The sequence below is a fragment of the Euleptes europaea genome, chromosome 19 (assembly GCF_029931775.1).
Source record: "Euleptes europaea isolate rEulEur1 chromosome 19, rEulEur1.hap1, whole genome shotgun sequence".
NCBI classification, from domain to species: domain Eukaryota; kingdom Metazoa; phylum Chordata; class Lepidosauria; order Squamata; family Sphaerodactylidae; genus Euleptes; species Euleptes europaea.
Window position 1 is genome coordinate 15,749,599 of NC_079330.1, and position 70,011 is coordinate 15,819,609.

At 47.7% G+C, this 70,011-nt stretch overlaps 3 protein-coding genes across 3 annotated transcripts; 2 read left to right on the plus strand and 1 right to left on the minus strand.

Moving 5' to 3' along the window:
* Positions 1-4,429: 4,429 nt before the first annotated feature.
* Positions 4,430-9,099, plus strand: MED31 (mediator complex subunit 31). Its single transcript, XM_056864877.1, has 4 exons — positions 4,430-4,441; positions 6,524-6,601; positions 7,374-7,470; positions 8,776-9,099. The coding sequence occupies exons 1-4, from the start codon at positions 4,432-4,434 to the stop codon at positions 8,969-8,971; spliced, it is 381 nt and encodes a 126-aa protein (XP_056720855.1). The 5' UTR covers positions 4,430-4,431; the 3' UTR covers positions 8,972-9,099.
* Positions 9,100-11,379: 2,280 nt separating this feature from the next.
* On the minus strand, positions 11,380-15,077 carry TXNDC17 (thioredoxin domain containing 17). Its single transcript, XM_056865373.1, has 4 exons — positions 14,927-15,077; positions 13,707-13,788; positions 12,026-12,101; positions 11,380-11,448 (listed from the first exon to the last, which is right to left on the minus strand). The coding sequence occupies exons 1-4, from the start codon at positions 15,075-15,077 to the stop codon at positions 11,380-11,382; spliced, it is 378 nt and encodes a 125-aa protein (XP_056721351.1).
* A 54-nt stretch (positions 15,078-15,131) lies between these two features.
* KIAA0753 (KIAA0753 ortholog) lies at positions 15,132-40,288 on the plus strand. The gene is made up of 17 exons (XM_056865568.1): positions 15,132-15,251; positions 17,995-18,126; positions 18,840-19,434; positions 20,102-20,208; positions 20,963-21,025; positions 22,151-22,369; positions 23,522-23,720; positions 26,165-26,379; positions 26,586-26,753; positions 28,340-28,434; positions 30,276-30,363; positions 31,002-31,085; positions 32,534-32,674; positions 34,290-34,371; positions 35,409-35,529; positions 37,792-38,019; positions 40,171-40,288. Exons 1-17 carry the CDS (start codon positions 15,132-15,134, stop codon positions 40,286-40,288), a joined length of 2,775 nt encoding a protein of 924 aa, XP_056721546.1.
* The last annotated feature ends 29,723 nt before the right edge of the window (positions 40,289-70,011 follow it).

Here is a 70,011-nt window from a genome sequence, read left to right on the forward strand (position 1 = left end):
CAGCTGAAACTTCAGAAATGAAAGCCAATTATCATATAGGGAGGAGATGCTGATAATAAAACATTAACTTTGCTTGGTTAAAAAAAAACAACGGGTGTTTATGTGCCCTTTGAATAGGAGGGTCACTTGGGGGGGGGCATACCCAAAACATAAGGCAGAGGCCTAACTCACACTTAGGATTGCCAGGTCCCCCCTGGTCACCAGCAGGGGATGGGGAGATAGGGTTGTCAGAGCCAGGATGGGAAACACCTTTGAGGATGAAGCCTGGGGAGTACATGGTGGAGTCTCTGCCTGTCACTTGGATGAGAACAACTTGCTTTAGAACAACTTGCTTTAGAACAACTGTAGATACATGCTCATGAATAAACAGTGTGGTTGCTACGCAGTGTGTATCTTGCTGTATAGTTACTGGGGTGTATTTTGAACTGTTGATCACCTCTCAGAAGGCAATAGAGTTTTTCTAGTAGATCTTTAACCGAAAGAACAAATACCTGCTTGGCTCATAAATCAGTGGATAGCAGGCTGTTGCTGAGCAAATGAATGCAGCATAGCGTCTTTAACAATAAGTATTTATTAATTTTAATTAATTAATTAAAAGTACTGAGCCCCGTGGTGCAGAGTGGTAAGCTGCAGTATTGTAGTCCAAGCTCTGCTCATGACCTGAGTTTGATCCTGACGGAAGTTGGGTTCAGGTAGCCGGCTCAAGATTGACTCAGCCTTCCATCCTTCCGAGGTCGGTAAAATGAGTACCCAGCTTGCTGGGGGTAAAGGGAAGATGACTGGGGAAGGCACTGGCAAACCACTCCGCAAACAAAGTCTGCCTAGTAAACGTCAGGATGTGATGTCGCCCCATGGGTCAGGAATGACCCGATGCTTGCACAGGGGACCTTTACCTTTTTATTTATTAATTTTAATTTATTTAACATACTTTTACCCTGCTTTTTTTCTGCACTGCAATGACTATGGAAGATGTGCCTTGTGAGAACAGGAGTGATACAAACCTCTCCCATTTTTCTTTCCAAAATGTTGTAAAGCTATGTAGTTACCCTAATTGCTAGGGACAGTCCCTATTTCCTAGTCCCTGGGTTAATTCCTTGTTCCTATTTTATAAGTGAAATGCCTCATTAAAACTGTATTGCTCAAGTTGTCCTTCTTCAGGTTTCAACCCCCTTTCCTCTATCTTTGACAGTTAGCAGTGCCATCCTAAACAGTGTTACACCCTTCTAAGTCTATTGGAGTCAGTGGCCATTATGATTGCCAACTCTTGGTTGGGAAATTCCTAGAAATTGGGAGGGGGGATGGAGCCTGGAGAGGGTATATGTCATACAGTACACCAAAGCTGCCATTTCCTCCAGGGGAACTGATCTCTATAGTCTAGAGATAGGGTTGTCATCCTTCAAAGGGGCCTGGATTTCTTCCATAATTACAACTAATCTCCAGACTACAGAGATTAATTCCCCCAGAGGACACGGTAGCTTCAAGGGCAGACTCTATGGAATCATATATCCACTGAGCTCCATCTTCTCCTTAAACCCTGTCCTCTCCAGGCTCCACCCCCAAATCTCCAGGAATTTTTCAAGCTAAAGTTGGCAACCCTATCTGGAGATCAGTTGTAATTCCAGGAGAACGGCAGATCTACACCTGGAGTTTGGCAACCCTAGAGACCATAGAAAGGCATACCTGTTTAAGATGGCACTGCAGATCTCTGAGGCAATTGGTGTGCACAAGCACATCTGCATCTTTGTCTGTAGCATTCACACCCAGCAGTTGCTGAAGCATCTTTTCAGCCCTTCATAGGACAATGATGTTTTTCTAGATTTTTGACCCAAAGAACAAAACCCATTAGTTTTGTAAACTGGCAGAAGAGCCTTTGCGCAGACTAAATTAATACAGAGCAGAGGGCAAAGTCTTTCGGGAGTGTAATGGAGTGGTAATAAGATTTTGCTTATGATTGCATTACAAAAGCATCTCGATTTTCACCAGTGAAATATGAAAGTGGGGTCCTGTAGGGACTATGGGCTCACTGTGGCCCCAGTGGAGAAAATGGCTACTTTGGAAGGTGGACTCTATGGCATTATACCCCACTAAAGTCCCCCCTTCCCAAACCCCACACTCCCCAGTCTCCATCCCCCAAATCGCCAGGAATTTCTCAACCCGGAGCTGGCAACTAGGGTTGCCAACCTCCAGGTAGTTGGAAATCAGTACAGAAGCGAAACCAATTTAAACAAAGTGCAAAAAATCTTTATAAGCTACCACATATAATTCAAGACAACACACGACAAAATGTACATCAAAACCCCACAAAAATCCATATATACAATTCATATGTACAACACTTTGAATCCTTACCCAGAGTGGGACGTGATTTGGCTCTGTACCCCTTGTGGGACAATTGAAGTTATCTACATTATGATAATGGAATATATAGAAAGATATGCAGGATATTGAATGAAGGACTGAAGAAGAATTGCTTGATAAGCTAAGAATTTGAAACAGCCGTATCCTCCGTAAACTGATGGCCTCTATTTTGCTACATGATATCTGCCTTCAATAAGAAGATTCTGTACTCATCATTGAGACAACTTTGATAAACAACTTTTGTACATATGAGTTGTATATATGGATTTTTGTGGGGTTTTGATGTACATTTTGTCGTGTGTTGTCTTGAATTATATGTGGTAGCTTATAAAGATTTTTTGCACTTTGTTTAAATTGGTTTCGCTTCTGTACTGATTTCCAAATCCCTTGATACTTGTACAGTGGTGTCTATTTCGTTCTCTCAACCTCCAGGTAGTAGCTGGAGATCTCCCGCTATTACAACTGATCTCCAGCCGATGGAGATCAGTTCACCTGGAGAAAATGGCTGCTTTGGCCATTGGATTCTATGGCATTGAAGTCCCTCCCCTCCCCAAACTCCACCCTCCTCACTCCGCCCCAAAAACCTCCCACCGGTGGTGAAGAGGGACCTGGCAACCCTACTGGCAACCCTAGTGACTAGCCCAAAGTCATGTATGGCTAGGGTTGTCAGGTCCCTCTTCGACACTGGTGGAAGGTCTTTGGGGCAGAGCCTGAGGAGGGCAGGGTTTGGGGAGGGGTGGAACAATGCCATAGAGTCTAACTGCCAAAGTGGCCATTTTCTCCAGGGGAATTGATCTCTGTCAATTGGAGATCAGTTGTAACAGCAGGAGATCTCCAGCTATTACCTGGAGATTACAACCAAAGAAAAACTCAATTTCACTGTTAATTAACAATGGTAGGAACAAGACAGTGCAGGCAATAGTATCAAAAACATATATTCATGAATCTGCAAAACATACATACTAACATTTTAGGCTGATGAAGCCAAATATATGATGAAAGCGCTACAAATATCCGGGATAGTGTTCCCTCTGTCAGCAAGAGGTGTTCCAGTAGACGCTGACTTTTGCAACTACTTGCGTTGGACTTTCCTATTTCGTTGGAGAGAGCCATTGTGCTTTATCTGATATTGCCGTCACATTGTGAATAGCTTTGTATATATTTTGTATTTCCTTGATAGTTACTTTTGTATTAGCACTTGTTGTTTGCGTACGTTTTGCACTGTTTCACGAATATATGTTTTTGATACCGTTGCCTGCGCTGTTTTGTTCCTGCCATTACCTGGAGGTTAGTAATCAAAAAACGGCTTGCAAGTGCTAAGTAGGGAGTGTGGAAATCAAGAAAGTAGCACAAGACAATTATTTCTATAATAAGACTATAGCAATTAGTGCTGTTAAGAATATGTATTGGAAACATACAAAGAACAAAATTCTGGAGCAAAAAAGTATCACATAGGTAATTAAGACCCCAACTTTCAATAAGGGCTTTACAATACAAATATGAGCCCAATTCTCAATCCTTATTCAGTCTACATAAATAATTAATCTACATGAAATAAGGATTGAGAATTTGGGCTCATATTTGTATTGTAAAGCCCTTATTGAAAGTTGGGGTCTTAATTACCTATGTGATACTTTTTTGCTCCAGAATTTTGTTCTTTGTATGTTTCCCAATACATATTCTTAATAGCACTAATTGCTATAGTTGGGTCTTCCTATTATAGAAAGAATTGTCTTGTGCTACTTTCTTGATTTCCACATTACCTGGAGGTTGGCAACCCTATGTACAGCATGGCTAGTGAGGATTTGAACCCCGCTGCGTTACACACCGGCATTCAAGCAAATCGCCCAAACAACCCAGCCACATCATGTGGCCGACCGCCGTCGGACAGGCGACGCGAGGCTGCGGAAAGATGCTCAGCGCCAGTCACAGCATCCTCGTTGCCTTGGCAACGGCAGCGCGGCGGCTGCCCCTCCTCGAGGGCGGAACGGGAGGCTTCCCAGAACGCACCGCGCGGGGCCGGAAGTACGCCGCTGCCGGCTCCATTTTTCCCCACTCTGGAGAAGCGGCGCCATGGAGACGGGTGGGTGCCTGGGAGAGCCGAGGGGGGATGTATCGTGGGTCTGTCCACGCGAGTCCCGAGGGTGTGGGATTGTGAGGAAGGCGGGAAGGAAAAACCGTCCCGGAAGTGCCCCATTCCTGGATGCGAGGCATTCCTGAGTTCGTTTTTGGGGTTTTTTTTTAAAAACAGTGGCTAGGGTCTAACCTGCTTTAGGGCTAGGGTTGCCAACCTCCAGGCGGTTGACTAAATATACAGTTAGCCAAACCCAAAATAGCAGAAAACATTCACTAAGACAATAGTTCAATTAGGCATATGTATTTCCAATAACATGTTCATGAGTAATGCCCAAATTATGTGAATTCTTATCAATTCTAAATCATATCAGTTGGCATATATGCTGTTGAATCACAAACATTTACTGATTAGAAATGTTTGTGATTCAACAGCATATATGTGAACTGATATGATTTAGAATTGATAAGAATTCACATAATTTGGGCATTACTAATGGATATATTATTGGAAATTCATATGCCTAATTGAACTATTGTCTTAGTGAATGTTTTCTGCTATTTTGGGTTTTGCTAACCTCCAGGCGGTGGCTGGAGACCTCCCGCTGTTACAACTGGCCTCCAGCCGGTAGAGATCAGTTCATCTGGAGAAAATGGCCACTTTGGCCATTGGACTCTATGGCTTTGAAGTCCCTCCCCTTCCTAAATTCTGCCCTCAGGCTCCCAAAACCTCGTGTCGGTGGCAAAGAGGGACCTGGCAACCCTAACAGTGGCAGAGGGTTCCGTGGGGCCACATGCCAGTTCATCAGAGGCGTGAAGGGTGAGCTAAGCCAGTCCTTCAATTGGTAAAGGGCTGGCATTGAGGAAGCAGCGCAGGGTTTATACGAAGTTATGGAGTTGCTTGTACTCTGCTTTTCTTCCTAGTAAGGACCCAAAGTGCCTTACAATATCGGTCTACCCTTCTCCATTTTATCTCACTGAAAGGGGTAAGGGTGCTTTATTCTGAGTCAGCCTCCTGGCTGAGGGTCATTTCCTCTGCCTTGACAGTTTCAGGTGGGTAGCCTGTTAGTCTGTAGTAGTAGAACAAAACTGGAGTCTAGTTAAAGAGCAGCAAGAATGTCCAAGGTATAAGCTTTTGTGAGTCAAAGTTCACTTTGTCGGATACTGATGAAGTGAGCTTTGACTCACAAAAGCTAATACCCTGGACAGCTTTGATGGTCTTTAAGGTGCTATTGGATTCCAGTTTTGTTCTGTCTTGACAGTATTTTTCCAAGGGACTGGGGTCAGCATTGGAATATGCGAGACTTTTAAAAGTGGAGCATGGGGTCTTCTGCATGCAAAATATGGGTGCTAAGCCACAACCCCTCCCCAACACAACAGGCATAGATCTAAAAGGTGGAACTTTAGTTTGCCATTTTATATCTGCTGGTCCATACCAAGTGACTACACCTGATGGACATTTCTCTTTAAAAGGCTCTGAATAGCATTTTCAGATGTGCAAAGTATCCAGAAATCATCACCCTTAAGGTGCTTTATTAAATATGAAACACACTTTTCTCCTTGCTTTGGTTGTAACAGTGATATAGGGTCACCAGTTGCAGAGGATGATGCTTGCGCACATAAACATATGAGACTCCCTCTGCCTGCGTCAGAACATTGGTTAGTTTGGCATTGTCCACTCTGACAGGTAGCAGCTCTCCAAAATTTCAGGCAGACCAAAGATTGGACTTGGGACCTAGTTAATGCCTGACATGTATTCTACTATTATGTCATGGACCATCTGTCCATATGAGACTGCCTTGTAGCAAGTTAGAACTTTGGTTCTATATTGCCTTCTTTGATTGGCAGCAGCTTGTTGAAGTTTCGGGCAGAGTAAGGCAAGTCCCAGCATTTGCTCCTTGAGTCTCTTTGATTAGAGATGGTGGTGATTGAACCTGGGACAGTCTGGCTGCAAAACATGCTGTAAGTGCTTAGCTTTAGCCCTTCCACATCTTTGTTTCAAGTGGATTATAAACTGAGCAATACTGGATTGTGTCTGAGCCTAGAATTGTCCTTGTATAATTTTAACATTCCTTTCTCCTTCTGACACTAGATGATGCAGGAAACCGGGTTCGGTTCCAGCTGGAGCTGGAATTTGTGCAGTGCCTGGCAAACCCCAATTACCTAAACTGTAAGTGAATGAAATGAATCCAGCTGCGTTTGGATAATTTGCTTTTGTTGATGCACTGAGCACTTGGTTGCCATTAGTGGCCAAGGGTCATAACAACCAAATGTGAAAAACACATTACAAAAGAAAGAAGGTGTAGCCAGTTACCAAGAGGATGCTAATATGGCTTTCTATACAGACTCAAGTATGGGTGAAGGATAGGAGTGAAGGTGGAGTCGTATAGCTTGATCTTGTTAGCTAAGCAGGGTTGGTATTTGGATGGGAAACCGACAAGGAAGATAGCAGAAGAAGGCAATGGCAAGCCACCTCTGCTTCTCACTTGCCTTGAAAGCCCCTTGCTGGACTGACAATAAGTTGGCTGCAACTAGACAGTGCTTACATACATATATATATATGTGAAACACACACCACTTTCTCTACCACTTAAGGGAGAATCAAACCGGCTAAAAATCACCTTCCCTTCCCCTTCCCACAACAGACACCCTGTGAGGTAGGTGGGGCTGAGAGAGCTGTGACTAACATAAGGTCACCCAGCTGGCTTCATGTGTAGGAGTGGGGAAAACAACCTAGTTCACCAGATTAGCGTCTGCCGCTCATGTGGAGGAGTGGGGAATCAAACCTGGTTCTCCAGATTAGTGTCCACCGCTCCAAACCACCACTCTTAACCACTAAACCATGCTGGCTCTTGTGCCCCTTAGTTCTTGCAAACAGGGAAAGCTTGCTACCCAACTAAAGGGTAAATCCATTCCAAAATAATTTGATTTTTGTATTTCAGTTCTTGCCCAGAGAGGATACTTCAAAGACAAAGCATTTGTAAACTATATAAAGTACCTGCTGTACTGGAAGGAACCGGAGTACGCCAAATACCTAAAGTAAGAGTGATATGTGTATCTGACACAATATTACATGGCCCAGAATTTATTTCTGTACTCAGTGAAAGCATAGGGGACAGTGCTTCTAAAACTGTGTTGATACTGAATTTTGCTGGGAGTACTGTGGTTAAATGGGTTACTGTGTTAGAGGTTTTAGCTATGCTTGCCCACATGCAATAATTTTCTAAGTGAAGGATTGTGTGTGTTTGCTTTTTACCTGGGGGAGTGCCTGAACATGTGAACACATGAAGCTGCCTTGTGCAAAATCAGGCCCTCGGTCTTTGTAGCTCAGTATGGTCTCCTTTGGCTGGCAGTGGCTCTCCAGGGTCTATCAGCTTTTGGACGTAAGGTTTTAGCCTGCAGTTCTCCCTTCTGCCTGTCTGCCAAGTAGCATGGCAATGTGCATGTGTCTGACCCTCCCCTCCCCCTTTAACACATGCAACAATTTGAACAGCAGCAGCAGGGTTCGTAGGTGCTCAGTGGTTTGGATTATGCAGTATTTGCATCTGAGTGTTGGGGAATCCTGAAGCCACTTTTGGCAATCTACCAATGGAAGATATATTTACACGACTAGTGTATTTAAACACAAGACTAATGCCATCTGTGGATTCTGGCCTAAATGCAGGGTGGGGAAAATAGTTCTAAAAAATGGAAAATCAGTAAGTTTTTTTTAATGTTCAGTGGCTTTGAAAAGAAATGTTTAAGATGGTGTATGAATGTAATGCAAATAAAAATACGTAGGTCCCATACTCAGTCTCCTAAATCTAAATCCTGTACCCTCTATCAAGACACATTCGGTTAAAGCTTGCCTTTGTATATAAAAGGCTGAATCAGAGCAACATAGGTGATGAGGTTAGGCGTTGTATGACATGATTGATCTTGTCCTATATAACTGCAAACTATGAATATTTACTCAGTTAACCCAAGTAGTGTAGTTTATGTCCCATGTTGGGAGAATCACTATCTGCCCAATGGGTAAATTTCTCGGTACTTTAGATAAGTAATCTGCCTTTGAATCCTTGCAGACAGAGCCAAACGCAATCCTTTCATTTCACAATTGCTATCCTAAGCAGATATGAATTGTGTCAAATTCAAAAGGATTGATGGCTCCATGACCACCAGTAGGTTCCCTAGTTGTGTAAAAAGCCCTTATTTAGCTGCATACTAATTGATCGCTGTAACAGGATCTCTTTGCAGGTTCAGTCAACATGTGAATGAAAGCTGAGTAATAGTCTTGCAATGTGGCAAGGGGCGTGCTACAACGTTCCCCGCAATACTCATTTGATAACTGCTTTTGTCACCAAGGTACCCTCAGTGTTTGCACATGCTGGAGCTGCTCCAGTACGAGCACTTCCGGAAAGAACTGGTGAACGCCCAGTGTGCCAAGTTCATCGACGAGCAGCAGATTCTCCACTGGCAGCACTATTCCCGCAAGCGGATGCGTCTTCAGCAGGCGCTGGCGGATCAGCAGCAGCAACAGAATAGTGCCTCCATCAAATGAGCCTTTTGGCTGGTTACGAAAGCAGGCTGGATGCGTTTCCACGGACAAGTGGTTTCCCTTCCACTTTCCGCTACATCAGGGAAAGGCAGACGACAGGAGCTCATCGGCTTAATAGAGTCTGGAACACTGGCTTCTACCTGTGTGTATAAGGTGCAGTTGCAAAAGGTGCTCAGCCCTTTGTTATTTAAAATGGTGTAGAAGGGGGTGGGGAGGGAATGTGTTTTATCTGGAGCAGAGAGCTTTTACGGATTTTTTTTTCCATATGCTTATTTTGTTAGTGGTAGATCAAAGCTGGGAAAACTTGCTGGCTTTGCATTATTAAATCCGTAGGAAAATGAGGAGGTCCAAGTTGGGGGTCTGTCTTCCGGAAACACGCACTGGTATTGTACCCAAAACAGTTTTGAGATCCAGCCTGATTGATTGTCCTGGCCTCGGAAATGCCTGCTTACTGGTCTGTCAGATTCACAGGTGGAAAAGTGACCATGTGATAGGCAAGAAGAAACCATGTGCAGTCTCTTTCCCATTCCTCCTCCCTGCAAAACTTCAGTGTGTGAACTTGCTTAGTCAGAAATGCTGTTTCCTCCTACAGTTCTGGCAGCTTGAATAACCTTCTGCCAAAAGCAGTTTCTTTTAGGGCAGGGGCCCCTGCTTGAGGCAATATAAAATTTGAAAGGGAAGCAAATGTGCTGATGTTGAGTGAACACCCAAACAGCAAGAGGTAAGCAACTTACCCATGGTTGGTTTTGTCATGATGTGGCGGATGATTTAAATAAATTAAATCCTTCCTCAAGTTTCTGTCTTTAAAAAAAAAAAGTATCAAGGATCAAAGTGACAGGTACACCTTGTTTGATCTAATGAAGCCACCTTCTTAAGCCACCTGTTTTTTTAAAATCCTTTGGCCTCAGCCTTGCTGTTTAATGGTCACCAGAATGTTATGTGTACCTGTTTCCTGCCTGCATTTACATCTCTTCCGTTGTAAGCTCAAGAACAGCAGCTTGGATGTTATAAAGGTCTATCAAGTACCATATACATGGATGATGTTGTATATAGCGCATTCAGTTTGATACAGTTCTAGGAAGAAGCACTTTCTCACTTCTATTCAGAGCTTCCGTATTAGAGTGGCGACCAAAACACTCTCTACATGATTTAAATTTCCTTTGCTTTTGTGCGTACTGCAAAGTGATTTTGACCTGATTCAATATTTGAAGGTGGGTTTGAAGTATCAAATAGCAGAGTATTAGTATCCATTTTTCCCCCAATACTGCCTTTTGCCCTGTCCTTGAACACTTCAACATCCTGCAGTTTCATTATTTAACATGCTTATGCAAGGGCTGGTGAAAAGGTACAGTCCTGTAGAATATGGAACACATTCAGCCCCTCCTCTCCTTAAAGCATATTTACCAAAGGGCAGTTCTAGGGGTAAGACAGAAATTGTCATATTGAAAGAATCCTACAGAGCCATAGCCTGGGGAACTAGAGATAGCATGCTAAGAGCCCAAAGGTATTCAAGGCACCATGGTTTCTAATGAGTGAAAATGGGAGGTGACCCACAGGCTTAGGAGATAGCAGCAAGGTGCCACATTCCACCCCAAACTGATACAGGTAATATTCTGTTCCCTGATCTGGATAGCCCAGACTAGCCCAATCTCAGAAGCTAAACAGGGTTGGCCCTGGTCAGTATTTGGATGGGAGACCACCAAGGAATACCAGTCGCTATACAGAGGTAGACAGTGGCAAACCACCTCTGAACAACTCTTTCCCTGAAAACCCTACAGGGTTGCCATAAGTTGTCTGTGACTTGACGGCAAAAAATAAAAATTGTTCCTACTTGGAAGAGTTTGGAGTTACCTTTGCGCTAGATACTTGTGTGCTTGTGCCATCAAGTCACAGCTGACATATGGCGACCCCATAGGGTTTTCAAGGCAAAAGACATTCAGAGGTAGTTTGCTTGGAGTTCTGAGAGAACTGTGACTGGCCCAAGGTCACCCAGCAGGCTTCATGTGGAGGAGTAGGGAATCGAACCTGGTTCTCCAAATTAGAGCCTGCTGCTCTTAACCACTACACCATGCTGGCGCTACTAGATACTTCACTAGAATAAGATGGGTCATATCAACCTTTACACACTAACTGGAGAAAGCTGTTTTCTCTGGAGCGTAATACGTATATAATATTCAGATGTTTTAATGAATCCAATCTGTTGCTAAGCATTTATTTAAATCAACCAATTTCCACATCACAAAAGGCCCCACACGACACTTGTTCCCCCGCATTTGAGCACTGCTTTACTTAATACAGGTGTGCGTGCCAGACACCGCAGAAATGCAAAGATGTGAGCATGGTCCCCTAGTATGAGGTGCTCTGAGCAGCTTAACAGATGGTAGCAGCATGGTGATGAACACGAAACGAACTCAGTCTTCTGTGAATAGCATACGCACAAGCTCTGATTTAAAGCATTCTTCTTCCACCAACTTTTGAGGCTGAAACAAGAATGAAGATTGATACAGCAGTTAATATCCCCTACATAACACACTTCTCATTGTTTTGTCACTCTGCGATTGCTAGGTATTTTAATAATGCAGCTTGAATTCCATGCTTGACAAGTTTGCTCTGCATGATTCCTAGGAGAAAGTAGCTCAGCATCCAGAGGTTACAAGCTACAAACCATTTCCCCATTGGTTCAAGTTCACCGGGTACAGAAGAGCAAAGGCCAAAATCTAAGGTACACCACTGGTTTCCTTTTGTTTAATAGAAATTTTCCAAGAGTACCACAATAAATCAGTAAATGTCCACCAGTGACAAGTACGAGAAAGCAAGACAGTTTGCAGCATGAACCTATACATTTTACTCAGAAATAAGCAGCAATGCTTCAGTGAGGCTGAAGCGAAGGACTGTAATCTAACTTGGTCCAACAGGCTTTCAAGTAAAATGTCAGCAGAAAGCTGCAGATTCACAGCAGAGTTTTGCAGAAAAGGCAACACATCAAAAGAGAAGGCACCATGGCCAGATAATGGCTATCTCAAGCCAGCATTCCACCGTACATTGACAAATACTTACAGTTCCATATTTAAGTAATGTAGGCACTCCAGTGAGCTTAAGCTTCTTTCTGAACTCATTGTTGGGATCTTTCCAGCTGTGAAGAAATTTAATCGGATCAGTCTCGGTGGGTTTAGAAGAAGAAGAGTTGGTTTTTATATGCCGACTTCCTCTACCACTTAAGGGAGACTCAAACCGGCTTAGAATTACCTTCCCCCCCCCCACACACACACACCCTGTGAGGTAGGTGAGGCTGAGAGAGTTCTAACAGAGCTGTAACTTGCCCACGGTCACCCAGCTGGCTTTGTGTGGAGGAGTAGAGAAACAAATCTAGTTCACCAGATTAGCCTCTGCCGCTCATGTGGAGGAGCGGGGAATCAAACCCAGTTCTCCAGATCAGAGTCCACCGCTCCAAGGATAATAGAAAGGTTAATAAATGTACGGTGGGCATGTCAACAGTTAAGTGGGATAGCTAGGAAATGAAAACCTATTGCTGTTATATGGAGGGTACACTGCCCCATGCACCCAGCACAGGGTGGCATTCACCATTGTGCCCTACTTGGTAGCTCCCCCAAGAGTATTTGGCCACTGGGAGAACAAAGTGTTTGGCTTAAACAGTCCACATCTGATCTCATGCAACAGGGCGATCATATTTTTAGTTTTAAGATGGGAGCATTTTTTTTCTTGCCATTCATTTCATATGGTATAGATAGTGGTTAGAAATGTTAGACTAGAATCTGGAAGACCCAGGTTCAAATCCCTACTTTGCCATGAAACTCCACTGGGTGCCGTTGGGCAAGTCCCATACACTCGGCCTAGCCTCCCTCACAGGGTTGTTGTGAGGCTACAGTGGGGGAAGGGAGACTGCAATGTGCTACCCTGAGTTCTCCAGAGAAAGGGTAGGATAGATTGTAGGAGATAGCAAAAGTGCACGGATGAGCATTCCAATCCAGGGAGGGGAATTTCACATATGCAAAAGGAAGTACACTGAGTAGACACCCAAGAAGAAGCTGCAGCCAATCACGGCGCCCAACATAATTAACTTGTGGAATCTCAGACAGAGATGTTTCTAGTCTCTTGTAGTCACACTTCAGGTGTACACCTAAGATACTGAAGTGTACTGAAGTCTGGCGCCTGTAAAGTAGCCCAAAGCTGTCTAAATAGGAGCCTGTATGCTTTTTGTTTATGTTGTGGGGATTCATGCTAAGATCAGCAAGACTTCAAGCTAATACTTCAAAGGGGTGGACCTTCAAGGAGGAAGACAAAAGGAAGATAAAAGTCCAGCTGATAAGAACTGCCATCCAGCAGAGGGAGATCACAACTGAGACCAAAGTCTTGAGAAACACTTGCTGTCTGAGCAGCAGTAAGATGGTTTTACAGCACAGTCATTTGTTGGCTGCAGAAAGAAGCTGCACTTGCGCAAATTTTTGGTCTCTGGGCTGCAATCAGAGGCCAGCTTCTCTAGAGGAATTATTTGCAAGGGTGTGTTTCCTGCACTGTTCACAAACGCTGAATAGGGGTTAATGTATAGTGAGGCCATATAATAATTGTTTTGCTTCCCATAGCTTTTTTTTTCTGGAAGGAAAGGAACAGACCTTAGCCGCATTTCCATAAATCAAGCACAACTTAAGCCAACACAATGTCCTCAGGTTTATTAAAACAGAAACAGTGTGTGCTGACTCTCACGCACTGTATTACTTACTAAGTTCTGTCTCCAACCTGGCAGTAAATGAATACAGATGCTTCTGGCATATTAGGGAGCTCAGCTCGCACTACTGGCTCCGCTAAAAAAAAGAAAGAAGAATCTTATTGTGAGTTCACACAGTAAGCATTTAGTATTCATGTAGACTCCAAACCCCTTCGACTCCTATCCCACCTTTGTGTGTGTGTAAAGTGCTGTCAAGTCGTTTCCGACTCATGGCGACCCTATGAATCAAAGTCCTCCAAAATGTCCTATCTTTGACAGCCTTGCTCAGGTCTTGCAAATTGAGGGCTGTGGCTTCCTTTATTAGGACAATCCATCTCTTGTTGGGTCTTCCTCTTTTCATGCTGCCCTCAACATTTCCTAGCATGATTGTCTTTTCCAGTGACTCCCACCTTTACTCACGATTAAAGAGCATTATGCCTAGTGTAATACAAAGCAATATGGAATATCTGTGCTTGATCTGTGAGGGCCCACTGACCCGTGCAAGCAGCCATTACTCAATCTGGTCATTTGTTTTAATTGACTTAAAGGTAGCTTGGAGATGTTTTATGCAAATAAGGGACAACAAAGTTATCCCCTCATTGTTCCCAATGGGAACCAGTTAAAAGGCAATGGCTTGTTGGACAGACAGAGTCGGCATGCGAGGAAGGAGAATCAGAGTTGGAAGGGACCACCAGGGTCATCTAGTCCAACCCCCTGCACAATGCAGGAAATTCACTACTACCTCCCCCCACACACACCCAGTGACCCCCACTCCATGCCCAGAAAATGGCCAGGGTGCCCTCCCTCTTATGATCTGCCTAAGGTCATAGAATCAGCATTGCTGACAGATGACCATCTAAAAGCCTCCAGGGAAGGAGAGCTCACCACCTCCTGAGGAAGCCTATTCCACTGAGCAACCGCTCTGTTAGAAAATTCTTCCTAATGCCTAGATGGGAACTCTTTTGATTTAATTTCAACCCGTTGGTTCTGGTCCGACCTTCTGGAGCAACAGAAAACAACTGGGCACCCTCCTCCATATGACAGCCCTTCAGGTACTTGAAGATGGTTATCATCTCCCCCCTCAGCCTTCTCCTCTTCAGCTCCTTCAACCTTTCCTCATAGGAGAGGCCTCAGAGGATGCCGCCGTATTGGATCTGCCCGACCAGCCAGCGACAAGAAGACCCGAGTCACCCAAGCAACGCGAAAACACATGCACACGTGCAAATTCCACCCACCCTTTATGCAATCCGGGCACCAGCTGGTGCCACTAGCGGGGTCCTTGTCGCCGCTGAAGTAGGCGAAGACGCGCCGGCCCCGCCGCTGCTGCTCGCGGCACGTCTGCTCGAATTCCTCATAGCCCCGCACCGACACCTCGACCCAACTCATGACGAAGCCCGACTGGGGAGGCGGAAGCGGCGCCAGGGCAGGCGAAGGCTAGCCATGCCTCCCGAGCGACGGCGGCCGCGCGGGGACAGCGCCGAGGAACGGATTGGCCGGCGTCTCCCCCGGCCTGTGATTGGCTCTCGCCCGCGGAGGCCGTTTCCCGGCGTTCTCCGCGCGGTGCGCGGTTGCTAAGGGACGCGCCCGGAGGCCGAAAAGTGGCGGCAGCCGCCTCGCGAGCTCTGTGAGGCGGGCCCGGCTGAGACGCTCCGCGTTCGTCTTCGCCGTCCTGCCCCTGTCTGAGGCGGCAAGCCCGAAGAGGCCAGGCCCGGCTGTTCTCCCCAATGGCTGAATGGAGCCTCTGCGTGCAGGGGTAGTGTACCTGCTGAGGTAAACTGCTTTCCCGCCCTGCTGAAGTTTTCTGGGAAGCTTTTGAGTGGCGGCTGCTGGAGACGGGATGCTGGGTTAGCCCCCCCCCCCCGCCTGCCCATCTAGCAAGGCTCTTGTAAAGGGTCAAGGATCCATTCCGAATGTGTCAGGTTATGGCTATGGGCTACGGCAAGTGGATGGAACTTCCATGTCCAGTGGCAGGGTACCTCTGAAGTCACTTGGGAGGGAGCAACAGGGAGGGAACGCAAGAAAAGCCAAGCAGGATCAGACCAAGGCCCATCAAGTCCAGCAGTCTGTTCACACAGGGGCCAACCAGGTGCCTCTAGGAAGCCCACAAACAGGACGACTGCAGCAGCACCATCCTGCCTGTGTTCCATAGCACCTAATATAATAGGCATACTCCTCTGATCCTGGAAAGAATAGGTATGCATCATGATTAGTATCCATTTCGACTAATAGCCATGGATAGCCATCTCTTCCATGAACATGTCCACTCCCCTCTTAAAGCCATCCAAGTTGGCAGTCATCACCACATCCTGGGGCAGGGAGTTCCACCATTTAACTATACGTTGTGTGAAGAAATACATCCTTTTATCTGTTTTGAATCTCTCACCCTCCAGCTTCAGCAGATGACCCTGGATTCTGGTATTATGAGAGAGGGAGAAAAGCTTCTCCCTGTCCACTCTCACTATGCTATGCATTATTTTATAGACCTCTATCATATCTCCCCTTAATTGCCTTCTTTATAAGCTAAACAACACTAACAGCGCATTCCTAAGGAGAGTTACTCCAGTCTAAGCCCTTTGAAATGAATGGGCTTAGATTGGAGCAACTCTCCTTAGGAATGCACTGTAAGTGTTTAAACCTCTCCTCATAGGACTTTGTGTATTTGTGCATATTAGTCCTTTTGATTGGCCATTGTGGGACACAAAGAGATCTAGCTTGTAATGCAATCCTGTGACTCTGTTTTACAGCAATTGATGTCAATGGGCTTAGATTGGAATAACACTGCATAGGATTCTGCTTCTGGCCGGATTCACCTAAACTCTCTGAAAATGATGTATTATTATACATCTGGAAGACTCCCCAGGTGGGAGCATGAAGGCAACAGCCCTATCTTTCTGCTTTTCCCTGTTTTAATATATACATTTTGGAAGCTTGTTGGCAGGATGGGATGGTGGGACTTTCCCAGTTGTCTGTTCCTGGCATGTGCTGCTCAGAGTTAGGCTACACCTAGATATGGAAGTTCTACTTAGTTATTGCAGGTAAAAGCCGTGGGAGAGATCAATTCCTGAATGAAAATTTTCCAGTCTGCCTTTAAACAATCCAAGCAAAATGGGAAAGGCAGGCAGATGAGCAGCCCATAGCTGCTTCACACTTATTCATTTATTTTATTTTATTAGATTTATACCCCACCCTTTCCTAACTACAGTCGGGCTCAGGGTGGCTACCAGAAGAAAAGAACAATCAATATATATGCATATTATAAAATTTAAGTAGCCTTGAAGTTGTCTGCAGAAACCAATTCCAGTGTATGAAGTGGGGGAATGCCTCTTCTAAGATGACCCCCTACCACCTACATTTTTGAAAGTGTTAAAAATAGTTAATTAAAGAAATTAACTTCTGCCCAGTTCATTAGTGGCAAATTTATAAAAATTGATTTATCGACTAAACGGTGCAGCCCTAATGGGAAATACGCAATAGTAAACTTCTTTCTGACCTGTGGTTTCTTATCTGTGTTGACCAGCAGGCAGCTCTTCCCTGGTAAAGTTTTGCAGGTCTAGCTGGAGAGATATTTCTGACCCTCTTGCCCAGCAGCCTGTGGCATCTTGCTTGCCTGCTTTTGTCAGCTGGGGGAGGCATCAGCAGCTAAGCCCCCCCCCCCAGTTGTCAAGTGCTAGCCTTAGAGGTGCCAGAAACATGAAAGATTGTCGGCTGTGGGGCTTTGGCATGCCACCTTCTTCTGACTCTTCCTTAGAGTGGCTCTTCAGTACAATTAGATGCAGGTCAGGGATCAAGGACAAATGTAAAGAGGTTCCTGGACCTTTGGATGGTTGTGCAGAAGAGGGAATTCTGATTGGTGCAGCTAGGGGCACCTGCTGAAATGCCCTCTTCTGTATGGCTGTTAAAAGTACAGGAGAGAGCCTGCACCTGCATTCCAGGTGCATGAAGAAAAAACAGCTGGGGAGGACTGCTGCCTTCATGGCCTAGTTGTGGGTTTCCCCAAAGCATCTGTTTATCTTTCATTAGAGGTGGGATGCTGGTGGGTTCACCTTATTTCAGTCCAGCAGATCTCCTTATGCTGTCCCCCTTTGTGCTTTGTCACCTTATTGTAAAAATGTATTTTGCTGGTGAAGCGTCTCATAGGACTGTGCTTCTAGACATGTTGAGGAAATTGAGGGCCCAATGTAGGTCTTTTTGCCTGTTTCTTAAACTGCAACAAATTCTTTAGGCATAAACAGAAAAGTGTATGCATCAGGGGGAATGCTAACGTTAGCTTACTGTTGGTATTTCAGCAACATCCTTTTCATAGACGACAATAAATCACCATTATCTTAGCCTCTTGCTGAATGTGATGGGACCAGGGAAACCAGCTGCAGCTTGTGTGCCTCTGACATCCCTTCCCCTGCTGGGCAAAAGTGAAGCGAGGGCTCTACAGACCCAGGTTTTTTTCTGCTTACTTTTCTGCTTCAGAGTTTGTTTTATGGGCTTCTTGAAAGGTTTTTAGTCATAAGCATCTATTGCAGTCACCCGCAGCCTTCTGACTGAGGTGGCCCAAAGTAATGAATTTTGGGGGATTGGGTCAGGCACTGATGTATAGAAATGTCTTGCCTGGTCTGCGTGCCTTCAGCACTGTTTGCCAGTAAGCCGACTCACAAAGGGCCTCATTGTTTTGTGTATGTGATAAATATTATGGTTGTATTTTGCTGTGCGGTGTTTCAAGTTCTGTAGAGTTTTGCTGGAGTTTACTCCCAAATGTGGAGTGGTTGTAGAAGTTTATGCTAAAGAGATGTAAAACACCAGCTGAACGTTACGGGACCAACATGGTACATTTATCATGATGTTGTTTTGCTTCAGTGTGAACAACTGACACGATTAAATGCACCATTGTTATCTCAGTTCCTGCTATATTTGTTTTTTATGAAAATCTCCAAAAGGCAGCGGCTGCATAAGCCGTGTGGGCTCTGAGTATGAGTGTGTATATCTGCAGTCAGCTCCCTTGGGGAATTTCAAGACAAAGCTAGCCTGGCATCTGTCAGGGTTGCTGATTCACCTTGGGGACCTTTTCCTACCCCTGCCCCCCCGCCGCATGAGTGCTCTGCTTGGAAACATGAGCTAGAGAAAGATTTAGACAATGTTGTTTGATGTTTGGAACAGCTCCAGTTCAGTCGGAATGTTTCTGCACAGCCAGGGAGCTTGGCTTTCCAATACACCAGCCCTCGTCCAATCATAATAGAAAAGCTGAAGCAGCCTGGGAGTAGGAAGGACCAAGGCGCTGGTGATGGACCGGATTTCAGAAACCCTGTTGAGTTTTCCGTCGTATCTGAAGAGAAGCTCAACTTGGCTGTTCAGCTGGCCAAAAGGGACGTGAAGCGAAGACATCTGGAGGAGCATGTGAGACAGCATTTCCTCAATGAGAACAAGATGGCCCCCGCGCACCCTGCGGGGCCCGGGCAGACCAGAAGGAAGGACTCTGAAAACGTTGCAGGGCTGAGAGCATCAAACTTCCTCCAGAAGGATGAACGACAGATTGGCAGCTGTTCCAAACCGGAGACGACCAGCTCAGGAGCCAAAGTCTACATCTACGCCCCAAACCGGATCAAGTCGAAAGCAGCTGTATCTGATTCACCCCCCACCCATGACCCAGGGCCTGGGCCCAGAAAGGAGGAAGATAAGACCACCCTGGAGGTGCGGCGGCTGCAAAAGGAGCTGCAGAACTACATCCAGAAAATAGAAGAGCTGGCAAAAAGAGGTGAGGGGGGGGGGGTAATGGCTGCTGCTGTGGCAAAATCGCAGCCCTTCATCCCAGCTCCAGGGCAAATGGCGCCTCCAGGGCTCCTCTCCCTGGGTGTGGGAAGTGTCTGGGTCCAAGACATGTGGCAGAGTCCATTGCAGCTGCTGCCGTTGTCGGTGTTCTTTTAAGGCTGCGATGGAAGGAGCCCGTGGTGCTGTGTTGGACGTGCAACCTGTTTGCTCCTTGGAGGTTTGACAGACCAGATGAATGGCAGATTACAAAGTCATAGTAGTGGCAAGCTTGGCTGATGTGTTTTTAGCTCTGGATATCCTGGAAATGTCTTTCTCAGATGTCATGTAAAATTATTTACTGTTTTCCATGTTAGAATGAGCAAGTGCTTAAAAATGTGCACTGACTTTTCCTGCCTAGTCCTTGGAAGCTTTAGGCTTGCTGTGGTCTGGAACAGAGGCTCTCACTCCACTGGCACTGGGGAGTATTTAACGCTTCTTTCAGGGGATGGTGTGCAAGCCTTGTGAGCAGACTGCACGATCTTTCTCCATCCTTCCCTCCCAAGCAGGGCTTTTCTCGCAGGCCTTTCATGTTCTCTGCAGTAAGACTTCCTAAGGTTAATGACTGGTTCCAGATCCATCACTTTGTGTTTTGCTGAACCGTTTCTTTGTTCCAGAGAGAAGCGAAGAAACTTTGGATCCGGATGAAGAGCGCCGTGTCCGGGTTCGAAGGCAGGAGCAGGCTGTGCGGTCTGCACGAATGCTGTATGTGCTGCAGCAACAGGCAAGAGTGTTGCTCATTTTCCTTTGTACTCGGCTCCCCCCTGTGACTTGTAGCACCTTGTACCAGTTGTGGCCTTTCTTTGAAAAGCAAGCTCCAGGGGCCCCACTCTGTGTGCCTCCACTTTCAGAGGCAAGATATGTGGCAGCTAGAGACAGGGCCTTTTCTATGGTGGCTCCTCAACTGTGGAATTCCATTTCCCCAGCAGTTCACCTGGGACCATACTTGCTAAACGTTAGTCACTGGGGGAAAGGGAGGAGAATGCTATTGTTTTTCCAGGTGTTCAGTTGAATGCTTCATCTTCCCTGGCTTGCTGATTGCTGCAACTGTTTTTATACATCTTTCCGTTTTGGCTGTGGTTTTCTTGTTAGTGTGTGTTGGAACTGGTATGTTGCTTTCTTTATTGTTATGAGTGTTAATGATTTGTTGTGAACTGCCTTGGAATGTTTTAATGGAGAGAATGGAATAAATATTTTAAAGAGTGGGCCCTGAATGCGTAGTGAGAACATAGCCAGTTCTCTGTGGCGCTGCATTAAGATGCGTGGATTTCTGCTCAGGCCCTGACTGAAGCTTCTGTAGGCTTCAGAGAAGTTCTTATCTGGATCTGAACTTTGTTATTCCAGTCCTACAGTTTGGTGACCACAAACCATGCAGTCACAAATTTCAGAACTGGGATGCTTGGATCTGAACTCTGCCACACAGACTGCTTAGAAATGTTTCTATATAGCTAATTTGTTTGTGATATGTTATTGAATAGGTAAAAGAAATTCAAGAAGATCTGGAGAAGCTGAGTCCCCAGAAAATCAAACACACAAAAAAGGTGAGGGAGAAAATCTGTGAGGATTTTGAGAATCATCATGGAGCAGGGAATTACCTTGGGCAGGAGGTTGGGACCTTACTAAACAGGTTCCCTAGGAAAGGAGCTCTCAATATAGCGATGAGGGGTTTTCTGCAGTCGTATATAATCAGTTTTCAGTTTACAAGAGACTAAAAACATCCTCCGTCTGAGATTCAACAAGTTAATTGTGCATTGTGTGGAGAAGTACTTCCTTTTGTCTGGTAGACAGAAGATTCAGAACAATTTCATTAGTTGACGCCATGTTAAAGTATTGAGAGTGGAGAAAAAATTCTCCACACCATGTATGCTTTTAAATCTGTATGTATCTTTTCTTCCTGTAGTTTACTTTTTTTTGGTAACCTGAAAAACTTCAGACTCTTTAGCCTTTCACGTAGCAATCCGTTAATCATTTTGGTTGCCCTGTTCTGCAGCATTCCCAGTCCTATGATATCTAGGCGGGTGACTGGCATGATTTCTCAGAGGGAAAGAATGACAGAGCCTTGAAACAAAAGCAAGGGCCTTGGGAGTGTCTTAATGGCAAAGAAGCAGAGTGCCTAGCTGACACATAAGTACAGGCAAAGTTTAATGCTTATTTCCGGAGATGGGTCTGTCCGAAACAGGGAGGGGAACGTTCTTGGCTGCCATTTACAATTATGATTGCCATCTTCAAATGGCAAATTGTGAGCAGCACTTTCTGTAGTTTGTGGGGCCAATAAAACATGCATCGGAAAAGAAGTTCTTCGGTGTACCATTTTTTTTGGCACACCGTTTCTGTTCTGGTCCCTGAACTCATTATTTTGAGATGGGGTGACTAGAGCTATACATGGCATTTCTAAGTGCAGCGACACCACAGGCTGTTACAACTGTGGCCATTTTATTGCCAGACATTCCGTGTTTCCATAGAGTTGTTGCATCAACATGGAACTCAGCCTCGTCGCCTCTCTTGGAAAGCCTTCTTCAAGCACAGTCTTTAGCAGAGGAGTGCTTTAAAGACTGGGGCCTTTGAAGTGGTGACTTTTCCCTCGTCGCTAGCCTGGCTGACACTAGCCTCCGGACAGTGTCCAGCTTACTCATGGGCCCTCTCCCTCTCCTTCCTTTGTGATGCAGTCGCGAGCCATGGCCCGGCTGGCAGCAGCTCACAGAGGCGCTGTCCGGGCCTTGCAGATGTTCGCCGCTCGCTTCGCCAGCCAGTCGGAGCACCATCTGGCTCCCGGCCACTGCAAGGAACTGGGCAACCTCATCCGGCAGTTGTCCCTCTGCTCCGCCCGTCTTGAGATGGACTCCTCCATTCCCGACGTCGTCATCGATCTCCTGCTGCAAATAGAGGTGAGGGGAGGGAGAGAGAGGGTAGTGGTTAAGAGCTGTGGTTTGGAGCGGTGGACTCTGAGTGATTCCCCACTCCTCCACATGAGAGGCAGAGGCTAACCTGGTGAACTGGATTTGTTTCCCCACTCCTACACACGAAGCCAGCTGGGTGACCTTGGGTTAGTCACAGCTCTTAGACCTCTCTCAGCCCCATCTACCTCACAGGATGTTTGTTGTGGGGAGGGGAAGGGAAGGTGATTGTAAGCCGGTTTGATTCTGCCTTAAGTGGTAGAGAAAGTCAGCATATAAAAACCAACTCTTCTTCTTCTTTGTCACTTGGTGGACAGTGCTAAACAGGCTGGGGAGCAGATCTGTATATCCCACAGTGGTGACACAGCCCACACAGATAAGCCTTGGAGATAAGTGTATGTTGTAGCCATCGCAGCAGGGGAGCCAGCATGGTGTAGTGTAAAGAGCAATGGTTTGGAGCGGTGGAGTCTGATCTGGAGAACCGGGTTTCATTCCCCACTCCACGTGAGCAGCAGAGGCTAATCTGGTGAACTGTATTTGCTTCCCCACTCCTACACACAAAGCCAGCTGGGTGACCTTGGGCTAGTCAAGCTCTCAGCCCCACCTACTTCACAGGGTGTCTGTTGTGGGGAAGGGAAGGCAAGGTGATTGTAAGCCGGTTGATTCTTCCTTAAGTGGTAGAGAAAGTCGGCATATAAAAACCAACTCTTCTATTAGGGAGCAAAACCGGAGCAGCAGTTGCTGCCACCAAACTCACTTTAATGAATTATTTTGTGGCTCTGTAAGGAAACAAAAATATTTTCTGAAAACATGCTTAAGGTTGTGTGATTAAGCTCAAGACCTTTGGTCAAAGGAGCTAGTAAATAAATGAAAAAAAATGGCTTAAGGTTGTGCTTTTGCTGCATTTTTTTTTGTTAAATGCCCCGTTGTGCAGATTAAATGTCATCAAATACTTAGGACTTGTCTGAGATTATTCCCAAATCCCGCAGCAAACTGAATATATAATAAAGGCAGGGTTTTTTTGCTGCAGGAAGTTAAGAGGCTTTTTGACAATTGTGAAGTATATGACCTTTGCGCTTTGCAAGGTGGGAAATGGCACTTACGCTTTGCATGTTTAATGAGAGACAAAAATTATGGTGGCAGGATTTGGACTCTTTGCTGTCCAAGAAGCAGTCGCCCAAGATAGGGAAGAAATGGCCTTCCACGTCTCAGGCTGAACTGCCATCGGGCAGGGGCAGGGTGCCAAGCAGAGAGAAGAAATTTTGTGCGATGGAGCCCAAAAAGCCACTTGTAGCCAGAAGACTTCTCCCTTCCAACTATGAAGATGTACAAGATATTATGGGTTTGTATGCGAGCAGCTGAAATCTGTATTCTTTAGAGGTCTTGCTTTGTAGAAACAAAAACATCTGCTTTAAGCATGGTGGCCAGAAATGCTCAGAAAAGTGGTATCTTTTGTTGATATGTCTGATCATTGTGTGTGTCTCTATGTGTGTTTTAAAAAGTATTAATGTTTAACCTGCCCATTCTTGAAGGAGCTCAGGGTGGCTTTCGTGGTCCCTCTCCCATGTTCACATTATGATAACCCTTTGAGGAAGAAAATGGTTGGATATAGCCCCATTGGTCCAAAGCAAAAACCAAAAGCCCTGTAACACCTTTTATATTGACTAGCCAAAATAACAAAACAGTGCACAAGCTTTCACACTCTCCAATTAATTAGTCTGAATATTAGTCTTTAATTAGTCTGAATATTAAAAAGATGGTGGGTGGGAAGAAAAGAAGTCCTAGGCCATTGTCCTAAGGTTTTGCCTTGTAAGCATCTTGTGTAAAATTCTGAGTAGGTACAAGATTTAAGATGGGGCTGATGTCCCCCTGAGCATACTGGGAGGAAGAAGCACAAAACGGAAGCATTCAGTTGAAAAAACAGCCACTGATCAAATCTCTGTCTAGCAGCAAACAAAACATGCCATTTCCGCTAAAAGGTTGCGGGCAGAGGAAAAAGAAACGATAGTATCAGAGGTTATGTAATACCAGAGATTATTTTAATTTGAATCTCAGTTGAGTTTGATTTTAGATAGAGAGAGAGGGATTAGTCCAAGTGAGCTACATGACAGGATGGAGATTTGAACCCTGCTGTCCCTGAATATTAGCACACCATTCTGATTGTTAGGCATGGCTCTTGGTTTTAATTGTGTTGATTTGGTTATTTAGAAGGGGGAAGCTGATTGACAAGTTGGGTTGGAGTCCTTCCGGAAGCCCCACTGAACTGCAAGATTAAAGAAGGCTCTTGTTTCCATTGTGGGTTAGGCAGCATGAAGGTTTATCTACATTTAATCAATAAATAATTGTTTTTAAAATTCTGGACAATGTGTTGACTGGAAAAAATGGTTGACAGCCCTGGTCCTTTTAGACAAAACAAGTAGGTAGCCACATGAGTCCATAGCAAATTTAAAAAGCCGTGTAATACCATCTTTATTGAGACCAGCCAAAACAACACAATATAGTGTGTGCGCTTTCCTGATCTCTTCATTAAGCTGAAGAGTTCTTCAGGCTGAAGAACACTTCAGGTTGATGAAGAGATCTGGACGACTGGAAAGTTTGCACACTGTGTTGTGTTGTTTTGATTGGCTTCAGTAAAAATGGTATTACACGGCTTTTGTTGTTGGATCTAATAATTCTTAGCACCTCCTGACTGTGTACAGCTTGGGTTGGTGAGTAGACAGAGAAGCCATGATTGGGTTCTCCATTCTACAGACAGCAGTTTTGAAGAAGAGGAGAAGTTGGTTTTTATAGCTTGCTGTTCTCTACCTGAAGGAGTCTCAAAGTGCCTTACAATCGCCTTTCCTCCCCCCCCTCACAACAGGTACCTTGTGAGGTAGGTGAGGCTGAGAGAGTTCTGAGAGAACTGTGACTAGCCCAAAGTCAACTAGCAGGCTTCAGCTGGAGGAGTGGGGAATCAAACCCAGTTCTCCAGATTAGTCCGTCGCTCTTAACCACCACACCACACAGACGTCTTCCTTCCTTACTCAGCTCAGCCCTCTCCAGTAGCTGCAGATGCCTCTCCTCATTCAGCCACACTAAGCTGAGGATCAACCTGACTCTAGATTTCTGAGTTGGGGTTTACTTTGTTTAGGAAAAGCCACTGAGCTCAGTTATTCTCTAGATCTAAAGTAGGATTAATTCTGGTCTCTGACAAAGGCAGGACTTTAGCATTGACAGGGCCATAAGAATAACTGTACTGAATCAGACAAGTGGTCCATCTAGTCAGACATCTCGTTTCAGCAGTAGCTGTTCTCATGCCACAGGAATCCTGCAAATAGGAAATATACCATGGCAGCCTAGAGCAGTGGTTCCCAAACTTTTCGGGCCACCGCCCCCTTGGTTCCACAAATTCAACCCCAGTGCCCCCTACCCTATCCAACAACACAGTTGAAGGGGCCTACCTCTAGCGCCCTACTGCTGCCCCCTTGCTTCTTAGTGCCCCCTAAATAATCCCACTGTCCCCCAGGGGGTGGTACTGCCCACTTTGGGAACCACTGGCCTAGAATATCTCCTTATAGGTGGCAAGACCGCCGTCCTTCTGTGGCCCTTGTTTATTTATCCAGCACTGAACTTTCTTCTGCTCTCAATCCCAGGTTCTACTAGTCCCAGGAGAGATTCAAGATGCAAAGTGTGTTCATTTTGGTTTTGCGGTCCCTCTGGTTATTCCCAAGTACAAGAGTCATTCAGGAGGGCATCTGAGGGTTTCCAAATACTGTACCGAAACGGTATTGTGATTATTGGTTTTAGATGACCACCGGCAGGCTGAAGAGATGTCACCAGAGAAGATGAGCGATTGCTTTGGCGCAACAGCTCAAGAAAGTCTGCCTGCTCTGGAGCAAGAGGGAGCTTTTCAGGCCAGACCCCAGGAGGCCTTGAGAAGACCTGGGCCTGTGAAAAAGGCCCCTGGTCTCAGAGGTGGCCCACTGAAAAAGAGAGGAGTGGTGTTTTCTTCCAAACCTCAGGTACAGACATATCAACAATGTTCCTCCTCCGCATCCCTGAGTTTACTTTTCAGGTGCTGTCAGACTGTTTCCCCTACAGCAATAATGTCTTGCTGCTCAAAATTATAGTTGGGGGCCTGAACGTTCTGGCGGCTGCTGTTTGGAAGAAAACTTCAACATCTTTGTGTGTTTTTTCCTCCCTGAGAAGGATTGTTTGTTTCTTAAAGGGAAGCAGTAGACCTCAGAGACCAAAAGCTGAACAGCCTCAACCCAAGCACATCCGGTTTCAGGACACCACCGTTGCGTTCCGGCTCAAGGAGACCAAGCCGCTTGTTCAAGAAAGCCGGATACCCTGGTTGCCTCCCAGCCCCACTTCCCCTCGAGGGTCACCTCAACGGTAGGTTAGCATCCTTGCAAGGGCAGCCTTGGTGGGGCGGACAAGGCAGCTGGGGTAGTCATAGGCACGCTCTGGGCCTGCATCTTACATGGTGGGGGGGACTTTGCCTTCAGAAGCTCCACGCGCTTTGGAGATCCATCCTTGTGATGTAGGTCACTTTGTTCTTTGGAGCCCCTCCAAAGGTGAATCACTCTTCGGACTCTTCCCTCCTTGGTTCCCTGCCAGGTGTCGTATTTCTTACTTTGCCTTTTTGTTCTGCCAAGCTATTTTTTAAATGTAATTCATTGTATAACATGCCTGAGTTTCCAATTTTGTAGGAACAGGGAATATGTGTTATTATTAAGGCCTGGCCCCATTAACCCAACCCCCTAATTTGGAAAATCCAATGAATGCTTATCAAGAGGAGGCTAGATTGCTGGCAGCAATTTTTCTACATGGAATACAAGTGTTTTTTTTTGTTTTGTTTTGTTTTTTTTAAGTCAACCAGCATTCATGAAATTGCCTGGCATGGGGAAGGCGGACAGTGCACCTTATGGTTTGTAACATTTAGTTCTGGGGCTCATAGTGTCTTTCAATCAATGGAAACTCCCTCATATCTAGCAGGACTGCGATTCCACAGCAGATTGCCAGTTGTAAAAGAGAGATTTGAATTAGGATCACTGGCATAAACGTCAGTCCTATAACCAGTGTGGGTCTGCTACAGATGCATTCAGGCAGTCTTGTGTTTTACACAACCTGATGGATTGTGAAGAGAAATCCTGCCTTTGCAAGTAATCTCTCTGTGATCGACAGCGCACTCATAAACAGAGTTGTGTGTGTGTTAAGTGCCGTCAAGTCGCTTCCAACTCATGGCAACCCTATGAATGAAAGTCCTCCAAAATGTCCTATCTTTGACAGCCTTGCTCAGATCTTGCAAATTGAAGGCTGTGGCTTCCTTTATTGAGTCAATCCATCTCTTGTTGGGTCTTCCTCTTTTCCTGCTGCCCTCAACTTTTCCTATCATGACGGTCTTTTCCAGTGACTCTTGTCGTCTCATGACCTGACCAAAATACGACAGCCTCAGTTTAGTCATTTTAGCTTCTAGGGTCAGTTCAGGCTTGATTTGATCTATAACCCACTGATTTGTTTTTTTGGCAGTCCACGGAATCCGCAACACTTTCCTCCAACACCACATTTCAAAGGAATCTATTTTCTTCCTATCAGCTTTCTTCATTGTCCAGCTTTCACACCCATACATAGTAATAGGGAATACGATGGCATGAATTAATCTAGTCTTGGTGGCCAGAGTCACATCCTTACACTTCAAAATCTTTTCTAGCTCCTTCATGGCTGCCCTTCCCAGTCTCAATCTCCTTCTAATTCCTTCTAAACAGAGTTATACCCTTTTAAATCAACTGAAATAATAATGCCCTACAGATCACCCAGAAGCAGTCTCTCTTCAGTCAAGAGCATTTTGTTTTGCCAGGGCTAGACTTCGCTTCTTCCCTTTAAGAAATTCTGCTCTGCGTGATGCAAAAGTGTTGTTGACAGTGCAGAACGGGGACTGTAATAATGTCTCGCATCTCTTCTCCCCACAATTCCTCCCGGCAACCGGATAGAAGTCCCCGAAGCAGAGAAACTGTTTTTGAGAAAGAGAGAACAGGAGAGGGAAGACGAGGCGTGGAGAAACCAGCTGTCAGGTTGGCACAGAAGGGCTTATTGAGTGCTTTTATGCACCTTGCAGTGGTTGTATTTTAGAAACTGTAGGAGGGTAAAGCTTCCATGCTGTGGAGGTGACTTATGGCACCTGTGGAGGCTTTTCTTCCCCCAGTTTACATGTATTTATCAACCTAAATTTGCACTGGGTTATGTAAGTAAAGGAGCCCCGTGGCGCAGAGTGGTAAGCTGTAGTACTGCAGTCCAAGCTCTGTTCACAGCCTGAGTTCGATCCCGATGGAAGTTGGTTTCAAGTAGCCGGCTCAAGGTTGACTCAGCCTTCCATCCTTCCGAGGTCAGTAAAATGAGTACCCAGCTTGCTGGGGGTAAAGGGAAGATGACTGGGGAAGGCACTGGCAAACCACCCTGTAAACAAAGTCTGCCTTGTAAACGTTGGGATGTGACGTCACCCCATGGGTCAGGAATGACCCAGTGCTTGCACAGGGGACCTTTACCTTATGTAAGTAAAAGGTGTTTTACTTGAGACATGGCTGGGCTGGGCTTGGTTTCGAAGTCTCGCCTGTGTCCAAGAAGGATGAGGTGGGGAGGACTGGATTACTTCCGCAGACAAACACTGTGCAAAATCTGAATTGCGCTGCAACACCTTGGACTTCACGTCCCAAATGGAAGTCGAGGCGTTGGGTGGATTTTGCGTTCTCCAACAGGAGGTTTCACCACACGGTGACGTAGCCCATCCTGTTCTTTTGCGGTTGCTTATTCCCATCTCAAGGTGAAATGAAGGCACGGCAAAAGACCTTGCTAGCTTTCAGTGAGGTTCTTTTTTTTTTCCCCCCATGAGGCAGTTGCTTGGCCTTCTCCCATGCTTCTTGGCTTTTCCTGCAAAAAGACGAGTAGTGACTAATGGTGTCATGGCTCTCTCCCCCCCGCCCCACGCTGCAGCGTCCTCTCTGCACAGCTGTCCTTGTGTGACTTTCTGGGAGATCTTTAGGTCATAGTGGATTCTGTTGCTCACCAGCCTGACTTTACTGCCTTCTGTTAAGAGTTGGCTCAGGCATTTCCTGTCATTGCCTGAGGAAGGGCTGTGGCTCAGTAGAGCATCTGCTTGGCATGCAAAAGGTGCCAGATTCAATCTCTGGCATCTCCAGTTATAAGTATCAGGTAGTAGGTGATGTGAAAGATCTCTGCCTGAGACCCTGGAGAGCCGCTGCCAGTCTGAGTCGCCAGTACTGATCTTGATGGACCAAGTGTGTGATTCAGCATAAGGCAGCTTCGTGTGTGTGTGTGTGTACTTTGGTATGTTTCTTCACTGTGTAACTCCAAGACTAGCATAGAAGGTGCAGCTAGTCCAGGAAGAAGAGAACCTGCAAGAGAGTGACGTCTGACTCCTGTGATGTTTGACCTGCTGGTTGGGTGCTGGAGCTCACGATCACCCGGGGGGGGGGGGGGCTTCATTTCTCTTTATTCTACCTGCACCTGGGGAGAAAGAATTGACACCTGGGACAGGGCTGGCTACTTTAACTCTAATATGTATCTGGGGATGATGTGAGGTCAGGGAATTTAGTCTCAGGTGCTGTCCAGCAGATGATGGAACCTGCAGACAGCAGTCACAAAGACCAGGACCAAGGCAGACAAATTGAAGGGCACACAACTGACACATAAAGGCCCACGCTTAGGTGTTTCAGTTTTGCAACTGCTCGTTGTGGGAACCTGTCAAACATCTGATTTGGGCCGGATACCTGGTTCTTCTCTGCTCGCTGTGCATTTCAGAGTGTGGCTTGTTACTGTGCGTGCGTTGTGTGAAATGGGCGATAACTGAAAAAACATTAAGTACCGGATTCCTCTCCCCGCCCCATGGTATTCCCAGGGCTGACAGCGCCTCTCCAAAGAAGATTATAGATAAGATGGAGAGAGAGATTCGAGAGCGTCTGGAGCCCCTCTTGGAGAAAGCACAGGTAAGCGCCGGAAGCACTTGCGGATTCGGCACAGCTGTTGTGTCAATTTCCACCCGAGTCAACGTTTCATGGCGCTACCTATCTTGACCAGAAAGCCTCTTTCTTGACCAGTCTCTGCCAGCTTATTCTCCTTCAGTGAAGTTAAGATTTTTTGCTCCAGGGGGCATCACTTTGCTTTTCCTTATACTGATTCTCATTTGCTGTGTTGCCATCCACTCACCTGGTTTGGAGGGATCCTCTTGGGGAGCTCTTTGCAGCTGTCCTGAATAATTTGATGTCGGCTATTTATCTGTCCACCTCAGGTGCTGGGTCATCTTGTTTATTAAACCTTGCTTTTCCTCCAAGTCACTCAAAGCAGCTGTTTAGGCACTCTTCTCCTTGAAAACAGGTGACTTTGCAGTGAATTTCATACATGTTGGCGGGATTTCCCGCTGGCAGCCCCAGCACTCGGTCACGCCCGTTTGAGTTTGCTGGGGTTCCTTTTCCTTGACCCTGCGCTGCAAAGAAGCTGTTGTAAACGTGACGCGCACTGATCACTTGTAAGATTGTCTTGTTGGCCTTCCTGAGAAAAGTATCCATTCAGGCCAGTGCAGCGTCCAGAGAACTGGACAACCATTTCCCTGCTTTTGTTTCATCAGAAGGTGAATCTCTCCTTGGAAAGAAACATTCGCTTGAAGGAGCCATTACTGGAAAGCCAGACTCCACCCCAGGGTGACGGGAAGGTAGGATGTGTTTTGCTAAAAGGGCCAGAGAACAGTCAAAAGTCGTTGATGCTTCCCGGGGAGGGTTTTGTAGCTCTGCCTTCTAAGCTGCAGCTTCCGACAAGGAAAATGGAGGGTGCCTTTTGCTCTGTGGCAGGACCGGTGTGCATGACATGGCTACCGCATGGTGGCAGCTGGCCATGTGCTTTGCAGGATTTTCATCCTGGTCTTAAAACCATTCCCTCCACACCCCCTCCAATCTTCAGGAAGTTTGCGGTGGTAAAAGTACAGTTGCCCCCTAGAAGCGGTTTAAAGCTCCCCTTGACTTGGCGACCATTTTATAGGTTATAGTTACCTAGCTAAAGATGGCCCGAGGCTTTTCCTAGGGGTTTAGGCAGCTGTCAATGGTGAAGAGTGTTGAAAAACCAGTATGGTTTTTGGAAAGATAGGAATGCCACTTAGGCCTTTCCAGAGAGTAATATTTTGTATAGTGTTTTAATCAAATGTATTGTTTTATACTGCCGGTTTGGGTACGCCATGTAACTGCACACATTTTATGCTTGGTCTAAGGACTGAAATAATAATAAATACACTTAGGCCTTGCTTTTATGCAGCATGTTCAGGATTAAGTTGAACATCCTCTCAATGTGCTTAGGAACAAATTTCCTGAGGATCCCGTAGGATTTCTTAACCCTGCGGTGGAAATAATAATAATAATGATGATGATGGTGATGATGTATTAACATGGTCACTGACCAGCAAAAACAACCAAACAAACAACAACAGCCACAATAGATAATAAGAAAACCACAACAACAGCTACTACTGCTACTACAAATAATCTAAGCCTAAAAATTACATAACTCTGCGGAGGACATATAAAATGTTATTTACGTAGAAGACAGCTGAGTGTAGTGGTTATGAGCACCACTTGTGGGTGAAGACTTCTTTGTTTTGTTTGGCATATCCCCAATAACGGTTATTGGCCCTCCTCTGGTATAGTTTATGGGTTTTTTATTGGCTTGTTTTATAATTTTAAAGGTTGTTTGAAACTGTTCAAATGTTTTAATGTGCACAGCCTTGGGGATCCTGATCTGGTGGAAAGGCAGAATACAAAATGTTTTAAATAAATTTAAAAAATGAGCCCTGAGTTGGAAGTCCCCAGTCCAAACTTTGCCTCTGCTATGAGTTTGACTAGGTGAACTCGGACAAGCTGCTCTCTCTTGGCATCAGCCGCCTTCCATGGGCAGAGAACGGAGAATCTCTTTTAGTTATTTGATCAGATTGTGGTGTGTGGGCATGAAGGGGGAGATGACTCCTCTTCTGTTGTGTCCTTCTAATGCACAATGTTCAGCCGCTTCAAGAGCGCTGTGCTGAAACCAGAGATGGGGGTTCCAATCTATCTAGTGATGTTTTAAATAACTGCTTAAATGCCACAAGCGCCTCCTACGTGTGTGCTTAATTGGCAGGTTGCAGCTAAGGCCGGTATCCTGAGCAGCATTTTGGAGGACTCTGCACTGGAGCAGAGTCAGAAGCCGGAACATGTGCCTCTCTCCGCTCTTGGGGCCCCAGACTTGGAGATGATGCTGCAGAGGATGGAGGAGATGGAGGTGTGCTCCTGCTCTGGCGTCTGTCAATGCTTGACTTGCGCCAACGAACCGCTTTGAGTGCAGCCAGCCAGCTCCCTAAGGGGGATCATTCAGGACAAAATTGGGCAGGCTGTAGGGAGGGGAAAGCAGTGGTCTTTGAGCCAGTGTGGTGTAGTGGTTAAGAGCAGTGGACTCTAATCTAGAGAACCAGGCTTGATCCCCCGCTCCTCCACATGAGCGGCGGATTTTAAACTAGAGAACCGGGTTTGATTCCTCTCTCCTTCAATAAGAAGCCTGCTGTGACCTTGGGCTAGTCACAATTCTCTCAGAACTCTCTCAGCCTCACCTGCCTCACAGGGTATTTTGTGGTGTAGGGAAGGCAATTGTAAGCCATTTTGAGACTCCTTAAAAGTAGAGAAAAGTGGGATATAAAAACCAGCTCTTCTTCTTTGTCTCCATGCAGTGTAATTTTCTTTTATTTTTTTTAATGGAGTCCCTGGCATGTGGATATTCCCGTGCAACCTTCAGTCAGCCAGCGCAGATCCCTCATCTGTGGACGCTGGCTGTCATCTTCTTCTCGCTCAAGGGAAGAGGGTAGCATTGTGTTGGTGGGAGGGCAGAGCCGGCTCATTAGGGCTGTGCTGTATCCTTCATTGAAGGTCAGCATCCCATAACTAGCCTGCAGTGCCCCATCTTCTGCAAACTTTTGGTAAACCCAGGCAGGACTTAAAAAATAAAAGTCAGTCTTAGTGGGATGAATTGTAGATCACTGCAAGCTATATTCAGTCCTGTAATGGCTTCAGCCACCTTTTGGGAAGCCTCTGCTGTCAGATACTGACTATGGGGATGCCTTGTAAATATGCCAGAGGGGAAATGCTTTGCTTGTGTAGTTGTACCTTGACCACGGGAAGGTCATCTCATATCATACAGTAGGGAGAGCCATGTTTGATGAGACGAAGGATCCATCTGGTTCAGCATCCTGTGGCCAGTCAGTTACCTGGAAGGTGCACAAGCCGGGCACAGAGGTCAAAGCCTCCCACTGCCCTCTCACAACTGAGCATGGAACATCTGCACATAGAACATCTGGCCATCATGACCATGAGCCAGTGTGGTGTAGCTGTTAAGAGCGGTGGACTCTAATCTGGAAAACCGGGTTTGATTCCCCGCTCCTCCACACGCAGCCTGCTGGGTGACGTTAGCACTAGTCACAGTTCTCCCAGAACTCTCAGCCCCGCCTGCCTCACAAGGTATCTGTTGTGGGGGAGGGGAGTTGATTGTAAACCGCTTTGAGATTCCTTTCGGTAGAGAAAAGCGGGGTATAAAAGCCAACTCCTCCTCTTCTTCTTAATGGGTCTGTTCTTCATCAGTTTAATCCTTTTTTAAAAGCCACCTTTTAAAAAAGCCACCGTAGCCATTTCCACATGACATGGCAGCAAGTTCCATCAGTTGCACGAAGAAGAAATATTTCCTTTTGTCTGCCCATCAACTTCGAGTGCCCCAAATTCTAGCATGAGGGGAGAGAGAGAAAAAATAGATCTGTTTTTGCCACATCTGTCGGCTTTTCTCTAGTCCAGAAAAACCCAACTTTATGTTTTGTTGAGTAATCATGGTGTTTTTTTCTGTCTTTGTGTCCTAGAGCTACCAAGAGCTGGTGCGAAGGAGGTATAACCAGATTGACTATTCTGACCCTGAATTCTTGGCCCAGGAAGAGCAAAGAGGTGAGCTGCAGGCAGGCAATGTGAGGGGCTGGCTGATGATCAGGTAGCAAGGAGTGTACCTGCATGACCACTGTCAAAGCCCAAAGATAAAACTTGGGGATACCCCACCCCACCCCTACCATCTCTATATTCGTTGTGCTTCTGCAGATGGGAGGAGGCATGCTGCTGCTATGAAGGCAGCTTAAAACTCACAACTGTAGCATGGAGAGTAATTTCCTGGGCTGGTTTCGCAGCTTGTGTTAACAGATTGGCTGCTTTGATGAGGTGGGCACATAGAAGCGTCATGCCCACGGGCACCACAGACAGAGCCACTCGCGCAAAGCCTTGCTTGACATGAAATTAAAACCTGAGCATCGACCATGTCAGTCAGTTGTGGCAGAATTAAGTGGCACCTTTAAAGACAAGCAAAGGTTATTCCAGCGTGAGCTTCTGTGAGTCAGAATTCACGTGGTTAGAGGCATGGAGTTTGTATCTGTTGGTGATACATTTCTACTCCAAGTTGCAAATTTGAAAAGAAAGCTCGGAATGAGCCACCTCTCTATACTAGGCTGAATCTGGGAACTATTATCTTCCATTGCGACTGTTTCTGCCAGCTTCCTTGTATTGGGCAAGAAAAGGCCAGTGCTGTGGAGTGGTTAGAGTGTTGGTCGAGGAGATTGAGATCCACAGTCTGCCATGAAGGTTGCCAGGTGACTCTGGTCTGGCCCCTCCTTTTCTCAATCTAGCCCATCACACAGGAATTGTATAGAGGATAAAAGGCAGAAGAGAAGAATGAGGGATGCTGCCCCGAGCTCCTTGAAGGAAGGGTGGGATGAAAATGTACAAAAAAAACACTAACGAAATGCTCAGTATCTCCAGGGCGTTTGTTTGTATCAAGGACAGCAATTGAGTTTGCCATCGATGCCTCTCCAGTTTACAGTCCTTTTGCAGAGAAGGTGCTGGTGGCTGTGTTCCCTCTGCATGAACGCCAGCAGAAGAACCGATAGGAGCTCTGCCCGCCCATTCAAGGATTTTGTTTGGTTTTCTCCACCTCCTAGAGAATGTGACTGTGGCAACAGAGACATCTCCTGGGGCTCCCCATCCCATCCAGATAACGAAGCCAGAAGGCCACAATGAGCCACAAGTGGAGATCGTATTAGAAATGCCCTTGGATGCAAAGTAAGTAGAAATTCAGAAGCAGATGGTGGGCCCCATAATTGGACTCTTGGTGGGAATGATTAAAGGCGCTGTCTGGTGCTAAAGAGAACCAGCATGATGTATGTATGTATGTTAGTTAGTTAGCTTCCGACTCATGGCGACCCTGTGAATCAATGTCCTCCAAAACGTCCTATCCTTAACAGCTTTGCTCAGGTCTTGCAAATTGAGGGCTGTGGCTTCCTTTATTGAGTCAATCCATCTCTTGTTGGGTCTTCCTCTTTTCCTGCTGCCCTCAACTTTTCCTAGCATGACTCTTTTCTAGTGACTCTTGTCTTCTCATAATGTGACCAAAATACAATAGCCTCAGTTTAGTCATTTTAGCTTCTAGGGACAGTTCAGGCTTGATTTGATCTATAACCCACTGAGTTGTTTTTTTGGCAGTCCATAAAGTTAGTTAGAACTTTATTACGGTCCACAACCAGCACAAAAACAGGTACAGGGAACAAAAGAAATCAATATACAACCAACTTCATGTAGCAACTGCCAATAAACGTGGTATATACCAAGCACAAACTGTAAAATAGACATAACCTATAACCAGATTTACACTTTGAAATTCTCTCTGACAAATACTAAAAATTAAATCCTCCCCAGGGATTTTAAAACTCTGTCACTCTTTATGTTAAAAAGGCCCTTTTTACTTTTTTCTAAAATTACAAACTTGGGTACAAAATCGAGCGGCCAGCCGTATCGTTTGATGATTCTTGTCTGAGAGAAGATGTTCAAGTTTAATTTTATTAGATCTCCCAGGGAACCTTTCCAGCAAAGGCCCAATAGTTTCTCTATGGATGTTAAAGCCAGCATGATGTTGTGGTTAACAGCGGCGGACTCTAATCTGGAGAACCGGGTTCGATTCCCCACTCCTCCACTTGAAGCCTGTTGGGTGACCTTGGGCCAGTCACAGTTCTCTCAGGACTCTCTCAGCCCACACAGAGGCAGGCAAGGGCAAACCACCTCCAAAAATCTCTTGCCTTGAAAACCCTACAGGGGTTGCCGTAAGTCAGCTGTGACTTGACGGCACAAACACTAGAACTAGTTCTAAAAACTGGCCACATGCCTGTCTTCAGGCCCCTCCCCATCACCATTGGGTTAAGCAGCCAACGTTCATTCACAAGTCTTCTAGTGGCTGAGAGGCAGCGTGGTGGTGGCAGTACCTGTCTCCGTGACAGATGAAAAGTGAACGGGAGGAAAAGCTTGTGTTGGGCTAAAGGGCAGAAGGTGCTGTGTGGGGTTGAAAGGAATTTAAAAGAGAGCTGAAAATAAAATCAAAGTAGGTCAATGTAGGCCCTGACCTGGATAGTCCCAGGCTAGCCTGATCTCATCAGATCTCAGAAGCTAAACAGGGTTGGCCCTGGCTAGTATTTGGATGGGAGTCCTCCAAGGAATGCCAGGGGCGTGACACAGAGACAGGCAATGGCAAACCACCTCCAAATGTCTCTTGCCTTGAAAACCCCACCAGGGGTCACCATAAGTCAGCTGTGACTTGACAGCCAAAAAAAATGGCCCATGTAGTCCAGCATCCTCTTTCCAACAGCGGTCAGCCCAACTCCTTTCGGGAAGTCATATAAACAGGACAAAAACTGCATTTCTGTGGTGGTGAGATTTGTTTTTAAACAAAAAAAAGTGGTGAGGTTTGTTTTTAAACAAGTGGTGAGGTTTGTTTTTAAGCAAAAAAAAGTGGTGAGGTTTGTTTTTAAACAGAGGTGGTGAGGTTTGTTTTTAAGCAAAAAAAAGTGGTGAGGTTTGTTTTCAAACAGAAGTGGTGAGGTTTGTTTTTAAGCAAAAAAAAGTGGTGAGGTTTGTTTTTAAACAGAGGTGGTGAGGTTTGTTTTTAAGCAAACAAAAAGTGGCGAGGTTTGTTTTTAAAGAAGCATAGTTGAGGAAGGGGAAGTATGTGAAATATCTTTACTTTTCTGGCCTCATACACACACGCACACAGGTGTCCAACTCTCTTGGTTCCTTTTTGTTTCTTTCTCCTCAAGGGTCCAGGAGGTGGGGCTCCTGGACCAAAGTTTCTGAAGGGAATTCATTGGGGAAGAGATGGGTATCTGCAGAAAAGAAAGAGGGAGGAAGTTAGGAACCTAGGAGGAACCGAGCAGCAGAGGGACGTGAGAAGACCTGGATTCTGCATCATGATGAGGTGACACCAACCAGGTATCTCTGCTCAAACCGGGACACCTGTTAACTTGGGGAAGGAGCTCTGATTCTCTTCCCTGCTTCCAGTGCCGTCGAGGAGGACGTGGAGCCGGATGAGAGGCCAGAGTCCAGCGCCCGGACTACGCAGCCCGCCGCTGGGGACATCTCCCAGCAGAAGCAGTCCCGCACTTACCTCTCTGTACCTAAGAACATGCTGCGAAGCATCTGCGATTACGGCACCCGGTACGAGCAGCACCTCAAGTGCATTTCCCATGAGGAGGTGGGCAACTTCAGCCCATGGCACATTGCGCAGAGGTGAGTGGGAGACTCGGGAGAACTTGGCTGTTGTGAAATCTGTTGGGAGTCCTTTTAAACCCCCATGTGCCCCTTGGAAGTACCTGGCAGCCCCTCTGCTGCCCCACCAGTGCACACATACAAAAAGCAGGCCGTTAAAAGTGTGCTTGGTTTCTGAACCAAGCATGGCTGTGCAGGAAGACAGATTTACAATCTCATTACAGCTTCCTGCTCTTCAGGGTACACCTTTGGTTGCTATCATTTTGAAGGGCTGTCATATAGAGGATGGTGCCAAGTTGTTTTCTGTTGCCCCAGAAGGTCAGACCAGAACCAACGGGTTAAAATTAAATCAAAAGAGTTTCCCTCTAGACATTAGGAAGAAGGTAAGCTCTCCTTCCCTGGACGTTTTTAAGCAGAGGCTAGATGGCCATCTGTCAGCAATACTGATTCTATGACCTTAAGCAGATGATGAAAGGGAGGGCTTCTTGGCCATCTTCTGGGCATGGAGTAGGGGTCACTGGGGGTGTTGGGGGGAGGTTGTTATGAATTTCCTGCATTGTGCAGGGAGGTGGACTAGATGAACCTGGTGGTCCCTTCCGACTCTTATGATTCTATCATGGGGGGGCGGGCACAGGGAGAAAAGGCATGTGGCTATTGCAGTCTCTCCGTGTGCCACCAGATGGTGCACCACACCTTGCCAGAAGTCACTCCATGCAAACTGAGAGGGACGGCTGACTCCAAAATCAGCTCTCAGTTTTGCGGCTTCCCAGCCTGGCAAAGTTCCCCCTCGAAAGGACACCTGAGCCCCACCTCCCTTCATTCTCCAGCTCTGCTTCTGCTCCTTGTCTCAGTTACAGACGCCGTTGTTGTCATCTCCTAGGAAGAGAGAATAAGCAGCCTTAAGAGAAAGTGGCAAAGGAAAGGGCCGGGGCAAGAGCAGATGTGTAGGTGCCTCGCTGGGAGGAGGCATAGCTGGATTTATCTGGAATGTGTGGATTCCAGAGATGTGTATCTTTTTAAAGAAAATTGTCATTATAATTCTAAACTGTTTCCAAGGGGCTCAGGCTGGGAGTGGTCTCCATCACAAATGCTGGTAGGCTTCCCAGTGGGGCCTCTGGCCGGCCACTGGAGGGAAACAGGATGGTAGAACAGATGGGATCATGTTGTTGTGCTCCAGCAGGGCTCTTCTTACATAAATCTGGACTCCAGCTGGCAGAAGCCCCTCGGATGAGCTCTGCTGCAAGAGAAACAGATTCCAGGAGGGGAGTAAGCATTTCATTCCCTCCCTAGGCCTCCCCTATGAACCCCATGGTGCAGAGTGGTCAGCTGCCCGTACTGCCATCCAAGCTCTGCTCATGACCTGAGTTCAGTCCCGATGGAAGTCGCTTTCAGGCTCAAAGTTGACTCAGCCTTCCATTCCTCTGTGGTCGGTAAAACGAGTACCTGGCTTGCTGAGAGTAAAGTGTAGACGACTGGGAAAGGCAATGGTAAACCACCCCACAAACATAGTCTGCCTAGTAAATGTTGGGATGCGAGGTCACCCATGGGTCAGTAATGACCCGGTGCTTGCACCCTTCTAAAGCGTCCCCTCCTGGAGTCAGAGGGCTATAGGCACACCATGGCCACATCCACTCATCCTTGAAAATTGTGCTTTCATCTGACTCTAGCAATAGTTTTCAACTGGATTGGCTTGTCAGCACAGGGTAATCCATTTATGAATGGTTGCTTCAGTGTGCTGATGTCCAAGTGATGTATGGATGCAGCCTTGGTTCCTCCATGGATGTATTAACTCTTCAGCCTGTTCTTCAGCATGCAGGAAACAAATCTCTGCCAATGTGAAACTGCCAGTTAAGCAAAGCATGGCAGGTCCCACTGAGCATGGCAGCAGCGCAGTCTCCTCACCTTATGAACAGCAAGTCATAGAATCATAGAGTTGGAAGGGACCACCAAGGTCATCTAGTCCAACCCCCTGCACAATGCAGGAAACTCACAACTACCTCCCCCACACACCCCCAGTGACCCCTAGAAGATGGCCAAGATGTCCTCCCTCCCATGAACTGCCCAAGGTCATAGAATCAGCATTGCTGATTCTTGGATGTGTTTGGGGAATGGTCACCTAAACCCTAGAAATCGGGGTCTTGGCTTTTAAACTTGCCTTTCCTGCCTCTTTAGCTTGGCAGAGGAGCTGACTGAGGAAGCCCTGGCGGAGGTGGCGGCCGAGCTGCAAGGCCTGTGCGAAGATTACGCTGAAGCCGTTTTCACCTCGGAGTTCTTGGAGGCCACCGAGTGACAGCGGCTCCTCGCGGCCGTCGACTGAGCAGAGCTGTGCTGGCTCAGTCCTCTTTCTGAAGAAACTGCCTCAGGCCCGCCGATGCAAAGGACTCTTCCTCTCCGGCTCCTCCTGAATGTCGTGCGGGCAATTATCTCAGGGAGGGGATTCGGCAGTTCCTGCGCCGCCTTCCGTTGTGCCTTGTTGACAAATCTGTCCGGGTGTCATGTCGAAGAAGTGAATGATGCTGGGAGTTTTGGAACTGGCTCTCACCCGCTCGGTGCCTGCAGCAGAAGCCCGCAGTTCTGGATCATACTCCCAGCTCATCCCACCTATCTGGATTTCGCACAACCTCACATGACTCCTGGCTTCCTAGCCACAGTCCTGTCCTTGTAGCCACTTAACTTGAGACGAGGTGCAGCCTTGACGAAATGCTCAACCTCTTAAACCACTGAGTGGCACAGAGTCTAACCACTGATTGCTTTGGGTGCGGCCCTTTGGGTTCTCCAACAAGGCTCTGTGAGTAAAATCCTTCTTCGTCGACCCTTTGGGGCTGCCTCTGCAGGGAAGGGGATCGAGATCCACGAAGGCTGGACCGTATTTTCAGAGTACCCTTCAAATCCTCCACCCTGGCGAGGGGAGTTTGGGGGAGTTCCGACCCTGGAGTCTTTGGTTCCACATTGGTGGGATGCAGTCCTGCAAAGGCCTGAATGTTTTGGAGCCCAGTTCTCATCCCGGACTCTCTCCATGGGAGTCTTCTTAGATCAGTAGCACATTTGGGGCGGGGGCTGCTACAGGAGAGTCAAAGGGGCTTAGGCTCTGTGTCTGCCTGTAACCTAAAGGGGAATGACAAAGCCCTACTTGGGTTCTTGTTACGTTACAACCCACAGTGAACCTGCTTTGTGTGATCTTGGGTGCTGTGGGACATGAATACTTCCTATACCGGCTAGACCTCTCAGTGTCCCTTTCCATTGGCTGATTTCCTGTCAGTCTTGGCCATTCTGGGTTCCGTTGGGACAGCAGCTCTTTGGACCTTTTGACGACAATTCTTTCAGTCTATAGTCGCTGTGAGTAACATTCCAGTGCTCAGGAAGACACATAAGTTTACTTAAATAATGTTTTAATATATGTATATATTAAAGCTTTATCTTACTAATATGCGATTGTCAGGCTTTTTTTTTTGTATAACCTTGTTTGTATCAAAGTAATATTTAAGAGACAACGGGCGTTTTTGTACAGTAGCAGCACAATCCTATGAAGAGCTGCAGCGTTCGAGAGTTAACAGTGCAGTCTGAAGGAGGGTTACTCCCGTCTAAGCCTGCTCATTTCAGTGGGCGTAGACCGGAGTAACTCTGCATAGGATTGCGCTGTAAGTGTACTCAGGGTTGCACTGTAGAGCCAGTGTGGTGTAGTGGTTAAGAGCGGTGGGTTGGAGCGGTGGAGTCTGATCTGGAGAACTGGGTTTGATTCCCTGCTCCTCCACATGAGTTGCGGAGGCTAATCTGGTGGACTGGGTTTGTTTCCCCACTCCTACACATGAAGCCAGCTGGGTGACCTTGGGCAAGTTACAGCTCTGTTAGAGGTCTCTCACCCCCACCTACCTCACAGGGTGTCTGTTGTGGGGAAGGGCAGGTGATTGATTGTAAGCCGGTTTCCCTTAAGTGGTAGAGAACGTTGGCATATAAAAAACAACTCTTCTTCTTCTACTACTACTGTAGGTTGGGAAACCGAACCCTTTGTTTTTCAGAATGTGAAAAAAGATTATTAAACAGGCATTTCCATATACTAACATGTGCGGCTGTACTTGTATGGAAATATTTTCAGATTGAACCGACCAGTTGTTCATTTCCAGACTAACGTCTGGCCCCAATGCAAAACGTTCAGGCTCTTGGGACGCTTGGATAAAAGAGTCCTCTCTTATTGAGGACAGCAGCGTGGGTTTTAAAAGCTCACTGGTTTGCATAAGCGAGCGTGTGTGAATAAAAGCGCCTGGGTCTTTGCGGTATAAGCTGCACAAAAGCCCTTGTCCTTGTCTGAGTGTCTGCCTACCAGCCAGCAAAGAGATTAGGTGTCCCTCTTTTTTGCAGGATCGAAGCCTGCTGTTCCTGGGAAAGCATCTGTTTTGCAGATTCTTAGTCCTCTCCTTGAGCACCTGGGGAGGAGCTACAATTGCAGGAGCGAAGGGGAGCCGGGGTCTTCCATGGGTTGCCCCTGGGCTTTGTTTAATCTCTCTTCCAAATGCGAGGCTTAATTTTACTTCTATCGAAGCTTGGTTGGAGAAGGTAACAGCTTCTGTGGGCTTGTGGATTTCTTCCCCTTCCTTGCTTTAAGGAGAACCCCTCTGAAACCATGTTTAGCATCTCTGTTGCACCTAGGGTTTCCAGCTCTGGGTTGGGAAATACCTGGAGATTTGGGGGGTGGAGCCTGAGGAGGGTGGGGTTTGGGGAGGGGAAGGACTTCAACGGGATACAATGCCACAGAGTCCGTCTTCCAAAGTGGCCATTTTCTCCAGGGGACCTGATCTCTGTCACCCGGGGATGAGTTGTAACAGCGGGAGATCTCCAGCCACCACCTGGAGGTTGCACCCCTCCACACATCTTGAGGCACCTTTTTGTCATGCTCCATCCCTCCTCGAAACCAGCCCCTTCAGAAAAATACTCTTTTTCTGCTGCTTCGTTTGCTTTCCTATTACTGTTGCTCTTTTTCTCTTTTTTTACAACCATCTGTTCCATACGACGCCTAGCCCATGGTGAGGAGATGCTCACAGAGGGGGTAAGCAGTAGAAAAGAGCAAGGAGGCCTGCTTGGTGGCTATGTGGGGCTTGGCACGGTGGCTCCCCCCCCCCCCCCCGGAATTCCACTCAGCCAGCCTGCCCTTAATCAAGTGGGGAGTCGATTGACTTTCCCTTTCTGTGGTGTGAGTCATCCGGTTGGGCAGCCTTCCAGGCATTTTTAAGCAACCCCCTGATCTGTGGCGCTCATTGCAAGCGTTGTGGGATTTGAAAAGAAAATTAGAGGTTGATCCTACTGGGGAGAGAAAAGAGATGGCTGCTGACTGCAGGGTTACCGGTCCCATTTGGCAGCTGGGGAGGGAGGGGGGTTCTGTAGGCTCCAGCACCTACTGTGAGCAAGCCAACAGGCAGCTGCCTCCCAGGGTGTTTGAGATATCTTTATATAGCAGGAGGTAAGCAGCCATTGCCCTGACCTGGATGGCCCAGGCTAGCCTGATCTCAGATCTCAGAAGCTAAACAGGGTCAGCCCTGGTTAGTATTTGGATGGGAGACCACCAAGGAAGTCCAGGGTTGCTATACAGAGGAAGGCACTGGCAAACTACCTCTGTTAGTCTCTTGCCTTGAAAACCCCATAAGGGGTCGCCATGAGTCGGCTGCGACTTGACAGCACTTTACACACACACACAAGCAGCCATTGGCTTTCACCTAGCTGGGTAAAGTTTCAAGCTTCTAGTCCCTCGTGTTCAAAGGCTGGTCCTGACGATGCATGCCAGCGTGGTGTAGTTTCCCATAAGAAACCATCTCAGCCCCACCCCCATATTGGCTCAATGGGCTCTTGGGTACAAGGAAGCTGCATCATTCCCATGTTCCCAAGCAGGCCTTCAAGGAAATCATGTGAAGCTGTCTTATAATGAGTCAGACCACCAGTCTATCAAGGTCAGTATTGCCTGCTCTGAATGGTTGTGTCTCCCCAGAGTCTCAGGCAGAGGTCGTTCACATCATCTGCAACCCGATTCTGTTTTAGCTGGAGATTGAACTTCACATGAAGCAGACCATCAAGGTCAGCATTGTGTACTCTGGTCGGTATCGGCTCTCCAAGGTCTCTGGCTAAGGTCTTTCGCATCACCGACCACCTGATCTTTTTAATTGGCTATGGCAGGGATTGAACTTGGGACCTTCTGCATGCCAAGCAGCTAAGAAACCATGCAAGTTGCAAAATACGTTAGTGTGCAGGATAAAGCCCCTGTGGGTGTGTGCCCCGGGACGGCAGGCCAAGCGGAGAGAAGGAAGGAACAGAGGCCTGTACTTCAGCAATTGAAGAGAAAGGGTCCCTCCAGATGCCTGGCCCTACTTGACCATGTATGGATCTTGGCTGTGTCTCTTCATAGTGGGGCGGGGGGGATTCACTGGCTTCTGAGGTCCTTTGCCGGCTCCGTGGCTTTTCTTTGCTTTCCGCCTCCCTTAGTGCTGGGCTGAGAACTCTGTTCCTTTTGTGTCCTGCTTTAGCTCTGTTTTAATTGAGGGTGGAAACCGAGCTCGCCTCTGTTTGGACAGGGGGGTGTCTGGCTCCCTTCAAGATGCGGGGTGGCAGCTTGAATGGGATTAATCAACAGAGAAGTTTTTCGCGGAACGCTCTCCTGTCTCCCTCTGAGTTTGGAAAGCTGGGTGAGGAACGGGCCACTGAAAGTCAAGCTTTCCAAACCGCCTGGCGTTTCTTCTCTGCAGCGAACCGATTTTTGTTTTCTGAATAAAGAAATAAATGAGCGTCAATTAAGCTTGATGCGAGGGTGGGCCGTGAGCAGTATCTCTCTCTCTCTCTCTCTTTCATGCTGATTTGTAAAGCAGAAACTAAAGGGGTCACAGAAAGTGGGGGTGGCGAGCAATCTTTCTCGAATGAGTGAGGGACATCTGTGGGTTTCTGCCGGCTTTAACGCTGTCAGTTTCTCAGCCGCCCTGTAGGATTAGCAATTAGCACTAGCACGATGCTTGGGAAGTGTTACAAGACGGGAGGGTGCTATAGGAACCAATTTCCCACAGACTTGCACAATCTGTGTGTGTCTGTGTGTGTTTGACAGGCTTCAGGTTGTGTGAATCCTACTGGTGTCTCTGGTGTCCGCTTAATTGTGTCAGATTTTAATTTGAAGGCTGCCAAAAGAGGTTGTGACCTTGAGGAACAGAGAGTATTGGGGGGGGGGGTTGGCAACATTACAGACAAGTAAAACACACAGCTTTTCCCTCTTATGCACCAGAGAATGTCTGATGAATACACAAAGCTGCCTTATACTGAACTGAATCAGCCCATCCGTCCATCAAGGTCAGTATTGGCTACTGTGACTGGCAGCGGCTCTCCAGGGTCTCGTATGCAGGTCTGTCACAATCACCTACCATCTGACCCTTTTAACTGGAGGTGGTGGGGATTGAACCTGTGACTTTCTGCATGCAAAGCTGCAGCTGTGCTTCCAAGTCACAGTGGGTGAGGGTCTATCAAGTCTCTGTTGTGGTTTTGTCTGGTAGACCACTGATAACTGCAGCCACCTTTTAACAGCGACATGTTGTGTTTCTCTGCGTCAAAGTCCTCCCACCCCGAGTGTACACTTATAACACAACATGTGAATGAGGGAACCTATAGGTGCACCGAAAGTCTTGCTGCAGCTGCCTTTTGACATTCTACCTGCTGGCAGCCATTGGTGTGCTGCTATATAATGGCCAGAAGGAACCCCCTCCCCAAAATTCAGGCCTGCTAGGAGTATGACCCCAGATGAGCTCAGGGTCTCTTCCCCTCCACCCTGTCAGTCACATTGATGCCTCTTACTAAACAGCAAGCTCTTTACTGCTCTTGACTGAGAGACAGCATGGTGTAGTGGTTAAGAGCGGTGGTTTGGAGCGGTGGACTCTAATCTGGAGAACCAGGTTTGATTCCCCACTCCTCCACATGAAGCCTGCTGGTGACCTTGGGCTAGTCACAACTCTCTTTGAGCTCTCTCAGTCCCACCTACCTCGCAGGGTGTCTGTTGTGGGGTGGGGAAGGTGATTGTGAGCCGGTTTGATTCTCCCTTAAGTGGTAGAGAAAGCTGGCATTATAAAAACCAACTCTTCTTCTTCCTCCTCAAAGGTGGTAAAGGGTACTGCCTGTCTTAAACTATGCCAGCATTTGGCTTTTTTAGCCAAGCAACTATAAATGATGGCAAATCATGCTCAGGGCCCTCCAGTGTAGGGGTTACAGTAAGGGGAGAGGTTTTCTGGTGAGAGCATTCTCCCCCCCCCCCCCGCTTTTGCTCACAGCCATATCATTTATGGCAACGGAAGAGGTCAGGATATGCAATTTCCAGCAGCCAGCAAACTAGTGGTGGAAAGCGGTGAGCCTTCCAGCACCAAAGCAATGCTCAGGAGCACGATCATAGTGACCAAGAGAGGCATAACCTCATTCTTCCACAGTTCGGGACTTTCCCCCTGCTGCGTTTTGCCATCTGTCTAATTACCCCCTCCCCATCTATTGTTGATGGCAGTGGGAAGAATGTATGTTTGTTTTAATGGGTCTTCCTTAATATTCACGGCGGTGGTTCCACTGGTTGCTAGGAAGTTGCCCTGAGCTCCCTTTGGGGATGTGTGTGTTATGCGCCGTCAAGTCGCTTTCGTCTTATGGTGACCCTATGAATTAATGACCTCCAAAATGTCCTATTGTTAACAGTCTTGTGAACTGAGGGCCGTGGCTTCCTTTATTGAGTCGATCCATCTCATGTTGGTTCTTCCTCTTTTCCTGCTGCCTTCAACTTTTCCTAGCATTATTGTCCTTTCCAGAGACTCTTGTCTTCTCATAATGTGACCAAAGTATGACAGCCTCAGTTTAGCCTTTTAAGGAAGAGCTCAGGCTTGATTTGATCTAGAGCCCACTTATTTGGGTGTGGTGGGGTATCAGTTTAAAGAAAATGTACTGTGTTTTGTCAAAGAACGAGATGGCGATGGTTAGGGATGCCAACCTCCTGGTGAGGCATGGAGATCTCCTGGGATTACAAATGGCCTCCAGATGACAGAGATCAGTTCCCCTGGAGAAAATGGCTCCTTTGGAGGGTGGACTCTGGCTATTTTACCTGCTGTGGTGCCCCCTCCCCAAACCCTGCTCTCCCCAGGCTCCAGCCCCAAATCTCCAGGAATTTTCCAGCCTGGAGTTGGCAACCCGAGTGGAGGAGGATGCTTTGTTATGTGTTTGAGGAGAGATGGGATTGTGGCGGGAGGCACAACTCAACCCCTGGCTCTTAAGAGGCTGCAGGGAAAGGACCGTGGCTCAGAGGTAGAACACCTGCTTGGCAGGTTCAATCCCCGGCATCTCCAGTTAAAGGGACTAGGCAAGCAGGTGATGTGAGAAGACCTCTGCCTGAAACCCTGGAGAGCCGCTGCTGGTCTGAGGAGACAATACTGACTTGGATGGACCAAGGGTCTGATTCAGTATAAGGCAGCTTCATGTGTTCAAGAGTGTGTGTGTGTGTCTGCACCTTCAGCAAGGAGGGAGCTATGTTGAATTGCTAAGGCAAGAGATGCAAGACTGGGGAGGGGCTGTGGCTCAGTTTGCACAGCATCTGCTCAGCATGCAGAAAGTGCCGGTCTGAGTAGACAATACTGACTTTGATGGACCCAGGGTCTGATTCAGCATAAAGCAGCTTCATGTGTTCATGCATTCCAGACTCTGCACATGCTCGGGGCCGCTGCTTCCTCTCTCCCAGGGACTGCGCAGAGGGCTGTAGCTGCAGTTTCGGGCTGAGAGGTGGGTTGACCGAGGGGAAGAGCTGGAAAGGGTGATGCACGGGGCGGGGTGGGCATGGTGGGGTCTGTGCCCAACACAGCCGCTTCCCTCTCTCCGTGTACGGCTTTCCTCAGCAGGGCTCTTGCGCTTCACAGAGGGGTGACGGGCAGAAATCTGGATTTGGAAGGGGGGTTTCTGGCATAGCGCCCCCCCCCCAGGTGTCTGTGGGGCAGTGTCAAAGCAGAGAGGACACCTACCCCTTTCCCCATCCACCCCTGCCAAGCGGAGAGCTCCCCCCAGCTAGGTTTGGGGCGGAGGGCTGTGCCCCTCCCCAGGCTTCGCCCCCTCCCCTGGAAGCGAATTGGCCGCGGCGCCTTTAAAGGAGCGGAGGGGGGGGGAGAGAAGGGGTGGCGGCGGCGGCGGCTCCGCCAGGCCAAGCGAGACGCAGCTCGGGAGCCGGGCAGGGGAGGCAGGCGGGCGGGCGGGCTGAGCCGCCAGGAGCCGGAGGCGATGGCCACCGGACCGCCGCCGCCCCGAGGTGAGTGGCAGCCGCAGCTCCCGCCGCGCCTCCGACGGGGCGCACCGGGCCAGCCCGGGATGCTGGGCACGGCGCGACCCCCGAGCCCCTTCCGAGCATCCTGAGCCGGGCGCACGGAAAGGCAGCGCCCACCCACCCACCCCTCCACCTCCCCCCCTCGGGGGGCTTCTCTTAGCCGCCTTACACTGTGGGGTTTGGGGCGCGGGGGAATGGGGGCGCGCAGCAGCTAAGTGCCGCCGCCCCCCCCCCCGCGCTAGGGACGCCTGGAGGGGAGCATGTGCAGAGTGCCAAGGGGGCCAGCCCCGCCCTGGAGCTGCGGGGGGAAGGAGGCGCGCTGGGCTTTGTCCCGGGGGAGAGTCCTCGGAGCATGTGCAGAGTGCCAAGGGGGCCAGTCCCGCCCCGGAGCTGCGGGGGGAAGGAGGCGCGCTGGGCTTTGTCCCGGGGGAGAGTCCTCGGAGCATGTGCAGAGTGCCAAGGGGGCCTGCCCCGCCCCGGAGCTGCGGAGCGCAGGAGGCGCGTCGGGCTTTGTCCCGGGGGAGCGGCCTGCGCCCCCCCCCAACCTGGCTCCTCCTCCTCCTCGGGGGGCTTCTCTAATTCGCCTTATACGATGGTGCGGTGGGGAATGGGTGGGGGGACAGGCACGCAGCAGCTAAGCGCTCCCTCCAGCGCGAGCACGCCTGGAGGGGACAGTCCTCGGAGCATGTGCAGAGTGCCCCGCCCTGTAGCTGCGGAGGGAAGGAGGCGCGCAGGGCTTTGTCCCGGGGGGGGGGCGGCCTGCCCCCCCTCCCCCACCTGGCCCGCTGTTTGTCGCGCCAAGTGCGGGGTGGCCCTTTTAAAAGGGAACCTTATCCTGGGCTTTGCTGCAAAAAGAGCTATTTTGCATCACAACGCGCCCCCCACACCCCCATCAAGCCATGTGCATTTTTCACCAAAGAAGCGCCTTGCTCAGCAGGGAGAGAGGGGGCTTGGCTCTGCTTAAACCGGTGCAGGGAGAAAACCCACCCAAGCCTGTATCACAATCCGGTTCGATCTGGGTTGCCAGGGCCGAGAGGTCACCCCTCCCGCAGCGCGGTGGAGGCTTTGCAAGGGACGGAAACGTGGTGGGTGGGCTTCCAGATGTTCTCCCGTGCCAACCTTGTGGCGCTTCGTAGCAGAACTGCTCCTGAACCAGTCCCCAGATGGCGCTTGGCGGTGGCCCGTTGACTTTCCGGGGTGAAGCTGGCTGGCTGTGCGAAGAAGAGGCGCAGCCGTATCCTAGTAGGGGCCCAAGCGGCCAGGGGTGCAGGTGAGGGATCTTGGAGAAGGGGAGCAGGTGAATGCATTCAGATCCGGCGCATGGCGTTCTGTGCACCTGCTTGCTCCGGCCTTTCCTTGGTGCAGTCAGCACGGTGGTCCAGTTCTGGGATAGATCATCATCTCGCTTCTGCCCATCTTCGGCATCTTCCAAATCGCACCCTAGACCTGTTTTATTTTCCTCGCAGTTCGTGTTGATCGTTCCACACTGTGGCCTTCCCTTACTTTCCTTTGATCGGTGGAAGCGAGCGGGTGTGGAAGCCAGCGGCTTCCCCAGGCATTTGGGGTCGCTCTGTCTTAGGCTCTGAGTATTTTTGGCATTGACGTCTGCCTTCACCAGGTGATCAGAAAGGCCTTTCCGAGCTTCCAGCTTTCCCCATCCAACGAGAGGTCTCGGGTTTTATTTCTGCAGAGGGAAAACTGGAGACTTGAAAAGGCCTCGAGTCGCTTGGCTGAAAGCGGATTTCTCTAGTGTGCTTGGGGCTACGGCAGGGGGTCCCCCGACCTTTTTGAGCCTGTGGGCCCCCTTGGAAGTCTGACAAGAGGTGGTGGGCGCAGCCGCAAAATGTCTGCTGCGGGAGGCGGAGCCAGCCACGCAGAGGAAAGCCAAGTGCAGGAGAGAAGGGGGATAATTGGGAAAAAAATACACTGGCAAAAAAGGAGTGAGAGAGAACAAAACCAGTGCTTATAGGCAGCTGCCTCCAAAAAAATGTTATTTTGACGGCACTTAACACATACACATAGCCGATCGGAAGCCCTCGTGCGCAAGAGCCCCGCCTGGACCCCACCACATTCTAAAAACACTTGGTGGGCATTAGGAAAGGTTTCTGTGGACCCCTGTATTACAGAGTATGAGATGGGGAGGGGCCGTGGCTCAGTGGTAGAACATCTGCTTGGCATGCAGAAGGTCCCAGGTTCAATCCCTGGCATCTCCAGTTAACGGGACTAGGCAAGTAGGTGATGTGAAAGGCCTCTGCCTGAGACCCTGGAGAGCCGCTGCCGGTCTGAGTAGACAATACTGACTTTGATGGACCCAGGGTCTGATTCAGTAGAAGGCAGCTTCATGTGTTCATGATGGGTCCTTGCCCTGAGGAGCCTGCAGTTTAAGACAAAGGAGGGATGAACAGTTTAAGACAAAGGAGGGATGAACAGTTTAAGACAAAAGAGGGATGAAACAATCCTGTGTTCGTTCTGAGCGCATCAGTTTGGGCTTAGTAAATAGGGAGGCTGAGGGGTAATGCCCACATCCTCCTGGAAGAGGTGGACCCTCGTAGGTGAGATCTCCTGGGAAGCCATCCTAGACGTCAGGGGGCGGCAAGAGGGAAAGGGGGCAGCAGCCCGTTCAGACAGCTCAAGGTGGTGGAAGGTGGAACAAACGGAAAGAATCAGTGTCTGAAGTTCGCCGATTGGGATATGGCAGGGAGAAGGAAATATGTTTTATGGTCGCGTGGTGGGGTTTGTTTCCTTTACAAACATGCAAGCGAAGTAGAAGTGGAAACAGATGAACTCCTGCTGCGGTTGGCCCAACTGCTGATTCTGCTTTTGGTGCCCCTCCCCGCCCCCCGGAGTGCACACCAAAGATGCCAGCTAACCACTCTGGGTCTCTTTACAAATTCAAGATGCATCCTGTCCCCTTCTCACTCACTGGAGGGGTGTTGGCTGCCGAATTCGGGGCTGGAGAGAGATTCCCAGAGCCTAGAGCAATTACCGCTCTTCCTTGGGTACACTCAGGCACCCAATTTCTTGCCCGTTTGTGGTTACTGAGTTGCCCAATCTCTCCTCTCTCTCCACCCAAGAATATGTTCTGAAAAAACGGATCCCCAGTGTCAAAGCTCACAGTGGCTGTTCTGCTTGGGGGAAGTTGGCCGTGTGTTGAGTCACCCTGGAGCGGCTTGCGGTCCCGCACCGGCATGTGCTACTTGCACTCCGTGGTCAGTCTCCAAACTGGCTGGCGCAATGGGAGCCTGGCTGGACTGGGAATGTGTGGTTGTTTCCTTGAAGAAGGAGGCCCAAGAGAACGGAGGAGCTGCCAGCCCTCTGCCCTTCAGCAGAATTCGAAAGCTGTTAGGTGGATGCCTGTTGCTGCAAGGACCCCTTTGAGTTTCTCTCTGTGGCGGCCATGCAGAGAACAGTCTTCCGTTCATCTCTCTTACTTGCCTTCTTGGCATCAAAAGCCTTTCCACAGGGTCTGTTCTACCCAATTGCTGTCATGCTTCTATTAACAGGGAGGCTGAAAATTCCCAGTCCTGCTTTCCAATGCAAGGGAGGGTGCAGTTTCTTTCCCACAGTGGAATGCCTTTGCTGCGTTTGTGTGGAACAGAGGGGCCGTGGCCCAGTGGTAGAGCTTCTGCTTGGCATGCAGGAGGTCCCAGGTTCAATCCCCGGCATCTCCAGTTAAAGGGACTAGGCAGGTAGGTGATGTAAAATACCCCTGCCTGAATCCCTAGAGAGCCGCTGCTGGTCTGAGTAGGCAATATTGACTTTGATGAACCAAGGGTCTGATTCAGTATAAGGCAGCTTCATGTGTGAGGTGTAAGTAAGCGTTAGACCCTTCTGCACATGTAACGTCAAAGATGAGATACTGCAGCCACTCCCCCTGTGCCTGCGATGACAAGTGGAAGAAAACCACCCACTAAAAAGAGTGTTTATTATGGGATGACAGCTCTGTTGGCCGTGATGGTTAAATTGAACCTCCATGCACAAGAGCAGTGTATCTCTGAATACCACTTGCTGAGTGCCAACAATCAGGGCAGGTTGTTGCCTTCCAGGTCTGCTACTGGGCTTCCTGGAGGCATCTTGTTGGCAACCGTGGTCAAAACAATTCTGATCCAGCAGGCCTTTCTTCTGTTCCTAGATTGTTACGTTAATGGCTGGGTTAAATTGTCGTTTGTTTACCTTTTCATCTTTGGAGGAGAGGAGCTTCCTGCTCCAACCCTATAAAAAGGGCAGGTCCCTTTATCACGACTGCTTCTTCTGTGCCGTTTCCCAAACCATTCGCTTAAAAAAAAGAAAAGAATAAAAACCCTTCTTGAGTAGTGATATTCTCTCTCTTCCATACTTGATATGGGGTAAATGGTTCCTTCCCCGGGTGGGCCCTGAAATGGGGAAGGAACAAAATCTCAAGGACCTTGCCTGTCTTGTTTTGACTTCAAGAGCAGCTTAGAGGAATTCCGGGCTGTTTTCTTGGATACTTGAGTGAGATAGCTTGGGAGCGTCTTTACGTAACAGCTGTGTTCCTGCTCTGACCTGCAGCCCTCCCCACAGAACAGGAAAAACAACTTGGCGCGCTAACTTTCCTAGGGGGAACGGGGAGGGAGGATCCTTGGGGCAGGGAAGATCAGGATTCCCGCCTCGAGGAGGTTCGCTACAGCAGCAGGGAGGGATCCATCTATTTTCTGCTAATTTGGACAGAGATGAGTCCGTGCTGCTTCAATAACTGACTGCTAATAAGATTGAATTTGGGAAACTTGTAGGAGGATTGCTGGGTTATTGAGCTTGGAGTGGGAGCAACAGCCAAATTCTGTGACTCATTTGTACATAGCCACACAGTGGCAGATGAAGGCTGATCTCTGGGCTCCGAAGCCGAGTTCTATCTCCTGTTTCAGGCTGAAGTCTGGCGCCTTGCACTTGTGTTTCGGAGTCTTGTTCAGAATATCTCCAAAACCTTGAATTGTGTTCAGGATAGTGTTTGGGCATCGCCTGTCTGGTGTTCTGGTGTGCTACCCCTGGAAACCCAAGAGGTATTTCGTTGGCACCCGTTGCCCTCCTGGCTTCAGTTGGTTAAGTGGTAGTGGGCAGACGGGTGCATTTCTCTTTGGATTCGAGGCAAAGCTAGGCTATGAACTGGAAGGACTGATGCGGCTTTTCTAAAAAAAAAACCTGTGCGAATCGATCTCTGTGGGACCTCAGTGATGATTTTCTATCCCTCTGTGGAACTGCAGCAAACTCAGGGGCATTTCCCCTTATATCTCCATGATGAAAAGGGCTGGAGACCTTGTTTTTTTAAAAAAAATGGGTGCAGGAAATTTAGAGGTGGGACATCTTTTTTAAATAAAAAAATACGGCTAACAGCCAAACATGTACAGAAGCATACAGAAAAAACTGTTTCCAACAGCCCAAACAAATAAAAATACAATAAAACAAGAGTGATCATACAACAATGCTACACAAATTGATCCTTAAAACACTTGCTATGAAAAATCTGTTTGTAGTCAATCGTAAAGTTACAGAGGTGGGACATGATATTTGGGGGGCGTTGTCCCCATATGCCCTTCCCCCGCTACAGACCTGACCAAGTTTCCTTTGAGGCTTTTGTCCAGCCATGTTTGGGTAAAGGATTCTTGGCTAGATAAATGAGATCTGGGGAGCCTTGGAGATAAATGCCATGTGTTTGGTGATTTGCCCCATTTCTCTTTACGCCCCACTGTACTTCTTCAACATCGGGGGTGCCGCTTCCAGGCTGGAGAGCCATTCTGCCATATTTTGGCAACCCCAGATTAACTAAGTTAGCCAGAGTTCTTGGTACGTGCATGTGGTCCTGCAGGCAATAAAGGCAGTGTAGGATGCCAAATGTCTTTTTATTCCAACATTAGATAAGTAACACACACAGCTAATTATACAGAAATAGCCAAACAGTTCAAGAAGTGCAGTAATCAACTACCAACTCTTGCAACAAAATCCTCAAGTGAACTTGTTGTAGAGACAAGGTGGTAGTCAGCTTCACGGATTGTCTGTGCTAATATGAATTATTGTGTGCTGTTGGATGGTTTGGGGCAACTTCTGCAAAAGAGAAGTAACGCTATCTTCATTGTACTTTTGAGGCGGTGCGTGTGGGCCAGGGAGACAAACTGCTGGATTTGCTAAGTCTTGTGGGTTTTCTGCTTAAGCAAGAGAAGTATGAGCTCACTGCTAGGTTTGGCCATTTATGCACGGGGGATTTTGGCTTGGCCGCTCCCTAGATGCACGTTTTCCCCATCTGAATTCCCAAAACTCTGCATGGGGGCTTATTTTTGAGTTCAGAGACGTTGGATGGGGAAAATGTGCATCTAGAGAGCAGCAAATCCAAGGCAAAACCTCCCATGCAGAAATGGCCTTTGGAAGGCAAAGGAAGGCTGGCCCTGACAGCAGCTTGGCCCTTCCTGGTGCGGTTGGAGAAACCCATGCGGAGATGAAGTCTCTGACTTCTGGAGACATTGTGAAAAAGGAGTGGTGAAGACCCTGGGGCCAGGCGAGGAGGGGGTTCCTCTGTTAAGCTGTGACCGTTCCCAACCCTCCTGAACGACGCCCAGTTACCTTTCCTGTTGTTGTTGGCTTTGGCAGAAACTGGAAGCACCTGTATGGTCTGTGCCCTGAAATGCAAAACTTGAAGAGCCCGGCTCTGTCACCTGGGGCATGTGCAAGCTTGTGGCAAAGTTCCTTCCCTGCCTGTCTCCTTTTTTCCACCTACATTGAGAATGCAAACCGCAGCAAACCCCTGGAGGCTTGGGCCAGGGGCGCATTGGGCCGGTTGCTGCAAGCTGCTTGCTAGGTGAAAGGTGACGGGTTCTCCAGACCGTATCCTTTTGTAACCTTGGCTGTGGGCATGCCCCGGCATTAACATTGCTAGGGGAGAGTGCCAGAAGGTGGCAGGGGTGCCCATGCTGATAGCACGCTGGTGTTGAGGTGACTGGCAGTTCTGTGAGGGTCCGCTCAGTACTTTCATGTTGAGACTTGAAACAAACCTGCTTGTAGGATCTGAGCATGAAGGCCGGCTTAGGGTAGCTTGTTGGTGTTCATAAAGGGTCTACCTGCCGATCTGCTTTTCCTCCCAAATGGGTGGGGAACATGCCTAGCCAGGAGAGCCCCCAACCACGTAAGAAGAAGAACCACATTATTTCTAGAAATTCACATAGTGGTGGAAAGTGTTGTCAAGTCACAGCTGTCTTATGGCGACCCCTACCCAATGGTGTTACAAGTTGCAGCCCCTTGGATCAGTAAAAGGAACATAAGAACGGCCATGCTGGATCAGACCAAGGCCCATCAAGTCCAGCAGTCTGCTCACACAGTGGCCAACCAGGTGCTTCTAGGAAGCCCACAAACAAGACAACTGCAGCAGCACCATCTTGCCTGTGTTCCACAGCACCCAAGGTAATAGGCATGCTCCTCTGATCCTGGAGGAAACAGGCACACCTCGTGACTAGTATTCATTTTGACTAGTAGCCATAGATATCCCTCTCCTTCATGAACATGTCCCCTCCCCTCTTAAAGCCTTCCAGGTTGGCAGCCATAAGAAGAGCCATGCTGGATCAGACCAAGGCCCATCAAGCCCAGCAGTCTTGTTCACACAGTGGCCATCCAGATGCCTCTGGGAAGCCCACAAACAAGACGACTGCAGCAGCATTGTCCTGCCTGTGTTCCAAAGCAACTAATATAATAGGCATGCTCCTCTGATCTTGGAGAGAATAGGTATGCATCATTACTAGTATCAAAAGGGAAAGGCTACCACTGACTTCTGTGGCAGAAAGTAAATATAGCTGGTCATAGTAGCATACTTTCTTCTAGTTAGATACTGGCATTGTAAAGCTGCATCTGTTTTGCAAGGAAGATACTAGCTTCTTCATTTCAGCGAATGGCCAATCCTTGACTTTGCCATCTCAAGTATCCTCCATGTCTTTTCAAGCAGATCAGTATGGGATCTCTTATATGCATATGGGTACAGGTACATAATTCTATTGCTTGACAGGCATGGTGAAGAGTTCCTTTCATTTTAGAATGCGTGAGAACTTCCTATGCTGATCAGCAGCTTCCCTTGTTGGATAGTAACCTGAAGCACAATTTAGCATTTTTGTAATTATTTTATCTTATGTTTTAATTATATTGTATTGTATTACAGTACAGTTGTTAATACTTGGTTGGGAAAGGGCAGGGTATAAATTGAATAAAATAAGTAAATTATAAATATGATCAGTCGTAAATGTGTGGGGTCCAAAGCAGCCAAGAAAAGCCCCCAAGGATGCTGTTGCCAACTGTTACACCATGTTGCATAAGGTCTGCAGGAACGGAGCCAAGTTCTTCGGTATCTTGGACCCTTCTGGCAAGCCAGGCAGTTCTTCAGTCTGAAGGGGATGGTTTGCAGCTTTGCTTCTGATGAGCTGGGCCAACATAATTTTTTAAAGGCACAAGTGAATGGATAATACCCACCGCTAAAGTGAATGTCTTCATAGGATGTATGGAGACTTAGGGCTGTTTGCCCCCCTCCCCTAGTTTTGAGGCTGCGGTCAGATGGTTGAGGGTAAACAAACTGAAGCTTAATCCGGACAAGATGGAGGTGAGGCTGGTTGGGAAAGCAGAGTGTTTTCCTGGTATTGATTTACCAGACTTAAGCTCTCATTAGTAGATCTTGGGGGTGTTCTTAGACCCTTGCCTTAGCCTTGTTGATGGATAAACAGGTCCACACTGTTGCTAGTTTCATCTTAGATCAATTTCATCTAAGTTTCATCTGGCCCAGTATTGAGCTCTGAATGGATAGGTCAATGCTTCTAATCTTGCCCTGCAACAAACTCTCCAAGTGCTCTTAGACAAGTTACGTTATCTGCTTGAACTCCAATATAGGAGATACTGATACTGGCCAACCGTACAAGTTTGTTGTAGGTTTTACAGCAAGATAAAGTCTGTGAAGCACTTTGAATGCTGAACACACTGTATCTATTATTACCCTGATCTGGATGGCCCAGGCAAGCCTGATCTCATCAGATCTCAGAAGCTAAGCAGGGTCAGCCCTGGTTAGTATTTGGATGGGAGACCACCAAGGAAGTCCAGGGTTGCTGTGCAGAGGAAGGCACTGGCAAACCACCTCTGTTAGTCTCTTGCCATGAAAATCCCAAAAAGGGGTCGCCATAAGTCGGCTGCGACTTGACGGCACTTTACACACACACACACACACACACTATTATTATTATTATTATTATTATTATTATTATTATTATTATTATTATTATTGTGTAATACTTCCACTGGGGGCCAGCAGGTGGTGATATTGCCTGGCACCATCCTGTTTCTTGGCTTAAGAGCAAAGGGTCTTAACTCCTAAGAGCTATTTCAGAGAACAAGAGGAAGGCAGCTGCTCTCTAGAGATTCTTCCCAGTCCCCCATACTTGGGGAGAGCAAGAAGCAGGCAGCAGTTTGAGAGCTTTACTCATGGCCTTTCCGCAAGCCTGGCATCTCCCAAGTTGAGAATGGTGGCGAGCACCTGCTTTGGTTGCTGGAGTTCCCAGGTGCAATCTCTGGTAGCATCTGTGATACAAAGGTTTTGAGTAGCATGCGGTTGGGAAAGACCCTTTCTTTGACCGAGTCCCCGAAAAACCACTGCTGGTCAGAAGAGGGGAGGCTCACAAGGACAGACCAGAGGTCTGACTTGGTGTCAGGCAGTTCCATATACTTCCATTTCTTTTGTCTTATGGTTAACCTCCAGTTAGACAGGTGTTTTGTGTGTGTTTGGCACGTCTCAATAGCCTGGCCCTGCCTACCATGTGTTAGAGCATCTGTGTTGTGTACTGAAGGTCCCAGGGAAAGGATCTTGGGTAGCGAGTCTTGAGAGAAACCTTTTTCTGCCTGAGAACCTGGAGAGCTGCCACCAGACACAGGGGACAATACTTGGCCAGGTATGTCAATGATCTTGGCTCTGTACAAAGCTGCGTCATCCTTTACGACCTTCTTTCTCAGTGCCAGGAGTAGCGTCTCCTCATTATCTCCCTCCTGACCTGTGTTTGCTTTAAGCTTTGCCTGCTGTAGTCCACGTCCTAATTTTGGAAAACTGCTCCTTGCCGATTGCTTGGGGGCAAACGTCTGTTGAAACACTTTAACAAAAAACTGGGTCTGGTTTTCCTCCCCCCACCCTCCAGTTCGGCAGGAACATCATCTGAACAAAGAGCTTAGTAGATTAAAGCGCAACGCATGTGTCAGCCGAAGTTTCACGTTGACAGAATTTAAAGGAATGAGATGCATCCCCGGGAATCCAGCGAGAGGGTTACTAGGAAATGTGGAATCTTTGGGGAGAGTAGGAAGGGGATTATGTTGTGTCCTGACAAGCACATACACACACACTCCATTAGCTGAAAGCAGATGCATTGCAGATGCGCACACACACACACAGCCCGATTAGACTGTTTCTACTCAAGGACAGAGGCTTCCTTTCTTCCCCTCCATTCCAGCACACAAGGACCTCTCCAGCCTCTATGGATTGCTTTGTTCCTCTATGAGAACACGAACGACTAATTAAGAGAAAGTGCTGACTCTGTATCTTTGATCTCAATGATGCTACTGAAGACTTGTATGGTTTCTCCTCTGCTCGGGTGTGACCGTTTCCCGACTCTGCTTTGGGATCTGTTCACCCAGTTCTGTGCTTTGGCCAAATAAAAGAGCTGTAGTTCACCCAACCTCCTCCTTATTGTCTTCATTGGACTCTATAGACAATTTGGGTCCCAACAATATAACTTTGGGGCCCTCCTGGGTATGTGGTCCTTAGAGGGAATATTCATGAAACTGGCTGGAAGAATCCAGGTACGTAGGAGGAGAGCTTTCATAATCCTACTAAAACAGATTGGCTGGATTACCAAGGAAATTGCATACTTAGCTGGAGCTATTAATCATGCAGCGAGGCAGTTAGTGTTCGTAAGGAAGGCCCTGGAAGAGGCGCCAGAGGGGACATTTATACATTGACACAAATATTTGGGTTTTTCTGAATTTGCTGTGAGCATGGAACACATTTTGAGGCAGCAAATGAGACCAGCAGCGCAATAGCCACCAGCTAAACTGTTTTCAACAGTTAACTTGGGTTCTCACCCCCAAGACTACGTCAGCGATATCTCTGTGTCCAACTGCCCCTTCCTTGGCACCTTCAGTGCTGGAAGGGGCGGAAAGCCTGGAGATGATTCTCTCCAGGGTCAGAGGAGCATGGCTATTACATTAGGTGCTGTTGAACACAGGCAGGACGGTGCTGCTGCAGTTGTCTTGTTTCTGGGCTTCCTAGAGGCCCCTGGTTGGCCAGTGGGTTAACAGACTGCTGGACTTGATGGGCCTTGGTCTGATCCAGCAGGGCCTTTCTTATGTTCTAGTCATGATGCATACCTATTTTCTCCAGGATTAGAGAAGCATGCCTATTATATTAGTGCTATGAAACACAGGCAGGATGGTGCTGATGCAGTCGTCTTGTTTGGGGGCTTCCTAGAGGTGCCTGGTTGGCCACTGGGTGAACAGACTGCTGGACTTGATGGACCTTGGTCTGATCTAGCAGGGCCTTTCTTATTTTCTTATGATGCAGCCAGAGCCCTTCTTGCCCGGACTTGCTCCGAGGCGGAGGACAGGCGGAAATACTTGAAAGCTGAAAGTGGTTCGAGAGAGCCGTCTCTTCCCGTGAAATACTTCCATTTCTTTTGTCTTGTGGTTCACCTCCGGTTATTTTATTTTTTTAATGATTTTTTATTAATTTTTATAACATAAAACAAAAACAAACAAACAAACACAATAAAAATACACTAAAATATAACAAAAAATACAAAGGAGTATCTATATATACTTATTAATACATTCATAGTTACATATTTTTTAAGGCCAAAAAGATACCCCTTTGCCCCTCCATTCACCTTAAAATGTGACCCATCACCCGACTTCTGAAGAAGTATCCTAACAGTTTTAAAAATATCTTTCAACAGTAAATATAAAAATATTAAAACTATTTTCTATAACTCACTAATTAAAATAGTAAAATCCATTTTTTCCCGTTTATCCCAATATGTGATGGCCTTTGCCCATTTTTTTTTTTAAATTCTTCCATATCTTTTCCGTGTAGGAAATCGGTTAATTTGGCCATCCTCATATACATCCGTAATTTCTCTCTCCAGTCACGAACTGACGGTTTATGCACTTGCTTCCACACTTTAGCTATTACAATTCTTGCAGCAGCAAAACTAGATGGTTCACCTCCGGTTAGACAGGTCTGACGCTGCCTCACACCGGCGAGGCTTGAGAAGGCCGTGCAAGTTAGGGTTTCGAGGGCCTGTAGTCAAAGCCTGGATCCTTCCCTTGAAAGGGCTTGAAGAAGACCCCCCAAACTTGACCAGGCCCTTTTGGGGCCTGCTCCCCCATTGCTTTATAGGAGCCTGGAGGCCCTCTGAGTTGTCCTGAGCCTACTGCTAATGGAGTGGCAGCTCAGTGGTTCCCATAGCAACCGCAGGCCGGTGCGAGATCTCCTTGTGGAGATGCTGCTTTGCGTATGGGGAGGGGCTCCCCTCCGCTGATTGAAGCGCCGTGGACCAAATGATGGGCCAAATGAGATGGGGTTGCTGCGGCCTACTTGTAGGGTTGCCAGCCTCCAGGTGGTGGAGGAGTAGACACCACTGTACTAATATCGGGAGGATGAGGAACTCAGTACAGGAGCGAAGTGTATGCAAAGTGCAAAAAACTTTACAAGCTACCCAAATGACATAACAATACAGCTATACGCACTATTGGTTCTTGAGGGCTATCCGGGCTGTGTAACCGTGGTCTTGGTATTACACAGCCTGGATAACCCACAAGAACCAATGAACTCTGACCGTGAAAGCCTTCGACAATATTTTTTATACACACTATATACACTACAAAGCTGAAACACACAAGCAAAGACAAACAACGTGACTGTACAAGGTGGAAAAAAGTGTCAAAATGACACAGCTGATTCGATTCTTAGTCACTCACACCAGTTGATTATTTAGTGAACATCTCTCTATACTATTGAGATTGCTACACTATGATCCTTACCCCAAGTGGGAAGTGATGTCTCTTACCCTTCGTGGGAAATAATAATAATTTGGCATTTTTTGAAATCTTACCCGTTATGGGAGAATATTTGAATGAATGAATGAATGAATGAATGTACAAGAGGACGTTGTAAGTAGAACTTTCTATTGGACTGGTTTAGTATGACAATTTGGTATGTAAACAATTGTTTAGTATACGTTTTATATGAATTTTAGGAAGGACTGATGAAGAATTGTTCATTGTGAACTCGAAACGATCGTCTCCTCGTTGGGAACCTTGTTGAAAATCCTTTGGATACCACTTCTACAATTGAGAGAGACTCTATGAACATTAGCTGTGTCAGTTTGACACTTTTTCCACCTTGTACAGTCACGTTGTTTGTCTTAGCTTGTGTGTTTCAGCTTTGTAGTGTATATAGTGTGTATAGCTGTATTGTTATGTCATTTTGGTAACCTCCAGGTGGTGGCAGGAAATCTCCTGCAATTACAACTGACCTCCAGCCGATAGAGATCAGTTCCCCTGGAGATAGGGTTGCCAGGTCCTTCTTCACTACTGGCCGGAGGTTTTTTGGGTGGAGCCTGAGGAGGGTGGGGTTTGGGGAGGGGAGGGACTTCAATGCCATAGAGTCCAATGGCCAAAGCGGCCATTTTCTCCAGGTGGACTGCTCTCTGTCGGCTGGAGAACAGTTGTAATGGCAGGAGATCTTCAGCTAGTACCTGGAGGTTGGCAACCCTATCTGGAGAAAATGGCCGCTTTGGCGATAGGACTCTATGGCATTGAAGTCCCTCCCCTCCCCAAACCCCGCCCTCCTCAGGCTCCGCCCCAAAAAGCTCCCTCCAGTGGTGAAGAGGGACCTGGCAACCCTACCCACTTGTGTCAGAATTGGGTTGCCAGAGAATCCCTATAAAGTAGTAGGAGGAATATGAGTGATAGTTTTAAAGTGATGCGGAGGTAGGGGAGGTACTGTACTTTTTCTCCCCCCCACACACACACACACAAGTGCCTCCTATCCCCCAGCAGCAGTTGCTTCCCACCTTAGAGCCCCAATAAGAGAAGAGCAACCAGGATAAAAAAAAATACACAAGAACCTCCAGTCCAGCATCATGTTTCCCACAGTGGCCAACGAGATGCCTCCAGCAAACACACAAGCAGGACAAGAAAGCATCTCCTCAGTTGTGTGCCCCTAACACCAAGAACACACAGGTAAACTGCTTCTGAACAAAGAGCTTCCATCTAGCTGTCATGGTCCATAGCTGTTGGTAGGCTTATCGTCCATGAGTTTGTCTTGTCTCCCCTTTAAAGTACCCTGCTCCTGAGATCACCGCTGCTTCTTGTCTGGTAAAAGCCCCATCGATAGTTTCAGGGAAGGGAACAGGTAAGGTTCAGTGCCTCTTTCGTGCCCTTGTGGAGTTTTATGGCCCCACCCATATCCAACACAGGATGTTCTGTTATTGCAAGAAGCCTGCATGGGAAGATCAGACCTTATAATTTCTGTGGATTGCATTAGAGGCATGATGTCCATCTTGTCAACACTTCACTTCAGAAGTGAGCAGGTCTCATTCCCCATCACTTCTGTGCCTTTTCAAGAAGGGTTGAAGGGAACGAGCAGTGGCCAAGTCCTCCCTAGTTTTGCAACTGGCTTCTCCTTAAAATTGTGGGGTTTTGTGGGGGGCTTTGTAGCGAGACCCTGAAGGAAGGCTGTGAAGATTGTCAAGTAGTGTCTGGTCACACCGTGCTCGGTGCTGTTGAGTAGGTCACAGTGGTACAATTCACAGTGGGTAGCCGTGTTAGTCTGTCTGCAGTAGTAGAAAAGGGCAAGAGTCCAGTAGCACCTTAAAGACTAACAAAAATATTTTCTGGTAGGGTATGAGCTTTCTGGTAGGGTATCTGAAGAAGTGAGCTGTGGCTCACGAAAGCTCATACCCTACCAGAAAATATTTTTGTTAGTCTTTAAGGTGCTACTGGACTCTTGCCCTTTTCTACTACAGTGGTACAAGTTCTTCTTGGGAGGCTTCTTGGGAGGCTAGTGGTACTAGTTCTACTTGCACACAACTGGGTTAGGCTTACAGATCAAACTGGTTTATTAAGCACACTGGGCTAGTGGTGGCAGATGAGCAAGCAGAAACGTACAAAAATATGTCACATTACATTGCCGATGGGAACTGAAGCTACAGGGAGGCCAGTCACTTCAGAGGTAGACTGTGTGTCTGATTTTCTCGGGAATGGCAAGTGGAAGCTTGCAGTCATGGTTGCGTTGGCTGATCTTTTGATCGATTGATCTTTTGATCGTAATAAATGTTGATTGATTGATATATGTTAATTTATTGGTTGTGCTGCAGTTGGAGAGTGTAGAAATAAGGCAGGTTTCTTGGGATGGTATTTTCTCGTCTTCTCCCTCCTTGGATCGCTGTGAGCTTCCATGGGCCAGATGGTCCACATTTTAAAAAAAATCAATTTCTGTTTCTTTCAGCGAGCATGTCAGAAGGTCAGTTACACCATCTTCCATCTACTGGCTCTTCAACTTGTGTTCCTACCACACCTTGTCCAAGACTGGCATACTTTCTTGTGACCACGTGAAGCTTAAGCAAGATTTAGCCATTCTTAACCAGTCCTGTTCCATCTTCCTTCAACTTATCGTCACATGTTGGTCCTGAGGGCAGTTTTTATTCTAATTATTAGCTTGTCTGAGTAGCCTAAATAGCCCTGACAAGCCTGAGCTTGCCAGAGCTTCAAAGCTAAGTAGGATCAGTCATGGTTAGTATTTTGATGCAAGACCACCGAGGAATACTAGATAGTTAAATTGTGGAACTCCCTGCCCCAGGATGTGGTGGTGGCTGCCAACTTGGAAGGCTTTAGGAGGGGACTGGACATGTTCATGGAGGATAGGGCTGTCCATGGCTACTAGTCATAGTGCATATCTATTCTCTCCAGGATCAGAGAAGCATGCCTATTATATTAGGTACTTTGGAACACAGACAGGATAATGCTGCTGTTTGTGGGCTTCCTAGAAGCACCTGGTTGGCCACTGTGTGAACAGACTGCTGGACTTGATGGACCTTGATGATCCAGCATGGCCTTATGTTCTTAAGGAAGACCAGGGCTGCTGTGCAGAGGAAGAGAAAACCCCACGGGGGTGCCATAAGTATGCCTTGATGGCACTTTATTATACTATCATTATTAGTTTATATGAGGTTTTCCCCCCAATTTTCCAGACACTCATTCAGAGTGACCCCAAGAATGAATTTCTGAACTCTGGGCAGTTTGACCACAAGCTGTCTCTTGCTTCCAAATACTTACTGGGGGATGGGGTCTTCCAGTAACTAGTTCTGCCTGGTTTAGGCACAACTTAGCAAATCTACTTAGCAAATCTACTTTTACCGCTGGAAGCCTTCCTTTCCTCACTCAGCTATAACCTCAGAGCATTTCGTTCCTAGGCCAAGGTTTAACTGGGCTCTAGGGTGGGTTCTTGGCCCCTAAATTTGTGAAGCTCTTGTGTTTTACCTCTGCTTGCTTCTCTGGAAGCCAGAAACTAACTCTGCTCTGGGAGGATTGTTGGCTTTGGGACAGAGGGTTGGAAATCTGAAGGTGGACCTTGGCCAAATGTCTGGCATGTTGGCTGCAGTCAATTTATTTTAATGAGGGTGATGTCTTTGTTACGTTTCTTTTGGAACTGTAGTGAAGCAGGATTAGTATGAGAGCCAGCGTGGTGTAGTGGTTAAGAGCAGTGGTTTGGAGCGGTGGAGTCTGATCTGGAGAAACGGGTTTTATTCCCCACCCCTCCACGTGAGCAGCGGAGGCTAATCTGGTGAACCGGGTTGGTTTCCCCACTCCTACCCACGAAGCCAGCTGGGTGACCTTGGGCTAGTCACCGCTCTCTTAGAGCTCTCTCAGCCCCAACTACCTCACAGGGTGTCTGTTGTGGGGAGGGGAAGGTGATTGTAAGCCGATTGTCAAGAGGAGGGTGACCAGAATGGTCAAAGGTATGGAATACATGCCCTATGAGGAGAGACTTAAGGAGCTGGGTTTGTTTAGTCTGGAGAAGAGAAGGTTAAGGGGTGACATGATAGCCATGTTTAAATATTTGAAGGGATGTTGTGTTGTTGAGGGAACTAGCTTTTACTCTGTTGCTCCAGAGACTAGGACACGGAGTAATGGATTTAAACTAAGAGAAAAGCGATTCCACCTAAACATTAGGAGGAACTTTCTGACGGTTAGGGCTGTTCGACGGTGGAATATGCTGCCTTGGAGGGTGGTGGTCCCCCCGTCTTTGGAGGTCTTTAAGCAGAGACTGGATGGCCATCTGTTGGGAGTGCTTTGATTGTGGGATCCTGCATGGCAGGGGGTTGGACTTAGGGTTGCCAGGTCCCTCTTCGTAACAAGCGGGAGGTTTTTAGGGCGGAGCCTAAGGAGGGTGTGGTTTGGGAAGGGGAGGGACTTTAATGCCATAGAGTCCAATTGCCAAAATGGCCATTTTCTTCAGGTGAACGGATCTCTATCAGCTGGAGATCAGTTGAATTAGCAGGAGATCTCCTGCTACTACCTGGAGGTTGGCAACCCTAGTTGGACTGGATGGCCCTTGTGGTCTCCTCCAACCTTGTGAACTTGTGATTCTCCCTTAAGTGGTAGAGAAAGTCGAAATATAAAAACCAACTCTTCTTCTTCTTCTTGAGGCAAGAGGAATTTTGAGGCCCAAGGCGGAAGTCCAAGCAGGAGTTGAGGAACTGGCAATTTTATTTTGTTTTCTTAGGTTTTATAATCTTTGAATTCTGTCATTTGTTGCTACAAGTGACAGGGAAGAGATGCTTTTTGATGGGAACAGATGGTTTGCATTGGACAGCTGTTGGTTGGAGCGGTGGGGGATGAGATCTCTGCAGCCCCCCTCCAACTCTTTAAGAGTTTACGTCAGAAGCACTTTATAACTTATGTAAGATGGATGATGCTGGAAGGAGAGAGATCTGGGATAAAGCTGAGCTGGAGGGTAGAAGGGTTTTTAAAATGTGGTACTGTCCTTGGATCCAACTGCTTCATCGTACTGGGTTTTGCAATAATTCCAGAGGGGTAGCTCTGTCAGTCATCTGTGGCCCCTTAAAGGCAAAGAAGATTTTGTTCCAGCATAAGTTTTTGTGGGCTAGAACCTGCTTCGTCATCTGACCACAAAGCATATGCTAGAGTAAAGTCTTAGAATAGAATCATGGAGTTGGAAAGGGGCCATACAGGCCATCTAGTCCAACCCCGCTGCTTAATGCAGGATCAGCCTAGCGCAGTGGTTCTCAACCTGGGGCCATATGGCCCCCTGGGGACCCCAGGATATTCCAAGGGGGCCACAGCTGAAAATTGCATAAATGGGGGGCCACGGCACAAGACTAGGGGGCCACAGAGGGAAGGGAGAAGTGAAGAAAACAGAAACACATGAAAACCTAACAGATGACTTTCTATGCATCGTTTGCAACTGTGTATTTTTGTATCGCTGTAATCTTGTGCAACGGGGATAGAGGCTTTGTTCTCCCTTGTATGTGAACATCGTTGTTTATTAGCGTGTTGCATTCCCTTTTTGTGGGGTATTTTTTTTGTAAATTTCAGTTTCCCCAATAAGAACTGCATGTGTACATTTTGTGAGGCTGTTTATGCTTCTTTGTTCCTTGGCTATTTACAAACAAAACATTTAAATAGCTACCTTTCTATCGGTAGGACAGGGGGGCCACAGGAAGGAAACAAGGTCGGAAGGGGGCCACGGTCAGAAAAAGGTTGAGAACCACTGGCCTAGAGCATCCCTGGCAAGTGCTTGTCCAGCCTCTGCTTAAAGACTGCCAGTGAGGGGGAGCTCACCACCTCCCTAGGTGGCCAATTCCACAGTCCAACAACTCTTACTGTAAAAAAGTTTTCCCTAATATCCAGCCGGTACCTTTCCGCCCGCAGTTTAAACCCATTATTGCGAGTCCTATCCTCTGCTGCCAACAGGAACAGCTCCCAGCCCTCCTCTTAAGTGACAGCCCTTCAAATACTTAAAGAGAGCAATCATGTCATGTTCTTGTTCATCTCTAAGGTGCCACAAGATTCCTGTCTTATTCTGGACTTTGCAACTCGTTCTCCTGTGATCCTTTCAGCCTTCCTACAGGTTCGCAAAGAGGAATGTCTCTAACTCTGGTCTTTTTCTGCTTCTCTCCACCGTCCCATTTGTTACTGGCTTTTCACCCTTCGGCTGCAGCTCCCTGGGCTTCTCTCCCTCTTGGCTGCCCGGGCAGCCCCAGAGATGGATGGCCGAAAGCCACCCAATTGCCGTTTGCTACTGGCGTCTGGGCTCCGGCGGTGCGTGCGTGCAGTAATGTTTAAACAGCGCACTGCGTTCAAGCGTGTTCCTGAGCACAAGATAAAACAGCTCTGGGAAAATAAATATTATTTCAGGGTGTTTGGAAGCCGTGCCGCTTGGCGAATGCCGGAGGAATGCGTGGCAGGCGGCAGTGGATGTGGACGGGTGGCGAGCCTTTAACGAGGCTCCTTGTCTGCGAGCGTGAAAAGCGAGACGTGAACTTTTCAGAGACTGTGCAGTGACCTTCTTGGTCTCAGGGGAGCTGGGCTGAGAGGCTGCGCCTGGCTGTTTAAAGCTGCCTGCTCCCTTTGGCTCAATGCAAAGAGGCAGGCAGCGGTTCTCCGCTCCTTATACCGCTTTAGTCTGGAAAGATCTCCAAATCCTTAAGCGGTCTAACAGGAATGGTGATACTTCTGATAGACTGCTAACTCAGTTCACAGCATGGGGCCGCTTCCGAGGCTGTTTGGGACCTAGTCCTTAGTTGCTGATTGCAGTCTTCTCATTTTCAATTGGGTCTGGTCCCCTGTCCAGTGGCAGAATCCATCCTCATCCCAGATCGCACCAGTGTAGGCCAGACAGTGTGCTGCAGAATATATATGAATATATAAATATGTGTGTGTGTGTGTGTGTGTGTGTGTGTGTGTGTGTATATATATGTAAAGGTAGTGACCTGGATGGCCCAGGCTAGCCTGATCTCCTCAGATCTCAGAAGCTAAGCAGGGTCAGCCCTGGTTAGTATTTGGATGGGAGACCACCAAGGAAGTCCAGGGTTGCTAAACAGAGGAAGGCACTGGCAAACCCCCTCTGTTAGTCTCTTGCCTTGAAAACCCCATAAGGGATCTCCATGAGTCGGGTGCTACTTGATGGCACTTTACACACACACACAGTCCCCTTTTATTTAAAAAGGTAAAGGTAGTCTGATGTGCAAACCCTGGGGAGGGGCTGTGGCTCAGTGGTAGAGCATCTGCTTGGCATGCAGAAGGTGCCAGGTTCAATCCCCAGCAACTCCAGTTAAAGGGACTAGGCAAGTAGGTGATGTGAAGGACCTCTGCCTGAGACTCTGGAGAGCCACTGCCGGTCTGAGTAGACAGTACTGACCTTGATGGACCGAGGGTCTGATTCAGTATAAGGCATGCATTCATGTGTTAGGGGAGGGGCTGTGGCTCATTGGCAGAGCATCTGCTTGACATGCAGAAGGTCGCAGGTTCGATCCCCGGCTCTTTCAAATCACCTACTTGCCTAGTCCCTTTAACTGGAGATGCCGGGGATTGAACCTGGGACCTTCTGCGTGCCAAGCAGAGGCTCTGCCACTGAGCCACAGCCCCTCTCCCTCTTGGGCAGCATACACAGGTTTCTGTCTCCCCCAATTTATTTCCACAACAACAACAACCCCGTGAGGTAGGTGAGGCTATGGCTGGCCCATGGTCACCCCAGCAAGCTTCCATGGCAGAGTAGAGATTTGAACTTGGCTCTTTGCAGTGCCTGGTCTGACGCACACTGGCTCTCTGACATTCTCTGCCTACCAACACGAACATCCGCACAGAGGTAAGAATTGTACGAGAAGGGGAATTGTGTCTTCTGCCACCGCCTCCTGCCTCTGTGGGGACATGTGGGGTTCTTGTACCAGAGGAGCATGCCTATTGTATTAAGTGTGGAGCACAGGCAGGACAATTCTGCTGCAGTCGTCTTGTTTGTGGGCTTCCTAGAGGCACCTGGTTGGCCACTGTGTGAACAGACTGCAGGACTTAATGGGCCTTGGTCTGATCCAGCAGGGGCTTTCTTATGTTCTTTCTTATGTTCTCTTTTGCAAGAAATCTCACAATGGTTTGAACAACACATGTGTTTAGTGTGTGCCAGTGTGTAAAGCAGTTGACTGTTTGGAGGCTGGTGATGCTGCAGTTACTCATGCAGGAATCCTGGCTTTGGGAGTTTAGGGCCTGAATGGGGAGGGGGGATCAAGCAAACGGTTGCCCTCCCCTTCCTCCCTTTTTGTAAACCTGACTTTGCCTGCCCCCACCTCCTTTCTGAGACAGAGCGGAGTTTGCATCTGCGGCTCTTGAATTAGCCCCTGATGTCACACTGTAACTTGGCGTGCTTGGGTACCCAGCCGCTTGCTTGCGTCAGCCAGAGCTCATTGGCATTCTCTCCGCTGCTTTCTCTCTCATCAGCATGCACCGTGTGTCCCTGCGGTGGGTATTTTTAGCCTCCCAAGTTTGAGTAGAATTAAGACTCGCCAACACAACTTCATTTTCTTCCGCTTGCATAACTTTTCCTTCCCCTTTTCTGAACAAAAAAAGAGAAAAAAATTCACCTGGCTTAAGTAGTGTTTTCTGAAGGTAAACAGCACATTGTGTTATAGGTT

Coding starts and splice junctions, on each gene's coding strand:
- MED31 (XM_056864877.1), top strand. Junction 6,602..7,373: donor AAACCCCAATTACCTAAACT/GTAAGTGAATGA, acceptor TTTGTATTTCAG/TTCTTGCCCAGAGAGGATAC. Junction 7,471..8,775: donor GAGTACGCCAAATACCTAAA/GTAAGAGTGATA, acceptor TTTGTCACCAAG/GTACCCTCAGTGTTTGCACA.
- TXNDC17 (XM_056865373.1), bottom strand. CDS start 15,077: ATGAGTTGGGTCGAGGTGTCGGTGCGGGGCTATGAGGAATTCGAGCAG. Junction 12,102..13,706: donor CAGGTTGGAGACAGAACTTA/GTAAGTAATACA, acceptor ATTTCTTCACAG/CTGGAAAGATCCCAACAATG. Junction 11,449..12,025: donor CATTACTTAAATATGGAACT/GTAAGTATTTGT, acceptor TTCTTGTTTCAG/CCTCAAAAGTTGGTGGAAGA.
- KIAA0753 (XM_056865568.1), top strand. CDS start 15,132: ATGCCTCCCGAGCGACGGCGGCCGCGCGGGGACAGCGCCGAGGAACGG. Junction 23,721..26,164: donor AGATGTACAAGATATTATGG/GTTTGTATGCGA, acceptor TATTGGTTTTAG/ATGACCACCGGCAGGCTGAA. Junction 26,380..26,585: donor TGTTTTCTTCCAAACCTCAG/GTACAGACATAT, acceptor TGTTTCTTAAAG/GGAAGCAGTAGACCTCAGAG.